Source organism: Lygodium microphyllum, chromosome 6 (assembly GCF_053477565.2).
Source record: "Lygodium microphyllum isolate KBCC chromosome 6, Lygodium_microphyllum_v1.1.10, whole genome shotgun sequence".
NCBI lineage: Eukaryota > Viridiplantae > Streptophyta > Polypodiopsida > Schizaeales > Lygodiaceae > Lygodium > Lygodium microphyllum.
The window spans coordinates 64,127,056-64,199,144 of NC_141140.1; positions in this window are offsets into that span (position 1 = coordinate 64,127,056).

A 72,089-nucleotide genomic window follows, 5' to 3' on the forward strand; every position below is an offset into this window, starting at 1 on the left:
GTAATTCAAATCACTGGATGCGAGACTCTGAAGGATGCTTGGGACATACTGATGAAAAATTATGGAACCATGACACATGCAAGAAAGATCCAGTTGAAACAGCAATTCAACAACATGTCTAGGAATGGCAAGAGCATCCAGACGTATACCACGGAGATTAAGACCATAGCTGATCAACTTGCTACTATTGGCTCAAGTGTATCAGAAGATGATATGATTACTGTTGCTTTGAATGGCTTAGGCAAAGAGTACAAAGCTTTTGACACTTCCATTTCTGTCAGAGAAGAGCCCCCTAGCTGGGAAGAGCTAGTTGCTTTGTTGCTGCATGAGGAAGTCAAACTTGGTTTGAATATAGGTTCTAGTGCATCTCAGAGTAGAGACACTGTGTTGTACTCTAGCCAGCGTGGCAGAGGATCTAGAGGTCGTGGTTCATTTCGAGGTCGTGGTGACACTCGTAATACTTATGGATAGCAGGAGCAGCAGAGTAATTGGCATGGTGCAAATACACAAGGCCAGCGTGGATCTGGTGGGTTTAGAGGCAGGAGGAGATCACCCCGAGGTAGAGGTGGTGGTTCTGGTTCATGGCAGTCGTCTGATCAGTCCAACAGGGACAAGGACTGCCATTATTGTGGCCGGTATGGGCATATTGCAAAGGATTGTTACAAGAAGCAAGGAGATATGAAGGCAAAGGGCAGACAGCATGGGCACTATGCATCTTCCAGTGGTGCTCATGATGAGTCAGTTGATAGACTCTTTGCCATGCAACATGTATCTAAAAATGCATCGAGACATGATAGAGATGATAGATGGTACATTGACTCTGGAGCGTCAAACCACATGACCCAGCATGGAGAGTGGTTTGATGAGATGGTTGCAGGTACACATGGTCATGTATGTACTGAGGATGATACCCAACATGACATAAAGCATAAAGGGATTGTTCCATTGATGATGCCTGATGGCAAGAAGAAAGGCCTGCATGATGCCTTACATGTACCGACCATAACAAAGAATTTGTTGTCTGTGGGTCAAATAGCAGAACAAAATCTGCAAGTGAGGTTTAACAAGGATGGATGTTTCATTGAGGAGTATGGAAATGGCTACAAGCTAATTGCCAAGGGCAGAAGGGATGGCAGGATGTTTACTTTGGAAGCGACCATTCCTGAACTTAAAGCAGCTATGTTTGCTCATGATGAGAGTGCCATCAGAGATGTAGAGATCTGGCACAAGAGAATCGGACATGTCAATGTACAAAAGCTGAAATCTATGCAGCAGAAAGAAGTAGTACTTGGATTACCTAAATTCAAGTATAATGATTTTGGTCATGTATGCCCTGCATGATGTTAGTTTGGGAAGCAGGCACGGTTTCCTTTCATGAGACATGTAAAAATGTAACGTGTCCACTAGAATCATCCAAGACACGTCTTAGCAGTCCATCGGAAAGGATGTCTAGAAAACTCCACCCGGCACTCCTACGGAATGTTACGGGTTTTGCAATCTAGGTCTTTCCGTGTCTGCCTCGTAGCGGAAGTATCCTGGCCGTTCCCACTTAGGATCGACCGGAATTTGGGTTTTCCTGTTTGGTCATTAACTAGCAGCAACTAGCATCAGACCCGAGCGAACTACTTTACGCAGAAACGCCAGGTCCGAAGCAGATTAAAGCTGCACTTGGTTCAAGGAGAATGGGAAACGAGAGGGATGCAATGCTCAACCTCTCTGCCATAAGGCATAGTCCCATTTCGTTCCCCTAAAACAGCGTAAATTCGGGTAGGATGTAACTCTAGGTCATCGTTCTCATTATTAGCTTTGATGATGATGATCATCCCGCTGTTCGTCGAGTTATTTTGAGAAAAGTTCCCGGCTAACCGGGACCACCCATCCATAGGACGGACTCATGGTCCATCCTCCACACTTCCCTCGGTTTGTTTTAGTTATGTAATTACCTAACACATTAATTTGACATATAACAAACAGCTTCTTTGATTAACCCTGTTAAGCACTGGTTCCTTCACGTAATCTTATCACGTGACATAAAAAAAACAATGTCAAACAACTTCTTTATTATCATTTTATCCTTTTATCTTTGAAATACAAGGAGTTCCGCCTGTAGGCTTGTTCATAATCCGCCCGAAGGCTATCCAGTAATCCACCAGGGATCACTATTCCAAGCTTCTGCCTGTAGACTAGTATGCGGGCCTCGAGATCCAATCCCGAGTCACGTTAGCCTCTTGTGCAGGACCCGGAAGGCGAGGGATTTACAGCCAGAGCCCCCCCTGGCACCCAAGCGTCCTCCTGCTCCAAGTAGAGCTCAACGGAAAGACCTCACGCGGCGGGTTCGGTCCACGTTCCCGGCGCGGTCAACAACCCCCTTGGTTAGGGTCAGGCAGGCAGTCGGGGGTAACTGAGCTGCCACTCCCTTCAGGCCTTCAACCTGAAGCATTTATATATCTTTCATCCTTTAGTTCCTTGAACAAACAATGCAAACAGTGCTTTCTAAACTGTTACAAGCACAATCAATTCCAGTGGTCGTTTAGCTGGCAAACTGTTAAGGAGTGACTCCTTCTCTCCGAATGCATCCCGCATTCGATCCGGAATCAATTGCAACTTGGAAAGATTCCTATCATCCTTGGGTTAGGGTCATACCCTGTTAACCCAACTTAACCAATACCTTAGGTTTTATTAGTAGTAATCCCGGCGACCATGTCGCTTTAATTTATTGACTAATCATTTGCGTCCGAGCAATTACCTAACTTCCCTTAACTTGGCAATTTTTTCCCTAATGAGAGCGATGTAACAGGATGACTACCCATCCCCTTGCAAGTTAAACTTGCGCAAGAACCTGCCAACCTCATTCCAAGGAATGGCAAAACTTTCTTGCGATCAAACCACAAGGCTATGCAACGTTGCAACTTGTTGCACAAGTGTCGCCTCCATTCCAAGAGATCATTTCACCTATTGAATGGCATTTTCTGGTCACGGAATTATCTTCAGACGAGAAGCAGGGTTTAGGGTGTCTTTTGACCCATTCCATCCCTAATTTCACTAGATTGACAACGTTTAGTCCTAGGGTTCCAACTCAATTCGAGTTTCATCATTTTGAACGATTGGTCCTTAAGGTAGGAACCCTAGATTATTGTTTGCATGAGCATCCAATCAACTCAACATTTTGGGAATGTGGTTAGGACTATTGGGCATGAAGGTTTCGACTTAGCGACAATTGGAAAACTTGACCGAATCCTTAACGTGCTAATCCCTAGATAGTGTTTGGGGTATCTATCGTATTGACTGAACCATGCCCATACGAATCCTTTGCAGCTAGGTGATTTGGGTAATTCAATATGCTTGTCTCGCGACAAGGATGAATCCTTCCCTAGAGATAATAAACTAGATCTAAAGAAGAAAAAAATGGTTTCGACTACCACAATACATGTAAACATGCGACTCACTCTATCTTTTATTGGTAAAGTAAAAATACATGATAAGCTGGATACCAACTTTCTTAGGACCTACTAGGACTTACTTCAAATAATCATGTCTACTACCTTGTTATCTACACTTTAGAACCTCATGCTTTGTTTAAATCCTGCAACCTTTCCCAAATGCAACACTTGATGAATGAATTTTATGCACGATGAAAGTGCAACATGCAACCCTTTCATAACTACAACGTAGTTAAATGAGGTTATTGTAGAGTTAGTGTTGGTATATTCTTTCTTGCAAGCACATGCCACATGCCAATCCCTAGATTCATTTTTGATACACCACCATTACTTTTCGGATAACCTCCTACGGGTGTTAACAACTTTTCCCCATGAACCATTACAATAAAGATTTTTCCTAAATTGCGACATAAGCTTATTCTTTCCATGTCTAGTCAAAAATACACTTAATAACTTCAGCCTTATAATGATAGGCGGTAGGTGTTCTAGGCTCGTCACTTTTAAATGCATGATAAGGCAACATAATACTAGGGTCGTAAGATGGATAGACAACTCACGTTCATCATATTGAAAATGTTAATAACTCCATTTCATGTCATGAGATAATTCTAGTAATCGATCAAATAGACAAATTTTCCTCAATTGCCTTTTTAATTCGGCTTGGTAAATTTGAACATGCATAGGTGATTTCTATTCCGTGAGAGTTATCATACCTAATGCATTACTTTCGCGTAGAATCAAAAATCATAAAAACCTGGGTCTGTGGGCTCAGGGAGATGTCCACTTGAATGCTAGGAGATGAACCTCCCTCAGGCGCGCCTTGCAACTTCTTGGGAGCCATTGTAGACGTGATTACGGACCCCACAGATTCCCTCTAACCTTTACTCTTGCCCTTCGAGACGGTCAGGAGTCGATACCTTCTCCTCGCGTAAGAATAGGAGCTTAATGCACCCGGTTTTAAATCGGCGGTTTTAAACCGGGGAAGGCACATAGGAACAAGGCCTATGGACCTTAACCCTTTAGAATCTTCTTAAAGAAGCTTCCAATAGGCTTTTGACTTTCTGGAAACCACGTGGAAGAGAGGGTGACCAATGATGGAAGGAGGGAATGTCGAAGGAAGGAGGAGGTGATTAGGATGATGGCAGGGAAGTATGGCGGTAGCCTTGGCGGCGTTTCTGGTGGCGCAGCAGTCGGTGGTCACGGCAGCCCTTAGCGGCATTTCTGGTGGCGCATCAGTCGTTGGTCACGGCAGCCTCCTCCTCCTTCGATTCTCCAACACGCAGCCTTCCCTTCTGCACGACTAGCATCCCCCTCTCAGCACGACGACGTGTATCCCAGCCTTTGCCCTCAGCACGTAGCGGATGTTTTTATAGGCATGGGGGGGGGAGAAGGCCTCCACCACGTGGCCCCTTGCATGGTTTCCCCCCCTCCCATGCAGGCCACGACCTTCCTATGTCCCATCCCCCCACACTCCCTTTTCTCCAGTCGTGCATCGGCTGGGGAAAAAGGGATAAAAATAAAAATATTTGCCTTGAATATTCAAATTGCCCCTCCCAAGAGGGTGTTTATGTGAGACTTGCGGTTTCGAACTTTCGGGTTTGATTTACCAATGCGGAGGACCCCATTTCTCGCGTGCAGGACACACATTACACCGCCGATAATTTCAATACGAGAGATAACCTTTGCACAAGGTTTACGTCGTGTGCGGGAAGTCAATATTCACGGGTGGGAATATTACATTCTCTCCCCCTTAGAAGAATCGAGATGTCCTCATCTCGAGATAAATTGGGGATATTGAAGGTTGAGAGAGCTTTCATCCATCCAGGTAGCATCCTCTTCGGGATAATCCTTCCAGTGGACGAGGCATTCTTTCAAGGTTCTAGATCTTAACTGTCTCTCTCTAACATCTAAAATCTTATCCGGTCTTAGTTCAAGGACTCCTTGACTAGGCATTACAACTTGTTGGTCATCAAGTACATGATTTGGGTTGGGTACATATTTTTTTAAGAGACTAATATGGAATACATTGTGAACTTTTAGGTTATCCGGAAGTTGCAATTTATAAGCATTGGGTCCCAGGCATTTGAGGATTCTATACGGCCCACAATACCTTGGACTTAGCTTCTTGCATTGTCCTAGAGATAGAGAACTCCTTTTCGGCCGTACAGGAATGAAGACCATGTCTCCTTCTCCGAAGACCCTCTCTTGGCGTTTCAAATCCGCATATGCCTTTTGTCTATCTTTGGCTGCTTGTATGTCTTGTCTTATTGACCTTATTTGGTCATCCATGTCCTCCAACATTTGTCTTGAAGCTTCCACTCTTAGGGTAGGATCAGAAAAAATTAGGGGACTTCGACAATCATGACCATACAATGCCTGGAAAGGGGTCATTTGAATGCTCTGCTGGTAAGAAGCATTGTAGGCAAATTCTACTAACGGCAAGAACTGAATCCACCTCTTCGGCTCTCGACAGCAGTAAGCCCTAAGCATATCCTCAATGATTTGATTTACTCGCTCTGTTTGTCCATCTGTTTGGGGATGGTAGGCAGTGCTAAAACAGAGTTGAGTTCCAATAGCTTCAAAGATAGCTCTCCAGAAGTGTGAAGTGAAAAGAGAATCTCGATCGCTAATGATTCTTCTAGGTAGCCCATGTAGCTTGAATATCTCTTTGATAAACACTCTTGCAATGTCGGAGGCTTTATAGTTTGTCTTTACTGGAATCAGGTGTGCAACCTTAGTAAGCATGTCAACTACAACCATAATGGAGTTGTATCCTCCTTGGACTTGGGGTAAGCCCACCACAAAATCCATACTGATGAATTCCCATTTCATTTGGGGAATGTCAAGTGGTTGCAATTTTCCTGGCATCAAGACATGTTCAGCCTTGATACGTTGGCAAGACAGACATTCAGTGACATATTTGAGAACGTCACCTTTGAGCCTCTCCCAATGGTAGCTCTTCCTAACTGCATTAAGAGTTTTTGCATAGCCAGGATGTCCTGCGAAAGGGGAATCATGAGCTTCCCATAATATCTTCTGCTTAAGTGACTGGCTTGTTGGTATACATAGCCTTGTTCTGTAGTAGATAAGTCCATTATCAATGGAAAATTCATGATACTTGGCCTGTAACTTCAGATTCTGATCCTTGGTAGATATTTCTTTTATCATTGCTTGGTAGGCCAAGTCATGGGATGCTTCCTCTCTAGCTAGTTCGAGTATAGGGTTGTTTGGCATAGATACCTTTGTAGCCAGAGATTTGGCCGTTGATGGATTCTGCAAGATTAGGGAATTTAGGAATGCCTTGCGACTGAGTGCATCGGCAACTACATTCTCTTTCCCTGGTCGATACTTGATTTCAAAATCATACTCCTCCAATACTTCAATCCATCGACGTTGCCTCATGTTGAGCTCGTTCTGGGTAAAAATCCATTTGAGACTCTTATGATCGGTTACTAGAGTAAACTTGTTACCCAACAGGTAGTGTCTCCAAAGCTTTAGAGCATGGATGACAGCTAATAATTCCAGATCATGCGTGGCATAATTCTTTTCATGACTCTTCAATTTCCTTGAAGAATATGCTACTGGATGACCTTCCTGCATAAGTACACACCCCAAGGCAAGAATGCTGGCATCAGTTACTACCTCGAACTCCTTATTGAGGTCAGGAAGTTTCAGAATAGGTGCTGATACCAAACATTGCTTCAATTGGTCGAAGCTATTTTGCTCGGGAGTTGACCATGTAATAGAAGTCTGCTTCTTTAGTAAGTCGGTAAGGGGTGCTGCAATCAAAGCATAGTTTTTGATAAAGACCCTATACCATCCTGTTAAGCCAAGAAAACTACGTATTTCTTTGACGGATACTGGTATTGGCCATTCGAGCACATCTCTGACTTTGGCTGGATCTACTGATATTCCTTCTGATGATACTATGAATCCTAGATATTCAATCTGACGTTTGAAAAATGCACACTTCTTCATTTTTGCATATAGCTTATGAGACCTCATTGTCTCAAGGACAATCCGAAGTTGAGATTCATGATCTTCTTCCTGTTTAGAATAGACTAAAGTGTCATCGAAGAAGACAAGCACGAAATCATCAAGATATGGTCTAAAAATATCCTGCATTAATCTATTGAAGGTGGCAGGTGCATTTGTAAGCCCGAATGACATAACCAAAAATTCAAAGTGCCCATATCTTGTATTGAAGGCCGTTTTTGGAATATCTTCATCCTTGATCCTGATTTGATAGTAACCTGACCTGAGATCAATTTTGGAGAAGATTTTTGCACCTTGAAGGCGATCAAGAAGCTCATCTATTCTAGGAATAGGATACTTGTTCTTGACTGTTGATTGATTCAACCCACGGTAATCAATACATAGTCGAAGTGTCCCATCTTTCTTTTTCTGGAATAGAACTGGAGCTTCCCATGGTGAGTTGCTAGGCCGGATGTAACCCTGGTTTAACAGTTGCTTGAGTTGTTCCTTCAACTCAATAGCTTCCGGAATGGACATTCTATAAGGTCTCTTTGCAATTGGCGCAGCTCCAGGTATTAGCCTTATTTCATGATCAACTTCTCTTGGAGGTGGAAGTTCAGTTAATTCCTCAGGGAATACGTCAGCGTATTCCTTTAGCCAAGAGGGTCCCTCATGAAACTCTTGCCTTTGATCTAATTTGTTGAGTTTGATCAAGTAAACAGGTAATCCTTTTCTAACCCCTTTTATGATCTGCGATACTTTGGCTAACTGGATTCTTGGCACTCCCGCTTCACCTTGAGTCGTAACAAACTCTCTTTCAGAGTTTCGAAAGGAAACTTGACCCTTTCCACAGTGGATGTGAGCGTCATTAGGCTTAAGCCAATCCATCCCGAGTAGACACTCATGGATACCCAAGTTCATGACTGTGAATTTGACTGAGGTTTTCTTTCCTCCCAGATAGAACTCCTCCTTAGCAGTTTGCCTGGTACAAGTTACCTCACGACCGTTTGCCAATTCCACAAGTAGGGTAGGTGCTTCTACTGTGGCTATTCCTAATCTCTTAGCACACGCTGGTGAGATAAAGGAATGTGTACTGCCACAATCAATCAAGGTTTTGAAATCTTTACCTTGATAGTCCGACGGTGTTTGAATCACCGAGAACTGGCGATTCGGCCCCTTCTTGTGTAAGGCGGCATGGACTGTCGCTCTTTCGAATTCCGCTTCCATAGTCGGATCTTCCCCTTCTTCTGCTTCACATCTTTGCCTATTGATAATGCAGGCAGTTCTTCCTCTTCCACGGGTGGCGGCTCCCTGACCGCGGCCTGCACCTTGACGGTGTCCCTCGCTGAGCTTGGGACATTGCCTTTTGAAGTGACCGAGTTCGTTGCAGTGGAAACATCGGAGGTTTCGGCCATTACTGTGAGTAGGAACAAAGTTGTTGACGTTATTTGTCCTTGCTTTCTTCCTTTGTCCCTGATTGTGGCCTTGAACTCTCTTAACCTGGGGTCTGAATGCTCCTCTGTTCGGGTCGCTATAAGACCAATTCTTAATACCCCTTGGTTTAGCTTGCACTTCCTGAATTATAGGTGCCGCTCGAATGAGTGCATCCTGAAGATCTGATGGACGCATAGATTCGAGACGAGTATTTACAGGTGGATTTAAGCCCATGCAAAATTTGGACACCTGCTGCGTCGTGTCCATTTGTGGCGCATACTTTAAGAGTGAGACAAATTTAGAGTAGTATGCATCAAGAGTGAGTCCTAAGTGTTTTAGCTCATAGAACTCATTCATTTTCTGTGTACGATATGCAGGTGGCAAATATCTCCCCTGCACGGCTTGCTTTAACTTCTCCCAGGTAACGGACCCCTCTGAAATCCCTTGATCCCTGCACCATTGTTTCCACCATAGTCTGGCTTCACCGGTGAGTTTTAATTTGGCGAGCATGGCCTGATTGGTAAGTGCAGTACCAGCTGCTTTGAAGTAATCCTCCATAGATTCAATCCAAATCTCAGCATCCGACTGGACGAATCTGCCTCTCCCGTCAAACTCAGGTGGCTTTATCTGTTTGAGGAGGAACTTCTTCTCCTGGGTCACACTAGTACTTGATGTAGGGGGCGAATTTGGAACCTGTACTTGGGGTTGTGCCTGAGTAAAAGTTTTCTTACCATTATTGTATGATAATTGACATTAGCTTATCTTCAGTTCAACTATCTCGTAAATCATGAAGCTACTTAACTTTTCGCAACAACCCTGATGCACAATCGGATATTGATAAAAGAAGTCCTTATTTATATTTACATGGGCGTAGCCTTATACAACATCTCATGTGATGATAATCCAATCATTACATTTAGTTTGGGGAGAACAACATTGTATTGGATTTGTCTACAGGAACTGTGTAATAGTAGGGTTTTGGGTCATGAATCTTTAGGAATCGATAATTCATCGGAAGTTCAGGATATCCTTTCCGCTGGAATCCATACTTCCCATGGTGGCCCAACACCTTAATCCTATAAGCTGGGATTACACGGGTTACTTCCTCATATACATATGAGTTCAATTCAACCCTCCGACCTCGAATATGCAAAGTCGAATTTACGTGAGCTTCCACAAAAATGAACAGCTTCACGACTTTCAAATCTTCCAACCACTTGATCCTCTTTAGGTTGGTTTGTAAATAAGCGAACCGGTGGGCAGCTATGTAGTAGATTCCTGAAGACCCAGTCCATCTTCGTTCTATATATAAAGGTGATGGGTTATAAATCTGCTCCAGGATGTTCATCATTTCAATTCTCTGCCTATAATGCGGAGAATGCATTGCAGTCATAAACATGATCCGGAACACCAAAAACTTGTTCCACGCTTCATAGTTCTGCAAGACAGTATTGAAGATGAGGAAATGTTTGGACAGCAACAATTTCTTTACTTCATTTTATTGAGATCTCACGAAAACAATTCCGTTGTTGGTCGGCTCTGATACCAACTGTAACGTGTCCACTAGAATCATCCAAGACACGTCTTAGCAGTCCATCGGAAAGGATGTCTAGAAAACTCCACCCGGCACTCCTACGGAATGTTACGGGTTTTGCAATCTAGGTCTTTCCGTGTCTGCCTCGTAGCGGAAGTATCCTGGCCGTTCCCACTTAGGATCGACCGGAATTTGGGTTTTCCTGTTTGGTTATTAACTAGCAGCAACTAGCGTCAGACCCGAGCGAACTACTTTACGCAGAAACGCCAGGTCCGAAGCAGATTCACGCTGCACTTGGTTCAAGGAGAATGGGAAACGAGAGGGATGCAATGCTCAACCTCTCTGCCATAAGGCATAGTCCCATTTCGTTCCCCTAAAACAGCGTAAATTCGGGTAGGATGTAACTCTAGGTCATCGGTCTCATTATTAGCTTTGATGATGATGATCATCCCGCTGTTCGTCGAGTTATTTTGAGAAAAGTTCCCGGCTAACCGGGATCACCCATCCATAGGACGGACCCATGGTCCATCCTCCACACTTCCCTCGGTTTGTTTTAGTTATGTAATTACCTAACACATTAATTTGACATATAACAAACAGCTTCTTTGATTAACCCTATTAAGCACTGGTTCCTTCACGTAATCTTATCACGTGACATAAAAAAAACAATGTCAAACAACTTCTTTATTATCATTTTATCCTTTTATCTTTGAAATACAAGGAGTTCCGCCTGTAGGCTTGTTCATAATCCGCCCGAAGGCTATCCAGTAATCCACCAGGGATCACTATTCCAAGCTTCTGCCCGTAGACTAGTATGCGGGCCTCGAGATCCAATCCCGAGTCACGTTAGCCTCTTGTGCAGGACCCGGAAGGCGAGGGATTTACGGCCAGAGCCCCCCCTGGCACCCAAGCATCCTCCTGCTCCAAGTAGAGCTCAACGGAAAGACCTCACGCGGCGGGTTCGGTCCACGTTCCCGGCGCGGTCAACAACCCCCTTGGTTAGGGTCAGGCAGGCAGTCGGGGGTAACTGAGCTACCACTCCCTTCAGGCCTTCAACCTGAAGCATTTATATATCTTTCATCCTTTAGTTCCTTGAACAAACAATGCAAACAGTGCTTTCTAAACTGTTACAAGCACAATGAATTCCAGTGGTCGTTTAGCTGGCAAACTGTTAAGGAGTGACTCCTTCTCTCCGAATGCATCCCGCATTCGATCCGGAATCAATTGCAACTTGGCAAGATTCCTATCGTCCTTGGGTTAGGGTCATACCCTGTTAACCCAACTTAACCAATACCTTAGGTTTTATTAGTAGTAATCCCGGCGACCATGTCGCTTTAATTTATTGACTAATCATTTGCGTCCGAGAAATTACCTAACTTCCCTTAACTTGGCAAATTTTTCCCTAATGAGAGCGATGTAACAGGATGACTACCCATCCCCTTGCAAGTTAAACTTGCGCAAGAACCTGCCAACCTCATTCCAAGGAATGGCAAAACTTTCTTGCGATCAAACCACAAGGCTATGCGACGTTGCAACTTGTTGCATAAGTGTCGCCTCCATTCCAAGAGATCATTTCACCTATTGAATGGCATTTTCTGGTCACGAAATTATCTTCAGACGAGAAGCAGGGTTTAGGGTGTCTTTTGACCCATCCCATCCCTAATTTCACTAGATCGACAATGTTTAGTCCTAGGGTTCCAACTCAATTCGAGTTTCATCATTTTGAACGATTGGTCCTTAAGGTAGGAACCCTAGATTATTGTTTGCATGAGCATCCAATTAACTCAACATTTTGGGAATGTGGTTAGGACTATTGGGCATGAAGGTTTCGACTTAGCGACAATTGGAAAACTTGACCGAATCCTTAACGTGCTAATCCCTAGATAGTGTTTGGGGTATCTATCGTATTGACTGAACCATGCCCATACGAATCCTTTGCAGCTAGGTGATTTGGGTAATTCAATATGCTTGTCTCGCGACAAGGATGAATCCTTCCCTAGAGATAATAAACTAGATCTAAAGCAGAAAAAAATGGTTTCGACTACCACAATACATGTAAACATGCGACTCACTCTATCTTTTATTGGTAAAGTAAAAATACATGATAAGCTGGATACCAACTTTCTTAGGACCTACTAGGACTTACTTCAAATAATCATGTCTACTACCTTGTTATCTACACTTTAGAACCTCATGCTTTGTTTAAATCCTGCAACCTTTCCCAAATGCAACACTTGATGAATGAATTTTATGCACGATGAAAGTGCAACATGCAACCCTCTCATAACTACAACGTAGTTAAATGAGGTTATTGTAGAGTTAGTGTTGGTATATTCTTTCTTGCAAGCACATGCCACATGCCAATCCCTAGATTCATTTTTGATACACCACCATTACTTTTCGGATAACCTCCTACGGGTGTTAACAACTTTTCCCCATGAACCATTACAATAAAGATTTTTCCTAAATTGCGACATAAGCTTATTCTTTCCATGTCTAGTCAAAAATACACTTAATAACTTCAGCCTTATAATGATAGGCTGTAGGTGTTCTAGGCTCGTCACTTTGAAATGCATGATAAGGCAACATAATACTAGGGTCGTAAGATGGATAGACAACTCACGTTCATCATATTGAAAATGTTAATAACTCCATTTCATGTCATGAGATAATTCTAGTAATCGATCAAATAGACAAATTTTCCTCAATTGCCTTTTTAATTCGGCTTGGTAAATTTGAACATGCATAGGTGATTTCTATTCCGTGAGAGTTATCATACCTAATGCATTACTTTCGCGTAGAATCAAAAATCATAAAAACCTGGGTCTGTGGGCTCGGGGAGATGTCCACTTGAATGCTAGGAGATGAACCTCCCTCAGGCGCGCCTTGCAACTTCTTGGGAGCCATTGTAGATGTGATTACGGACCCTGCAGATTCCCTCTAACCTTTACTCTTGCCCTTCGAGACGGTCAGGAGTCGATACCTTCTCCTCGCGTAAGAATAGGAGCTTAATGCACCCGGTTTTAAATCGGCGGTTTTAAACCGGGGAAGGCACATAGGAACAAGGCCTATGGACCTTAAACCTTTAGAATCTTCTTAAAGAAGCTTCCAATAGGCTTTTGACTTTCTAGAAACCACGTGGAAGAGAGGGTGACCAATGATGGAAGGAGGGAATGTCGAAGGAAGGAGGAGGTGATTAGGATGATGGCAGGGAAGTATGGCGGCAGCCTTGGCGGCGTTTCTGGTGGCGCAGCAGTCGGTGGTCACGGCAGCCCTTGGCGGCGTTTCTGGTGGCGCATCAGTCGGTGGTCACGGCAGCCTCCTCCTCCTTCGATTCTCCAACACGCAGCCTTCCCTTCTACACGACTAGCATCCCCCTCTCAGCACGGCGACGTGTATCCCAGCCTTTGCCCTCAGCACGTAGCGGATGTTTTTATAGGCATGGGGGGGGGAGAAGGCCTCCACCACGTGGCCCCTTGCATGGTTTCCCACCCTCCCATGCAGGCCACGACCTTCCTATGTCCCATCCCCCCACACTCCCTTTTCTCCAGTCGTGCATCGGCTGGGGAAAAAGGGATAAAAATAAAAAAATTTGCCTTGAATATTCAAATTGCCCCTCCCAAGAGGGTGTTTATGTGAGACTTGCGGTTTCAAACTTTCGGGTTTGATTTACAAATGCGGAGGACCCCATTTCTCGCGTGCAGGACACACATTACACCGCCGATAATTTCAATACGAGAGATAACCTTTGCACAAGGTTTACGTCGTGTGCGGGAAGTCAATATTCACGGGTGGGAATATTACAAAAAAACAGGACTAGGCCTTTACAGTTGGTACACTCTGATGTCTAGGGTCCTTCACATAATGCTTCCTTTGGCGGTGCACGATATTATGTCTCATTTATTGATGATTTCAGTAGGTACACTTGGCTTTATATCTTAAAACATAAGGATGATGTGTTTGATGCATTCAAAGACTTCAAGAAACATGTTGAAAATGAATTGGGCTATTACATATCATGTTTGAGATCAGATGGAGGAGGTGAATATGTCTCAAACTACTTTGACAGGTATCTTGCTAAACATGGGATCAGAAGACAGCTCACATGCAGTTATACACCGTAGCAAAACGGTGTTGCAGAGAGGAAAAATAGGGTTTTGATGGAGTCAGCTAGAGCTATGCTGAATGAAAAATGTTTGCCAAATGGTTATTGGGCTGAAGCAGTGGTGACTGTTGTATATGTGCTGAATCGAACCGCTACAGTTGGGATTCATGATGTCACTCCGTATGAACGGCTGTATGGTCATAAACCTGATATTTCACACTTGAAGGTATTTGGCAGCATTGCATATGTGCATATATCGGATGAGAAGAGGAAGAAATTGGATCCTAAGGCAGTGAAAAGTGTGTTTATTGGATATGCATAGGAACGGAAAGCTTATAAGTGTTATGTACCTTCTACGCATGAGACACTCATAAGAAGAGTTGTGGTATTTGATGAGTTAGCATCTTGGTATGGGAATCCTGTTGCAGTGCCTACTGATGGCTCACCCAGTATGAGTCATGCTGAAAATACTCCTGCAGAGAGTACTTCCATGACTGGTCAGACAGGTGATGTATCATCTACAGTGAGTCCTTGGACAGGACGATTACGGAGTCGCACTACTGCATCCACTGACACGGATATGTCAGTGAGGGGGAGAACAGATAAGGGAAAAGAAAAGGTTTTTGAAGATGTAACAGGTCCACTCACTGCTGCAGGTTATGATTCATCTAGCAGTGACAGCTTAGATAGTGAATTGGGGATTCCGTCCGTTATGACGCCAGGTGCTAGACAGAGCCGTTATGTGCCGCCTCATGAGAGGCAAGCTCACAGTGAGCCACAGCTTAGGAGATCAGAGAGGATCAGACGACCTGTTGACAGGTATACTTACACTGGATATTCAACCCGTCATTATGCTTATATGACGAAAGTAACAGGTTTTAGAGAACCAAGTAAGTTTGATGAGGCAGTTTCAGATGAGAATTGGCGTGCTGCTATGGATGAGGAATATTCAGCTTTGGCTGAAAATTGTACATGGGATTTGGTACAGTTGCCTGAGGGCAAAACACCTATTGGATGCAAGTGGGTGTATAAGGTAAAATGTAAATCAGATGGATCATTGGAAAGATATAAGGCCAGGCTGGTTGCAAAAGGGTATGCACAGCAGTATGACCTTGATTATGAGGAGACTTTCAGCCCTGTAGCAAAGATGGCTATAGTTAGAACTGTGATTGCTTTGGCAGCAGCTAGAGGCTGGAAACTATGGCAGATGGATGTAAAGAATGCATTTCTGAATGGAGAATTACAAGAAGAGGTTTACATGGAACAGCCTGAAGGCTATGTACATCCAGAATTTCCAGCACATGTATGTCGGCTGAAAAAGGCATTATATGGGTTGAAACAGGCACCCAGAGCATGGAATGCTCACATCAGCAGTTATTTACAGCAACATGGTTTCTGAGTGGGAGATGCTGATCATAGTCTATTTGCGAAGAAGACAGATAGTGGCTATGTTTTTCTAGTTGTCTATATTGATGACTTAATCATTACAAGAGATGATGAAAATGGGATTGTAGAAATAAAGACATGTTTACAGGCTAAGTTTAAGGTCAAGGATCTTGGAGAGCTGAAATATTTTTTGGGGATTGAGGTTGTCTCTACACCTCGAGGCGTATGGCTGCTACAGAAGAAGTATGCTCATGACATGTTACAGAAATATGGTATGGCTGATTGCAAGCCTATGGATACGCCTTTGGAGCAGAATGTCAAGCTGCAGATTGATGTTGGGACAGAGATTGAGAATGTTACTATGTACAGACAGATGGTAGGCAGCTGGATCTATCTCATGATCACTAGACCTGACTTGAGTTATGCTGTGGGGCTGATCAGTCAGTTCATGCAGAAGCCTCGCAAACCACACTTGGATGCAGTCAGAAGAATTCTGAGATATGTAAAGGGTACCACAGATCATGGGCTATTTTATGCATATGGGAAAACCCTTGACTTGATGGGGTACATTGATGCTGATTGGGCTGGTTGCACATATGACAGGAGGTCAACCAGTGGCTATGCATTTGATTGGGTAGTAGCATGATCAGTTGGCAGAGTAAGAAACAGCCTACAGTTGCATTGTCCAGTACGGAAGCAAAGTATCGTGGTGCGGCCTTAGTGGCCTATGAAGCTAAGTGGTTACAGAAGTTACTGAATAACTTGGGAGTACACTTGGACAACAAAGTCAAGCTGTACTGTGACAATTTGAGTAGTGTTATGCTAGCAAGAAATCCTGTTTATCATGCAAGATCAAAACACATTGAGATTCACTACCATTTCATCAGGGAAATGGTTTTAGCAGATTAGATTGACTTGGAGCATGTGAAGACTGAAGACCAGGTAGCAGACATCTTTACCAAATCACTTGGTAAAGATAAGTTCATTCACTTTAGACAGCTACTTGGAGTGATGCAGATGATTTGAGTTTTGTTTTTTAGCTTGAGGGGGAGTGTTAGAAATCAAGCTCACTGTCAGTGTGTCTTCATCTATGACTGACATCTATGACAGCTAGTGTGTACAGCTGTCTACATGTGACTACATTAAATAAGTCAGGTTAGTAGTCAGTCAGTGACCTGACTAGAGTTAGTCATTCTAGTCTACATTTACACTAGGTCACTTTATCTTGTAGTGTGTGCGTGCTTTTCAGTTTAGTGTGTGGAAATGAGGGAATGAGCTTGAGAGCCTGAAGGCTCATGGATATGGAGTCTTTCCCTTTCTCTCTCTCTACTCTTTGAACATCTAGGCCACTCAATGATACTCTAATCTCAGGCAGCACCACAATTGTTAGTAGTAAGAAATAGGAAGAAATAGGCTTCCCCTTTGTCAAGCAACAACCCTAGGTGCTTCATTGAGTAGTAAGGAAGGTATATGGGGCTTAATGAGCACCGCCAAAGCATCAAAGGGATGAAATGTACTGCTGTGGCGAGGGTGAATAGCACCAGGCCTTGAGGTTGCCTGGCAAGGACACTTTGAACCTTTTCCCTACTTTGGGTATCCTCAAGTCAATCCTATCCACCTCTGTTAAAGTATATGTCGCATACAATACTTTACATCCTTTAGATTCAATCTCTTTGTGCTTGAAAAATTGTCTGACAGGACCACCTTGTAGAAAATTGACCATATCTTTTGATCCGTAACTTGGATTGCTAAGCTTTCTTCTGCAAAGTTGTAGCCTTGATTTTGATCTACAACTCTTGTGAAGAACTCAAAACTAAATTTCAAATATTTCAGACCTAAAAATTTTTGTGCAACTTGCAACTGTCTTTTACTACACGTAGTCTTGGCCAAACATCGACCTTCTTGTCCCTGTAACTTTTGCATACCAAGTCGGATGACAACCAAACTTGGTAGGCCTCTTCCCTAGGTATAGAAGCCCATCCTAGAAGTTTTAGCCACCATAAATCCTTGCTCACATAGAACAGTTGTCAAGATCTTCAATTTTTCTCCAACCTGACTACTGCATTAACCTACAATAATATCCCTCTTCCTAGATCAAACAGCCATTTGAATAATCGACCAATAAGGCATGCATGCATCCCATACATTCACTTTTGGTCTAAACAACCTATATATCATACTTAGCAACACCTGGAGTCTGCTAGGATTGAAAACTTGCTTCATCATTCTACATATGTCGCCCTCTTGAAGACAATCACTTGAATATTCGATCATTCCTTTTTCAGGTTGGTGAAACTCTTGAAATCCATAGATAAGTATATATGCATCTCCTTGTTTTAGCATCCATGTCTGAAACACAGGTCGAGTATCGTCACCCCCTCTAGCTTTGCAATCCATAGCACATCTCTCTGTGATTAATTTGGGAAAAACACCTATGTTTGAAAGTATCTTTGTCTTGTACAAGCAACATTGTCACAATGTCATCTTTACTCTCCTCTCTAACTTTTGCATCTTGCATATTAACATCCTCAATCAAAATGTCCAGTTCTTCTGTATCATCCTGAGTCTATACCATCTACATGCACTTTATCCATTTCATCTACATTCTCAAGTATTTTAGTATTAATACTCTTAGTCAAGGTATCATTAGTATGCTCTTTCAGTGTCTCTTTTGAATTTGTTGTCGATATAGCTTCGATCTTTCTAAACATTGTATTAATAGTGAGCATATTCTCCTCAAAGCATTGTCTCTTTGCAAGAAGCAAGAACTCCCATTCCCAATCTTCAATTTTGTTAATGTCTTTGCTGAAAAATATTTTTTGGATTCCTCAAATTCAGTTGCTTGGCAACCCTCTTCATTTGCTCATCATTGTTAGGAGGTAAAGACCATGAAACTGGTTTCACTTTCTTGTCAACTATTTTGTACTTGGTTTGAACCTTGGCTTCACTCTTTTTCTCTTGTAAACCCAAAATTTGCTGCAAATGGGAAGTACCCAACCCTATCAGTTGAAATAAATCATTCATTGTCTCTTTGGACTACATATAAATAGCCCCAAAACTTTGTATGTTGAAATGAGTTAGCATATATAAAACTCTTTTGGTTGAAATAACTCATCCCCTTGCAACTCTACTGGTTGATAATTTATCCCTCTTCTGTGTTTGTTGAAATACATAAGAAAATAACTCTTTTTGTTGAGAAAACTCAGTACCCAACCCTCTTTGTTGCATAAAATCAACAATCTCATGGTACATATCTAGGGAATGTACGTGCACAAAATTGGAACCACTTTGCACCTCTGTTTTCCCATCTTTGCTTCAGATCTACATACATGGAGATCCATCATCTATAACCTTTGCTTCCATCTGTGCTTCATGATAAAGGGGTGACCCAAAATGACATCATAAGAACATGAATCTTGCATTAAGAAATGACAATCATCCTGAACATTCCCTATGGACACCCTCATATTCGGAAATGTTGCATATAGTTCTCTTGCAATATTATTGGTGGCTCTCATCTATCAACCATGTTCTACATCTACAAGCCACTTTCTGCTCTCATACAAATGACAAACTATAACATTTATCTTTGAGTTGTGATATAGCAAGGCAACACATGGTGTCTCTTTCTCTCCAATCTTAAGCATTGTCTCAATGGTTGCTCGTGCCGAATGACTTTTAGAAAAATGTATGCAAGTAATCATTACAAGTGCATGTTCCTCTGCATAGTACACTGGTTGTATACTCTTCACAATCTTTGGATGTACTACAACACTCTCAACAAGAATTTCATCATCACTTTCCTTAGATAGCTCCTCAATTGTGATACCCTACATGGTAGGCTCTTCTATAGTCTGAATCACATGTTTCTTTCTCTTTATGATATCTATAATTTCTTCGTGAAACTCTCTTTGCAATTCCCAAAATCTCTCCTAATGTGAATTCAATCTTGCTATTCAATATTCTCTCCTTAAATATGCTTTTAAGATCTATTGCGGACTTAGTATCTAAAGCAGGCTTGTAACTTGGTTGTTTCTTTGGTCTAGCATCTTGTTTCTTCTACTTCTTCTGTGCATCCTCTTTATTCTATTCAGGTCATGGTCTAGAAGGTGGTGTTGTAGGCTCACCCCTTGTAGTCTTCTTGGAATTATCATCCCTTTCTCACTTTTCCTTAACAATCACTTATGTACCTAAGGTCTTTGTTAAATAGGTATAAACTGAGTATTTATCAATTGGAGATCCCCACCCAATCTTTGTTGTGATGCTCTTCCTTGCACCTGATAAATCTATTTGCTACACTTAGTCCTTATTTATAGCCTATAAAGTAAAAGTCTATAACTTTGACTTACACTTTGGTTTCTTTTCAATCTGAACACCATAAGCCAAAGTATCTCCTGTGGCTACATAATATGTCCAAGTAGTCATATCCTCAAAAAGCTTCTTCATTCCACCCTTACCAAAATTTATAGCAATATACTTATCATTCTTGGTTGCATAGATCTTTCAATCCAACCAAAAAATCAAAAATTTTTACATAACATTCTTAAATTATTCATAATCTTTGTGCTCATGCTTAGGGCTATCACACCATATGCATCTACGCACGAAATTATTCCTAGGCAAAACTTGCAAATGACTAGTTTTCCAAGAATCTTCCTACTTAGCCAATTTAATTTGCAAATCCTCCATAGTTTTTCACCAGCTTATTAATGAAATTCTCTTTCCTTGACACTTTAAACCTTTTATTAATTTATTATTTTCATAAAAAATATTCGCCAACTAATTATAGGATATTTTTGGTTTAGAGAACAAATCACCACACTTTCGAAAGTCTAAAATACAAGTTTCGCCACATATTCTATAACATGAAAGTATACGTTGGCTCTTAAAATCATCTATGGGACCGGAATGGGACTATGCTTATGGGCAGAGAGGTTGAGCGGTGCATCTCTCTCGTTTCCCATTCTCTTTGAACCAAGTGCGGCATGGATCTGCTTCGGCTTGGGTATCCCCGTGTAAAGTAGGATGTCTAGGACCCGACGCTAGAATGTGGTCACGAGACCTTAACCCCTAGGAACCCAGATTTTAGGTCCATGCTAGTGGGTTCGGCCGCAAACATTCCATTGCGAGTTAGACTCCAGAAACCCTAAGCAAAAATCTCGAAACATTCCATGGGAGTTCCGAGTGGCGACACCACTTGGATTCATTTCTTAATGGACCGCTAAAGCGTGCTTGGGTAGCCAACAGATCGGCACATTACAGTTGGTATCAGAGCGAATGAATGAATAGAACAATCCAAATAGGATTAATCCAGGTAGAGTGAAGAGATATTTTCATTAGAAAAAATATATATATATATATTTTCTCTTCACTCAGTTGTGGATTGTTGCCGCTTTCAGACTTATGAGTCATGGATCAGGTTCCTCGTATTTCACATCATCTTCAAGACAGCTATGAACTCTTCAAGTTATCAACAACGATCGAACATGATGGGGATCTTAGATCGACTCTACAACCCTTCATCGCTGTATGTGGAAAGGCGTTGGACTTGGAGCACACGATACTACTATATAGATGCCAACCAACTCGCCTATCTTTAAAATAACCTGAAGAGACTAAAATGGTTGGAAGACTTGAAGATTATCAAGTTATTCATCTTCCATGAGGCTCGTCTAAATTACATCCTACACATTGAATCCAAACAAGTAGAATAGAATCGCTATGTCTATGATGACAAGATGGTCAAATTCTTGCCCAACTGACAGAATTAAAGTAATGGCGCAAAACGAACGTTATGGCTATCAAAACCGGGGACTTCCTGAACTTCCCATGACTTATCACGTCTTGAGAATCCATTTTCTCAACCCATACTACTATTCTATCCCTGTAGTTGAATCCAATAGGGAATTATTAACTTGGCATTGATGTATCTATTGAAAAGGAAAATTACCCCAACCAATGTCTATCTTTTCCTAAATAACTATGCTCGAGGCTTATGCTTCTTTATGAATAAAAAACAATTTTATGTTCATTTAAATTTTTGTACAGTATCGATGAAAAATAATTTTGTGCATTGATTCAAGATGTAGAGAAATGTAAATGTTATCTTAACATGAAGGTTTTAATCCAAAACCAAATACAACCCCAAGCGTAGAACCAGAGTCTTGTGTTCGCGGAGGCACAAGAGAAGAATTTTCTTCTCAAATAGATTAAACCACTAGAATTCGATGGGAAAGGGAAGACTGTTGAAGGTGATGCCGAAGTATGGATTGAATCCATGGAAGATTACTTTAGTGCAGTAAGAACATCACCTGTGAACCAGGCCATGGTTGCCAAGCTTAAACTTACCGGAGAAGCTAGGCTCTACAGGAAGCAATGGTGTAAGGACCAAGCAGTTTTTGAAAACACAATAACTTGGGATAAGCTAAAGGAAGCAGTGCAGGGAAGATACATGCCACCTGCATATAGAACTTAGAAGATAAACGAGTTCTTCAAATTGAAACAATTCGGCCTATCACTAGAAGCGTACTACTCGAGATTTGTCTCCTTACTGAAATACGCTCTGACCATGAGCATTCCCCAACAAGTTTCAAAGTTCTGTGATGGGTGAACCCACCATTGAACACTCAGTTGGAATCAATGCATCCTTTGGATTTGCAAGACACATTGATAAGAGCGGGACCTATTGCCCAAGAAGTCCCAGGAATAATAGACCATGGTCTTACAAGGACTAGAATCTAAGACTGTTGAAAGCTCAATTCAAGAGGGCTCAAGGACAAAGTCAAGGACAATGGAAGAAGTCAAGGGAAAATGCAATTAGTGTCTTTGTCCCCACTCAAAGAAGCAATCAAAGCATGCAATGTTTCCATTGTAATGAACCTGGACACTTCAAAAGGGAATGTCCCAAACTTGGCAGAGATCATTGCCAAGGAAAATTTAGTGGCCAAGTTAGAGCTACCCATGGCTGTGGTCGTGCAGCAATGGGAAGGGCAAAAACTTCCAATATCTCCACTAAGGGAATCAACTAAGAAGAAGACCCGTCCATGAAATCTAAGATAGAGAGGGCACCGTTCATGCTGATCTCCACAAAAAGGGGCCACACCACTAGTTCTCAGTAATCCAAACACCATCAGATTACCAAGGTACTGTAGCTTCACCTACCCTGCTTGTTGAAATAGCAAATGGGTGAGAAATCACTTGCACTAGACAAACTACTAAGGTGGAAATCCTACTCGAAAATGAGCCCACATATGTTAAATTCAAGGTAACGAGTCTAGGAGTCTATGAGTGCCTACTCGGGATGGATTGGCTAATCCTGAATGATGCTCACATTCATTGTGGAAAAGGACAAGTCTCCTGTCGTAATCCTAAAGGTGAGCAGGTGACAACACAGGGAGAATCAGGTATACCAAAAATCCAGCTAGCTGAGGACGCGAATAGTTCAGGGGATAAGGAAAGGATTATTCGTCTACCTGATCAAGCTAAATAAATCCGAATAGGTAGAGGTCACCAATGAAGAACCATCATGGCTAAAAGAGTATGGGGAGGTGTTTCCAGAAGAGTTGATTGAATTACCACCTCTCCTAGGGAAGTGGATCATGAGATTAAGCTAATACCATGAGCTGCATCAATTGAAAAAAGGCCCTACAAGATGTCCATTCTTGAAGCTATTGAATTAAATGATGGGACCTAAAATGGGCCGGCACTAGCTATGGCACTAGCCGAATCTCATGCATACGACAGACAACCCTACCACACGACCTCACGGGCCACGACCTTCTAAAACTCACTTTACACTAAATGCTTATGACGATTTTGTGTTTATATTGAATATGTAGTCCAACGTTCACCTTCACTTCTCCTCAGAGGGAGATCTCATAACATATAGGCATAATGCCTCGTAATACACACATAGGGAAGCACCTCTCGGGGCTGATTGCCGTGGCTCCACTGCGACTCTCCTGCACCTCGAGGATTGGCCCCAAGATGCGTCGGTAACACATATAACATTCACACAAACTCCACTCTTTCGTAATTCAACGTTCTAGGAGATTTTGATTTGCCTCACAAAATTTTTCCCAACGGAAGCGCCGGTTTAACCGACAACTTAGGTTTCCTGTCCTCTTAGCATTAGTCAAAATTTATCAATCAATTGCAATGAATTCCAGGAGATACCATGTGACATGCTTGATGCAAGGTGTATGATGATTTTACACAACTATTTTATGATTAAAAGAAACCAGCCATGTGAGGTGCGAAAAACAGCCCTTTCATGAATTTTAACTAAGTGTTACATGCTACCCTGCTTTAGGGACTAGCACCGGAACTTCCGTGCTACTAGTCGCCTATATTTAATAATGGAAAAATTCCAAAATGCTATGCACAAAGAGGAAAAATAAAATTTATATCTTTTCAGCAATTAGATCGTCGCACAAACTTCATCCCCCCCTTACCTTTTAGGTGTTGCTGCATTGCATAGGTGTAAATGGTTGTTTTGTGTCATTTTTGTATATAAAAAATAATAAACACGTACTACAACACAAAGAACGAGGCCAAACTGAGGCTTGACCTCATGCTTTGACCTTGCCAAACATTCACACACATAAATCTTATTTTTTCATATTTTCTAGCACAAAAATCCCAATTTTCTCTATTTTTGTTATTTTTTCCTATTTATTATTCATGGAAAATAGGTATTTATTTATTTATTTATGTTGGCTTATTATTTTGACTAAAATTTAATATTTTCTCTAAGTTTATCCCATTTCCACTTCTTTTTTCCAACTCAAAATCGGAAAAAACTACAAATTTTCATTAAAAATGACATTTTGCAGATTTTAAAGAATTAATAACGGCTCTAACTCATTATAGGTTCTGCATTTTTGTAGTTACAGCCCTCAAACATGATGCAAACAAGATTCAAACAAACATTCATCACATATGAACAACATTTGGACCATGAAACAACAAAAACAAGCTTATTTCTTCATAAAATTGGAGCATACCGCGTGTTTTGCATGTTGCGGGTTTTTTAATAATTATTCCGGGCAGCCCAAACAACCATTTTTCAGTGTTGAACCTCTTTCCTCAGCCTCCTCTTCATCTTGAAGCAATCCGATCACAGCCGAACAAGCATCCTTCAGCCCCTCTTCTTCTTAATTTCTTGCATGCAAATCACTGCTTAGAGGAGAGAGATGGAGGAGAGAGAAAGACTAGATCTGCATCTCCACAACCGGCCAGCCATTGGAGGAGTGGATTGGAGCGATGGAGAGTGAAGATAGGAAGAAGAACATGCCCACGATTAGTTGGGGGGTTGTTCTTTGGCCCCATAATCCATCTCTCTCCCATTTCGATTCATGGCACCCTCTTTCTTGCCTGCGTGAAAAAAAACGAGTCCCCCCCCACGTTTTTATATTTTTGGGGCTCCCTCCAAAGAGTCACACCCTTTGGACTCTCCTAAAGTCCTTTCCCACTTGGCATTTTGGCCTTTGGCCTTCCGGGCACTCCCTCTTCCACGTCCGATAGCTGAATCATGGTCTGAAAAATCCTGGGCATCTGTCTTGAAGTCCTCCACTTTGAGGTATCTCCCATGGTCTCTTCTGTCATGCCAAAAATTTATGAAAATTCTCCGACTGCCGTCTAGTGGATCTTTTAAGCACTTTTCGGGCATTGCCGCTTAAAATCGTACTGATTGCCATCGCCGTCTTTGATGAAGTCTATTTTTCCCCTGAAATTCGTAATTTTTGGCTATTTTTAAGCACTTCTCGACATTAAAAGTCATCTATCATTGGCGACCACAGGATAGGGTGACTCAGCCCGTCGAATCCCACGAATAGATCTACACATAAACAACAAAAAGGAGGATCAAGCTAATACAAAAAATACACAACACAACACAACACATCACAGCTCATATCCTACCCCCTGACAAAACCAAGGCATGAAATCCATGAGGAGTAGGCCCAGCATAATCTGATAGAAGGCCCAAAGGTAGTCACTAACCGATTGCTCCAACACGATCAAACTAAAAAGAACTATCAAAGAGGTCGCCCTAAGTGGTGGTCAGACCTACCTTCTTGACTAAGGACAACTCAACCAGGAGCTCCTACTAGGCGAGGACTCCTATAACCTGATCAAGAAATATTTTCTTTTGGCACAGGTTTTCTTCTTTTAGGCTTTCATTTTTCCATACTCGAGCATGTAAAAAGGAGGGAGCTGAGCATAGTGGCCAAGGAGAACAGGGCATCCGCCTCGGGTCCTATCTCGGTACCCAAAAACCTACCAAACCCTCGCGAGGTGACACTTAATCCTTTTCTAACGCTCACTTTTATTTTCGCTGCAACATTCTTTTATTTCTTTTTTTAATGGCAAGATGTCACCCCAAGGAAGGGTAAGGCATCGGCCCTGGGTCTAACTCGTCCCTAGGAACCTACCAGGCCTTTGCAAGGCAAAAAACAATAGCTCAAGAATTTTTCTTTCTTTCCTTTTCTATTTTTATAGGGGTTAAAACCCCTTTTTACACACCTTTGTATATATATACTTTCTTTGAGATGTTTAGGGATTTTCTTCTTTTTTCATCATCATTTTTCTCTAGCAAGCTTCTCTAACTGCCTCACAACTAAGCAAGAACTCCTAGAATGGCCGCCTAGTAGGTCAGTAGAACAGGGTCACTAGAACTCCCCTCTAAAATATGTCTTTCAATGCCTGACAATGCCTTGCAGGAGGCAAGGACTACTCAAACCTCCCCCAGACATACAAAACCTAAACCTGGGACTTCATGCCTAAAGTGTCGGTCCCCAATAAACAAAAGAAAGTAACCCTCACCCACACATATATCATTAATTGCTTAAGGGAAGAACTCGAAAAGGGGACGAAACCACGTGGAATGGCCACAAGAAGCTCCTTTGCAGTAACGCCTCCCTCCAGCGACTTTGTCAACTTGTATGGTGCAATCACTAAAACAACAAAGCATTAAACGTACCTGCACCAAATAGAGATAGGGCCCTCTTGGCCTAAAGAAATAGCACATTTCACTGCAAACTAACTGGCCCTCTTGGCCTAAAGAGATAGATTATTAAAACTTGAAAACAACTGGCCCTCTTAGCCTAAAGAAATCAAACATTAACTAGTTAAAGCTATTGGCCCTCTTGGCCTAATGAAACAAACAAACCAGCTCATAGAGATCCCTCCTTGGAAGAAGGCAAATATACGCAAATACGCTCCATTCCAAGGGGAAAAATAGGGCTCTTTGCCCTAGACTAAATGCATCAAAGTATGGCCCACACCTCTCGCATATGTAGCAAGAGGAGTACACATAACATGTCGGCAGATCAACCTATGGGTCCAAGATAGCAATGGTAGATGGGTCTCAGCTACTCTTTGCAGTACCCATAACAACCATCGCCTGCCATATAACACGTGGTGTCTGATAGCATCCCCCACAAGCGAGCAGGTCATGTCTCATCATCAATAACAACATTCGGACTAGTACCACAGTTGAAAAAGAGATCATCTTCATAAGCAAAATTAGCTAAGGAATCCGCAAATTGATTCTAATAATGTAGAATCAGCTGAAGAGATATGCTCTCAAATTCATGAAGTAGGGTTATAACAGTTCGACGATACATATGAAGGAGAGGATTCCGGACTGTATATGTCCCATTGAGTTGATTTAAAATTAGCTGGGAATCCCCTTTTATTAACAGCCGCCTAATACCACCTCTCTTAGCAATATTCAATCCCATAATTAGGGCTTTATACTCGGCCATGTTGTTAGTGAATCCTACCCCGAGGTAAGCAGCTAATTTCATTGTAACTCTACGTCGTGGATCTCAGATAACTACTCCAACACTTCCTTTTCTATTAGGGCCCCTGGACGCTCCATCAAAGTATAATGTATACGTCCATTTTGGGTTTACACAGCCAACCATCAAGAACTCCCTTATTCGTAATTATGATAGTCAAAGTTCAACATATTTAGAGGATGAACTGATGGCTCTATTGCACCTTCTTCATTAAACTCAACAGGGATGCTTATCAAGATTTGTAAACAGTGATGGCATAAAACTTTAATTTCCCACACAAAGGTACCGTCTTCTTGCTCAATCACTTTATATCCCTTGCTCCACCAGATAAGCCTCCCCTGATGATATCTTTGCTCGAGATATGGGTTCTCCAAATAAGGGATTAACCGCTCCATCAACCAATTTAAGCACTCCTGCAGGCCTCCAATTAGCCCTAGCATGGACCTGCAATGCATTTTTCCGCATTAGCATACTTAGAAATAATAAGGCTTAATCTTATCAATATTAACCTTATTCTTAAATTCCACTCCTTGTAGATGAGCTAATAGAACTGTGGACTTATTTTTACCTATCCGAACTATCTTGTAAGGGCCATCCCATCAAGGTTCCAACTTTCCTGGAAATAGCTCCCTATGCGCATCATAATATAAAACTAACTGTCCCTTTTTAAAAGTATATTTCTTCGCTTTTAGATCATGCGACAGTTTCATCTGACGTTTAGCTACCTCTTGGTGCAACAAACTCTGGAATTTGAGCTCATCTAAGTGGGCTATAGTCGTAAACCACTCAAATAAAGCATCTTCATCACCCAAAGAATGATTGATTGTGAATCTTATGGTCAGCAACTCAATTTCTAAGGGTAAAACACACTCCTCCCCATAAACTATTTTGAATGGGGTGTGGCTAGTGGCTTGTTTAAACGTCATATTATATGCCCAAACCGCCACATATAATTTTGTATCCTAGTCCCGCTTCTTTTCGGAGACTATCTTGGATAGGATACCCACAAGCTACTTATTGGTACTTTCATCTTATCCATTTGCTTGCAGATTATAGGGGGTCATCTTGTTATGCTTGATTTTTCAAGCTTCGGTTAGACTTTTAATCACTTTATTTAAAAAGTGAGTTCCACGGTCCGATACTATTTCTTTTGGTGGACCAAATTGGCAGATGATTTTCTCAAGTAGGAAACTGGCAGTCTCTTTTCATTGCCCTACCTCGTCACCCGTGCTTCTGACCATTTTGTAAAATAATCAATTGCTACTATAATGTATCTTTTCTAAGTAGTAGACGATGGGGTAATCAGTCCCACAAAATTGATGCCCCATTTCTCAAACGGAAGGGTAGCCATAATCGACGTAAGTGGACACTTCCTATTCTCTCGACTATCATGTCTTTGACATGTATCACATCTCTTGACATAGTCAAATGAATCCTAGAAGATGGACGGCCACCAATATCCAACTCTTAAAGCTTTCTATGCTGTTAACCGCCCAGCAAAGTGCCCTCTACAAGCAAAGTCATGGCACTCTTCCAAAATAAAGGGAACCTTGTTAGGCATCACACATCGGCGATAAATATCATCAACACCCTACCGATATAATGTTCCTGCGATCAAGGCAAATTTTAATGCCTGCAGTTTAATTTTCCTCTTCTCCGATTTTGATAAAGTAGCGCCAATCTCTCCCGTAGAAAGATAGTGCGTTATAGCAGCATATTAGGAGGGAATAGATGTCGTATCAATCTTGAACAAAGTCTCCATGTTACTTCCTTCAGCCACGACCTCTTTTGGTTCTCCAAAATCCACAAGACACTCTACAATGCCCTAAATCTTTGGCGGCTTGCTCTTAATCTCATAATCAAATTCCTACAAAGTGATTAACCACTTTGCTAAACGGTTAGGCGTCTGTAACTTATTCAACAACAATCGAAGCCCTTCCGCCTTCATATAAAAAACCACCCTCTCATAAAGAATGTAGTGCCTGAAATTTTTGGTCACAAATACCATTGCAAGGCACAACTTCTCCATATAGGTGTAGTTAATTTTCGATATGCCCAACTTTCGACTGGCAAAATCTATCGGATGGTACCACTTTTCCTCCCAAATTTGGGCCAAACAACACCTGATACTATACATAGTTGCTGCTGAAAATATATAGAACATTTCACCCCTTTTTGGTGCTTTTAGAACAGGTGCTTTGGCAAGCTCCTGCTTCACATTGTCAAAAGATACTTTGCAAGCATCACTCCATGAAAATTGACAATTAAAGGACAATAGGTTTGTCAGCGGCAACGTTCTTTCTGTGAAGGCATTGATAAACCTCTGATAATACCCTATTGATGACAGAAAGCTATGCACTACCTTTGGAGTATGTGGCAGACTCATGGCGACTATGACCTTGATCTTTTCAGGATCAGTCTCGCAATCCCTACGGAACTGACCACATGGCCTAACAAGAGCCCATAAGGGACTCCGAAGATGCACTTCCGTGGGTTAAGAGCTATGCAAAATTGTCTGCAATGCTCAAAACACTTGTGCAAAATGATCAACTGTCTATCCCTTACGGTGGCTACCCCCAGATCGTCAATGAATACTTTTAGCTCCTCTGAGGAGATGTCACCAAAGGTCTTGTCGGCTGTTCTTTGCCACAAAATAGGTGCATTACACAACCCAAATGTCATCACATGGTACGCAAAGCTACCAAAGACTATAATAAATGCCATTTTTAGCTTGTCTTGCTCAACAATCGCCATTTGGTTATACCCTGCAAAGTAGTCCATGAACGAATATATTTCCCTACACACTAGTTGATCCAAAATTTGGTCAATAAACGGCAGTGGGTAGTTATCTTTAACAGTCTACTTATTCAGCTCTGTAAAATCTACACAAAGACGGATTTGATTATTATTCTTCTTCCTGATCACAACTGGTGAGCACCATTCAGTATGTTGAATAGGGAAGATCAAACTTGCTTTCCGCAAACTCCTGTAGTTCCTCGTATAACCCGTACCTTAATTCAAAAGGCATACACCTTACTTTTTGACGTACAGGGTGGGTACCTTCCTTTACAGGAATAGTATGCACAGCTAGACCGGAAAGAATACCCCAAAGTTCGTCATAGCTCCAAGCAAAGATATCGCGAAACTCTCGAATTAAGGACACATAATCCTCTCTTTCTTCCAAACTGAGCATGGACCCTAATTTAATTGGCTGCAAATAATTTAGCGTACCAAGATCTAGCTCAATAATGTTTGCATCTCTTATTCGATCATGAGGCTCTATCGGCTCATTCAAGGTTATCTAATAAATATCCTCTGTAATGGACCCTTCCTTAGATCCATCGCTCGATGATGTCTCACTACCAAATGGATCATCTACTGTTTCTAGTTCATTGGAGGATAGTGGAGCTCTCTCACTTTGAGAAGATTCAGAGTAAGCATCCACTATTACACGATGGGCACCTCGACCTAGAATCGCTCGACTAGCAGATATATCGACTTGATAGTCTGTCCGTAGAATCCATGGCCTGCCTAGCAAAACTTGATAGCTAGGACATCCTGCAAACCTTATCACCCTAAAGTCCAGATAGCATTCCATGCTCGCAACTGTAACATGGACCTTAGTAATGCAACCTTATGGTTGTCTTAGACTATCATCAGCCATCCTAAGAAGTGTGGAACAGTCTTTTTGGATCTCTAGACCTAACCTATCCATCAAGTCTGAACTTATGATATTGATAGAGGATCCAGTGTCCATGATAGCATGCTCCACTAATAATCCATCCACATATGCTGGAACCCTAGGGCAATTCTTTTTAGCATGATCAAGCCAATCTTCCCCCACTCTAACTATACCCAATGGTTCTATTATATACCTAATTTTCTTGAATTCCTTGCATACTCCTAGAGAAAGTTTAATCAATTGCAGGAGATTCACGTCTAGTTTGACTTCACAAAGGGAACTTGCTAGGTCAAAGTCGTGGTAATTAGCCAGAGTTCTCTTCTCGTGCCAAACCATTCTCTCCTTTGGTCTTTCAATCGGCTTTGGTGCCTCTTTTCTAGCCCTTACCTTCTTTCTTGGAAATCCTTTATCCTCCTCGGGATCTACCAACAGGTCTTAACGGTCCACCTTCCATATCAGGATTCAAGACTTGCTTTTCCCTAGCATCTTGTTTAGGGCTTCCCTCGACAAGTTTTACAATTCCCTTGTCACCCTCTTTAATATTTTGACCTCTTTTTACGACTCGTAGATTAGAAGTTTCAGCATCATTGACATGTACAACCTCAATAAGGCTGACTCCACTGCCATGAGGTAACTCCTCTACAACAGCCTTTCCTCTTTGCAGTATTTGCCTTAGTCCATCGTCTTACTGGAGATTATTCCCTTGTGTGTGATGGTTAACTGGACGTGGTTGTTTACTCCCTTGTTGGAGAGAACTAATCTTACTCCAAAAGGTAGCAGCTAAGTGGCCAGACTTCTCGCAAATATCACATTTGACATTCAGGCAATTCCTAGGGAAATGTTGGCCCCCACACCACTTACAACTGAATCTTGAGGGACCACCCTCTTCAGGGCGTTGGCTCCCTATCAAATTCTATTGCTTCTTAAGAAAATTGACATCCACAGCTATTTGTCGATACTATTCAGAGATCATATCGGTGTAGTGCTTTATCATGTCCTTAACTTCACCAAGGACATTAGAAGCACTCGACTCATAGCCGCTATCGTCAGTCTGTCATCCCATGGGCCTAACCACTTGATTAGGAATTGGCCGCTGACCAATTGGGACAACATTAAGATTCATTGTTTGGTTTCCACCACTGTTTAGCGAGGCCGCCTGACTAGCCATAGGCATAGTCATGCTAGGAGGAGCTGGTAATATAGGCAAATTCGACATAATACTCCCTCTGCCACTCGTATTTAACATGGGGTCCCCTTGACTCCCATTGGTCAAGGCCAAATTATTACCATTCCAATTTATCCTTGCTACATAAGCCGCTTGCAAGCGTGACTCTAGTCCTTCTGCTAGGGTAATGGTAGTGTCAGTATCAGCCAAAGCAGCACTACTCAGTTGCACCTGGATATTAAAATCCAATCCATGTAGGAAATATTGCAACTACACAGCCACCATTGGAATGGTAATATAAGCGTTAAGTTTGCGAAGAACTTGCTTTAGTTTCTTGGCATATGCCTCGACATTCTCATTTGGCTCTTGGCATGTTACATTCAGAACATGCAACCAATATTGTCCACCCTTCTCAAGGGAAAACTCCCTACGGAAAGCCATAAAGAATTGGGCACTGCTAGTTATGGTTTCGGCTTCTAGACCGTGATACCACATTGCCGCTCCTCCTTTTAACGTCATGTTGAAGAACATCATTAGGTGTCCTTCGTCTTGGATTCGATAGTTGAACATGAGTGTTTAAAAATCCTTAATGTTTCTTCTTCTGCTAGCCCATGGAAAATGGGCAACGGTGCTCCTAATGCTGTTAAATCTGGTGTACCTACTAGAATTGCGATAGGTTGTGCCATGGCTACAACTGGATTGACAATAGGAGTTTGTGTACGCAACACTACACCCCCACTTGTTGTGGGTTGATTAACTGGAAATAGGAAGTACCAAGACTTCCCCTTGCACTCAAAGAGCTACTCATAACACCTAGGTTACTAGAACCATTGTCAGTTATGCGTAATGGGTTGCTCCTTTGAGGAGAATACCATCTTACAATCTCCAACCGCTGACTAGCCCTCTCAGCACATTCTGCTTTTTATATTTCGGCTTGACGGTCCTTGTCAAAGGACATAAACCAACTATTTGGTCCCTAAAAACCCTAGATTCGAGAACCACCACTTGTTGGCGGCTCCTGGTAGATGCACCACTAATGGGACCTAAAATGGGTCGGCACTGGCTATGGCACTAGCTGGACCTCATGCATATGACAGACAACCCCACCACATGGCCTCGCGGGCTAGGAGCGTCTAAAACTCACTTTACACTAAATGATTATGACGATTTTGCATTTATATCGAATATGTAGTCCAATGTTCACCTTCCCTTCTCCTCAGAGGGAGATCCCATAACATATAGGCATAATGCCTCGTAATACACACATAGGGAAGCACCTCTCGGTTGATTGCCGGGGCTCCACTGTGACTCTCCTACACCTCTCAGGGATTGGTCCTAAAATGCGTTGCTAACACATATAACCTTCGCACAAACTCCACTCTTTTGTAATTCAGTGTTCTAGGAGATTTTGATTTGCCTCACAAAACTTTCCCCAACGGAAGCACCCATCTAATCGACGACTTAGGTTTCCTGTCCTCTCAGCGTTGATCAAAATTTATCAATCAATTGCAATTCATTCTAGGAGATACCACGTGACATGCTTAATGCAAGGTGTATGACGATTGTGCACAACCATTTTATGATTTAAAAAAACCAGCCATGTGAGTTGCGAAAAACAGCCCTTTCATAAATTTTAACTAAGCGTTATGTGTTGCGCTGCTTTAGGGACTAGCACTAGAACTTCCGTGCTACTAGTCGCCTATATTTAATTATGGAATGATCCCTAAATGCTATGCATAAAGAGGGAAATCAAAATTTGTATATTTTCAGTAATTAGATCGTCACACAAATTTCATCCCCCCCCTTACCGTTTAGGTGTTGCTACGTTGCATAGGTGTAAATGGTTGTTTTGTGTCATTTTCGTATGTAAAAAATAATATTTGTGTTATAGTAAGGCTTGAACACATGCTTTAACCTCGCCAAACATTCACATGCATAAATCTTATTTTTTCATATTTTTTGAGCGCAAAAACCCCAATTTTCTCTATTTTTAAATATTTATTATTCATAAAAAATAAGTATTTTTTGATTTAATTGTATTGGCTTATTATTTGGACTGAAATTTAACATTTTCTCCGAGTTTATCCCACTTTCACTCCTTTTTCCCAACTCAAAATCGGAGAAAACCACTAATTTCCATTAAAAATGACATTTTGCGGGTTTTAAAGAGTTAATAACGGCTCTAACTCATTACCGGTTCTGCATTTTTGTAGTCACAGCACTCAAACATGATGCAAAAAAGATTCAAACAAACATTCATCACATATGAACAACATTTGGACCATGAAACAAAAAAAACAAGCCTATTTCTTCATAAAATTGGAGCATACCGTGTGTTTTACGTGTTGCAGGTCTTTTAATAATTATTCCGGGTAGCCTACAGACTGATCAGCAACCATTTTTTAGTGCTGAACCTGTTTCCTCAGCCTCTTCTTCATCTTGAAGCAATCTGATCATAGCAAGACAAGCATCCTTCAGCCCCTCTTCTTCTTGATTTCTTACATGCAAACCACCGCTTAGAGGAGAGAGATGGAGGAGAGAGAAAGACTAGATCTACATCTCCACAATCAGGCAGTCATTGGAGGAGTCGATTGGAGCGATGGAGAGCAAAGATAGGAAGAAGAACATGCCCAAGATTAGTTGGGGGGTTGTTCTTTGGCCCCATAATCCATCTCTCTCCCATTTCGATTCATGGTGCCCTCTTTCCTGCCTGTGTGAAAAAAAACCCTTTGGGCTCTCCTAAAGTCCTTTCCCACTTGGCATTTTGGCCTTTGGCCTTCTGGGCACTCCCTCTTCCATGTCTGGTAACGAAATCGTGGTCTGAAAAATCCTAGGCGTCCGTCTTTAAGTCCTCAACTGCTGGGCATCTCCCAGGGTCTCGTTTATCATGCCAAAAAATTTATGAAAATTCTCCAACCGCTATCCAGTGGCTCTTTTAAGCACTTTTTGGGCATTTCCGCTTAAAATTGTACTGATTGCCACTACCGCCTTCGACGAAGTCTATTTTTCCCTTGAAATTTGTAATTTTTGGCTATTGTTAAGCACTTCTCGACATCAAAAGTCATCTATCATTAAAGGAACAACTGTAACAACTATTGGACAAAGAGTACATACGACCCAACAGTTCTCCTTGGGGAGTTCCAGTCTTGTTCCAAAAGAAGAAGGATGGTACACTTCGCCTTTGCATTGATTATAGAGGCGTGAACCAAGTAACCATCAATAATAAATACCTTATCCCAAGGATAGACGAGTTACTTGATCGATTACATGGAGCAAAAATCTTCTCCAAAATCGACTTGAGGTCAGCTACTACCAGATCTGCGTCAAAGAAGAAGATATTCCTAAGACGGAATTCAACACAAGATAAGGTCATTTCGAATTCACAATAATGTCTTTCCGATTGACTAATACCCCTGCCACCTTTAACAGGCTAATGCAGTACATTTTTAGAGCATATCTTGACTACTTTGTGCTTGTCTTCTTTGATGATACCTTGGTTTATTCCAAGGAAGAGGAGGACCATGAATCCCAAGTTCGCATCATCCTTGAGACCATGCGAACTCATAAGCTCTATGCTAAGAAGAAAAAGTGTGCCTTCCTCAAAAGGTAGATTGAATACCTTGGATTTATTGTGTCAAATGAAGGAATCTATGTAGATCCTACAAAGGTCAAGGATGTCCAAGAGTGGCCTCCACCAACTTCTGTCAAATAAGTACGTAGCTTTCTTGGATTAACTGGTTGGTACAGGATCTTCATTAAGGACTACCCCTTAATCGCAACACCCCTTACAAATTTGTTGAAGAAGTAGGTTGACATAGCTTGGACGCCCAATGAAGAATCAAGTTTTGATTAGCTCAAGCATAGCCTAGTGACAGCACCGATTCTAAAGCTCCCTGACTTGAGCAAGGAATTTGAAGTTGTCATGGATGCTAGTTCACTTTTTGCATAAGCAAATATGTTTCTTTAAGTTTTTTTAATGTCTTTAGAACATCAATGACTATTTTATCCTTTTGAAACCTACTTAAAAATGCATTTTTTATTACATCATAGATAGAAAAATGAGAAAATCCATACATACTATACTAGTCCATAGCTTTCTCCTTGAAAGTAGTAGCAACAAATTGTTGAACTTGATTCCCATACACTAGGCTGTGTACTAATGCAAGGAGGTCATCCTATAGCATATTCTTCCAGGAAGCTAAAGACCCATGAAAGGAATTATGCTACCCATGACCTAGAGCTATTAATAGTTATTCATGCTCTCAATTTTTGGTGACACTATCTGCTTGGCAAAAAATTCTCTTTGGTCATGGACCACAAGAGCCTTAAATGGATCTTCACCCAAACTGACCTCAATATGAGGCAACGACGTTGGATTGAGGTTCTGCAAGAATATGATTTTGAGATCACGTATCGACCTGGCAAGGAGAATGTAGTCGCTAATGCCTTAAGTCGCAAAGCGTTCCTCAACTCTATTATTATGGAGGAACCCTCGATGGCAAATTCATTGGCAACTATGGTATCAATGCCTAGTAACCCTATCCTTGATTTAGCGAAGGAGGAAGCTAGGCATGACCCAGAATATCTGAAGATGATGAAGGAGATTTTGAAAGAGGACCGAAACCCCAAACTTAAGGTCAAATATCAAGATTTTTCTATCAATGAGGGACTTTTCTACTTTAGGATAAGATTGTGCATACCCTCAAGCAAGAAACTCAAACAAACAATACTTTGGGAAGCACATGATTCCCCCATTTCAGGCCATCCTGGATATGTCAAGAACCTCAACACGGTCAAGAAGAGCTACCATTTGGAAAAGGCTTAAGGGAGATCTACTCAAATATGTCACGGAATGTTTGTCTTGCTAGCGCATTAAAGCAGAACATGTCAAGATGCCTGGGAAGTTGCAGCCTCTTGACATTCCCTGGATGAAGTGGGAATTTATCAGCATTGGACTTTGTTGTTGGATTATCTTCAGTCCAAGGAGGATACAACTCAATTATGGTCATAGTAGACATGCTCACTAAGGTTGCACACCTCATTCTAGTCAAGAAAAACTATAAAGCTTCGAATATTTCTAGATTATTCATCAAGGAGATATTCAAACTCCATGGGCCCCCTAGGAGGATCATTAGTGATCGTGATTCCTCTTCACATCTCATTTCTGGAGAGGGATATTCGAGGCCATTAGGACTCAGCTATGTTTCAGTACAGCCTATTACCCTCAAATTGATAGCCAGACGGAGAGAGTCAACCAAGCCACATTGAAGACATTCTTAGGGCATATTGCTATTGTGAACCCAAGAAATGGATCCAATATCTACCATTGGTAGAGTTTTCCTATAATGCTTCTTGCCAACAAAGCATTCAAATGACACCTTTTCAAGCATTGTATGGGCATGATTACTGTACTCCATTGAATTTTTCAGATCCTACCTTGAGGGTAGAAGCTTCCAAATAAATGCTTGAGGAGATGGATGAGCAGGTCAAGGCCATTAGACAAGATATTAGGCCGCCAAGGATAGGCAGAAAACCTATGCGGATCTAAATAGACAAGAGCAACTCTTGAAAGAAGGAGATATGGTCTTTATTTGCGTACAACCCAAGAAGAGTTCCTTATCACTGGGAGAGTTCAAGAAACTAAGTGCAAGGTATTGCGAACCCTATAGGATCCTCAAGTGTCTAGGGCCCAATGCCTAAAAACTCCAACTCCTTGAGAACGTAAAGGTTCACAATGTATTCCATGTTAGCCTAATAAAGAAATATGTATCCAATCCTGGCCATGTACTCAATGATCAACAAGTTGTAATGCCAAGCTAAGGAGTCCTTGAGCTCTGGCCAGATAGAATCCTAGACATTCCGGAAAAGAGATTGAGGAGTAGAATCCTTAAAGAGTACCTCATCCAGTGGAAGGACTATCCAAAAGAAGATGCCACATGGGTTGATGAGAGTACTCTCAACCAACAATACCCCCAATTCCTTTGGAGATGAGGACATCTTGACTCGTTAAGGGGGGAAGGATGTAATAGGCCACTGCTACTATGATGACGACACCCCCCTTTCTCGTATATTCTACTGCCGTCGCCATAAAGGCCCTTTAAAAATAAAAAATAAAAAATGTCACCTCTCCCTGTTGATGCCATTTGGGTGGCGGAGGGAGAGGGAGTTTAACTGCATATGTCGACGAGGGGAGGAGAATCCAAACTATGAGATGAGGGAGGGAGCCAGACTAAACTAACGGGTGCATGGCAGAAAGGCCATTTGGGCCATTTGAATGGAGGAAGAGGAAGGGGGCCTCATGTCACACACCCTCCTCGTAATACCATCCTCCCCCTCCCTAAAAAATCCCCCCCTTGAAAAGGGGGATAATCCTCTTCTTTTGCCTCCCTTAACCAACACCCCCCCTCCATTATAACTTGTTTTCCTCCCCTTTTCCTTCAGAAGATAGTTATTCCTCCTTCCCCCCCTCCCCTTTTTCACCAAAATTTTGAGAAGGAGAAGGAGAGGGGGAGGTAGTGAATGAGAGAATCTGAGATAGAGGAGAGGGAAGGGGAATCTTGGGTAAAGAAGGGCAAGAGAGGGAGAGAAGTGATTCAAGAGTAACTCCCTATTGGGCAAAGTCCCAAGTATTGCTTCTCCTCACCACAAGTCCCATACCATCTGGGTGGCAGAGGGAGGGGGAGTTCAACTGCACATGTCGATGAGGGGAGGAGAAGTCTAACTACGAGATGAGGGAGGGAGCCTAACTAAACTAACAACTGCATGGCAGAAAGGCCATTCTGGCCATCTGAATGGAGGAAGAGGAAGGGGGCCTCGTGTCACACCCCCTCCCCATAATACCCTCCTACAAAAATCCCCCCTTGATAAGGGGGATAATCCTCTTCTTTCGCCTCCCTTAACCAACACCCCCCCTCCATTCTAACTTGTTTTCCTCCCCTTTTCCTTCATAAGACCATTATTCCTCTTTCCCCACCCTTTTTTCACCAAAATGTTGAGAAGGAGAATGAGAGGGGGAGGTAGTGAAGGAGAGAATCAGAGATAGAGGAGAGGGAAGGGGAATCTTGGGTAAAGGAGGGCGAGAGAGGGAGAAAAGTGGTTCAAGAGTAACTCCCTATTGGGAAAAGGCCTGTGTACTACTCCTCACTACAAGTCCCATAGCCACTCCATCAAATGCCTCCAAAGACCACGAGAGACAAGGTGAGTGCAGGGAACTCCCACACAAGAAGTCCTTCAAAGGAAGTGAAGGTCGCTTCCAACTCCAAAATGGCCCCAAAGTGTAAGCTCTCCCAGGTGACTGGAAAGCCGGGACTACAGAGAAGGGTCGGGAAAAGACACCGCTATCAAGACAAATGGTTTATCAGGCAAAAATGCTAACTCGACTCTCCAAAACCAAGTATCGCTACCATGTTTAGAAAACTGAAATTGAACATTTAAGCATAGGCATTATTAGAAAAAAAGTCATGCCTTGATCAAGTAATTTTCATATTTTGAAAGGTAGCCAAAAAGGGTTTAATAATCATGAGATGTCGGAAATAGATTGAGTACCTATGGATATAGCGGAAACAAGTCAAGTAATAGGATCTAACTTCTACATATGCATCATAGATTGTCGGGTACATAAATATTCTGTCTAGGTCAATTGTACTCCATAGACCATCATAGAGAATTCACTTGCATTTTCAATAAATGCATATACACTTGCATTTGCAAAATTAAGCCATGCCTTTTGAGTTACATAAATGTACTAGAAGGGATTTCTATGAATAGGAACCTTGCATTGCATCGACAACTTAGGGAAGACTTGCATTGGGACTCGCATGGCATCATGAATAGCCTCAATTGCACCACGTAATGGGATATGCATCTAAAACTATTGATTTGAAAGAAATAGTTTGGTATGTGAAGCCAAGATTTAGCTTGACCCAGCTAGGACCCTAGCCACAAATAAATCAAATTTTCCTTACGACCATATTTTGACTTGGAGTCAACACGGCTCTTTGGTCTCAAACCCAATAGTCAGCTGCTGCGATGAATCCAAAACACGCTTAGGTATATCATTTTTCAGAATATGAAACATCCCGAAGCTAATACAAGAAAGCTCGAATGTAGTACCCACAAGGAGAATGACTATTTGCCAAGCTACATTCATTCTCCTTGTCAAGCTACATTCGATACCCATAATTGTTTTGGAATGGTAAATAGACTTAGTTTAGGAGTAAATATAAGTTCCTGTTATCTTGAAGGGACGAGACCCTAGGGAGAACTTAGAACCAAATAGAGTTCTAAGATGGAAAAGATTATTACGAATTGACCCAACAAAACCCTAGACCAAGATCTCAAGATAGGGGGACCAAAGGATAGTAACCTAGGAGAGCTGTCATTTAAAATTATAGTGTAATTACTATGCCCTAATACCTAGTAGTGATGTCAAGAAGAGGGTATTCTCTATCCCCCAGAAAATAATGAAAAATGACGCCAAGGCAGGAATGATCAAGAAAGGTGACATCAGCATCAAAGATGAGGACTCCAACTTAGCAGATGTCCTTAGAGTACTCGCCTTCATTGTTTATTTGTGCTTGTATATCTAGGTTCAATGTATGTGAAAGGAATGAATGACGTAAGCTCACAACAGAAAATTGAATCAAGTTTAACTCAAGGAGGGCGGACCAAGCTACCCCTAGCTGGCTGCCAACCCTAACCAAGGGGGTTTCAAATAACCGTGACAGAAACTTGGATTGAACCCACCATGAGAGGTCTCTCCGTGAGTCATTTTGAATGTAGGACACTTGGATGCTAGGAGGGGCCTCTAGTTGTAAATTCCTTGCCTCCGAGTCCTACTTAAATGATCTATATGACTCGAGATAGATGCTCAAGGCCATGTTACTAGTGCAAGGGCACAAACTTGGAGGAAATAAGGTGCATCCCCACGAATTGCGGAATCCATCCTTTTTGGACAAGACTTGTATTCTAGTTAAGATGATAATATAAAGTTTACTTCCAAAAGAACTTGCCTGGAATTGTTTTTGTGTCAATGCCATAAGTTACGCAAACGAACCTTGTTTCTTAAAAGGCTTAATTAAGGAAGCTATTTTTAAATGCCCCACATAAATTTGATAGAACCTAATTAGGTAAGTAAAGAAGGCCCATTGAGGGAAGTGGGTGGGTGGAACCCCTGACGGGTCCGTCCTACGGAAGGGTGGTCCCAAAGAGCTGGGAGGCTTCTCACAAGGTTCTATAGACAAACGACCTTTAGATAATATTAGATTAGAACCCAATTCATGCCGTTTTAGGGGATCGAAATGGGACTATGCCTTATGGGCAGAGAGGTTGAGCGGTGCATCCCTCTTGTTTCCCATTCTCTTTGAACCAAGTGCAGCATGGATTTACTTCAGCTTGGGTATCCCTACGTAAAGTAGGATGTCCAATACCCGACACTAGAATGTGGTCAGGAGAACCTTAACCCCTAGAAACCTAGATTTCAGGACGATCCTAGTGGGTTTAGCCGCAAATGTTCCATTGCGAGGTGGACTCGGGAAACCCTAAGTGACAAATCCCGGAACATTCCATGGGAGTGCCAAGCGGTGACGCTTGGATTTGTTTATCGATGGACTTCTAAAGCATACTTGGGTAGCCGACAGATGGGCACATTACAATGACAGTCATAGTCAAGGTTATGATGTAGAGTAAAATAGAGGAGCAAAGTAGAGGCCAAGGTGGTGGTCATACTCAAGGTTATGATTCACAAAAAAATAGAGAAGCATAGTCTTGAGAAAGGGGGAGTCAAAGAGAGCAAGTTGCAAATTCTAATAGGCAACAGAATTTTGGTGATAGTAGAGAGTGCTAGAATCATGGTACTAGGCCAAATTTCTAAAAAAATCTTCAAAAGGAAGGATAAAATTAGAAATGAGAAAAAGCAACAAGGTAACTATGCATCCAGTAGTAGAAATAATGATGATAGAAGTGAATAGTTATTTGTTATACAACACTTTATAAATACTATGAAGAGGAGTAAAATAATGGGCAGAAGAGAGTTTTGGAATTCGGATAAAGGGCAATGAGAGTTTGCTGAGTCGAGATCTACGTCATCGATGGCTCGTAAGCAAAAGTTGCGAGGTGCTCACGCGGGGGTCTCCAACCCGAGTACAAGAGTGGACAACACTCCGACTTTGAATACCCAGGTTTCGATAATATTTTCACATGAAAAGGATGCATTAAGCATGTCTTTAATTCTCATAGGCAAGTTTGAATACATTGGAAAATTCATATAGTTGCATCGAAATTACCAAGTTAAGTTGCATGACGAGTACTTGCATGGTCAAGAGTAGTTGCATTCCTGAACACATAATGCATAAGTTAAAAAGGTAAATTTGTCTAAAATCATCCTTGTTGCCTCACAAAAAGAACATCGCATATAACACATAATGCATTTAGGTAATAATTCCCTAGTTGTGACTCGTGTATGACATAATCTTAGACTCCCATTGAATGATGTCCAAATAGTCGCAATGCATGGAAAATTGCATGCGAAGATGGTTACATTTTAGGTTGGGTTAAGTGGTAAAAGGAAGGATTAAATCAATAAAGGAATCATGGCATTCACTCATGCATGGGGTCCTTTTATCAAGCTTGAATGCATCTTCATTAAAACTATTAAAGCTTTGATTTCATCGCATCAACGTGAGGTTTATAAGAGTTAGCTCTGAATTATCAATCATTATAGTTTAGGGCAAGGAAAAGAAATGATCATTGTAGATCTTATAGCTGCATAGAAGGAAAAGGTCTATGGTCTTGAAATCGCATATTTGCATGGAATGTTATATCTTGCAGTTACTTACATCTTTTAGGGAAAGTACTTGCTAATTTAGAAGAAAGTAATTGCATCTTTAAAGGGAAGATCATCTTTACTCGCGGGTTGGTTGGATCAACTAAGTAATCCGCATATAGTTGAGTAAGCTTACATAAAAATCATAAAGGTACGATTAGATTGCATATGATGATCACCTCAAAGTGGTAGGTAGGGCTAAGTTATGATAAAATTCTGCCTAGAATCGCACTTGGATTACCAACTTAATACTTCCAATCTTAAAGATCCTACCCACATTCTTGGAATGTTAGGGTTATCTAAATGCCCATGCAAGAAGGATCTAGGGTTCTCACCCTAAGGATCAATTGACCAAATACTAGACTTCTGTATGAATTTTAGGAACCCTAGGGCCAAGGCGTTATTGGCCTAGTGGGGTTAGCAGATGGATTGGGTCAAGAGGACTCCCAAACCCTACATCTTGACCAAAGGTATTCTTAACTAAGGAATACCATGTGATGGGAGAAATAATCCCACAAGTTAGGTGCAACACATATCCCGTGCAACAAGTTGCAACGTCGCCTGGTTTTGTGCCTAAATCACAAAATGGTATTGCCACTCCTTAGAACAAGGTTGGTGAGTTCTAAGTACAAGTCTAATTTTCTAAGAGGATGAGTAGTCATCCTGCTACATCACCCTTCCTTGGGGCTGATTTGCCAAGTTAGGGAAATTATGAATTGCCTAGCAAGCAATTGACCAATCAAGTGAGGACAATGGGGTTGTCCAGGATTTATTAACCATAATATATGGAAACCTAAAGTATTGACAATTTGGGTTAACAGGGTATAAACCCTAACCCAAGGAAAAAGGGTAAACAAGCAACTCAACGTACGAAACCCTTGCGATCTTGCCAAGTCACGACTGATCCTAGATCAAATGCTGTATGTATTCAGAGAGAAGAATTACACCTTAGCAGTTGGCCATATAAACGACCACTGGAGTACTTGTGTTTGTACACTTAGGAGCACTCTTTGTACTTCTCTGCTCAAAGAACTAATTCAAGAAAAACATCTAATGCTTCAGGTTAAAAGCTTGGAGGGAGAGGCAGTATCAGTTACCTCCGACTGTTTGCGTGACCCTATCCAAGGGGGTTGTTAGCCGTGCCAGGTACATGGACCAAACCCGCCACAAGAGGTCTCTCCGTGGGTGCTACTTGGAGCAGGAGGACGCTTGGGTGCCAGGGGAGGCTTCGATCGTAAATCCCTTGCCTCTGGATCTTGCACAAGAGGCTGACGTGGCTCGAGATGGGATCTCGAGGCCTGCATACTAGTTAACGGGTGGAACTTGGAATAGCGATCCAAAATATTACAGTTGGATTCAAAGCGAAACAACGGAATCTAATATTTACAAGGAAACTTAATGAGGGAAAATAGAGTAATGTTGCCATTAAGAACATTTCCTTACTTATTTATGGATGCTGTCCTGTAGATTCACGAAGCATGGAACAAATTCTTGGTGTTCTAGGTTATGTTTATGATTGCAATGCGTGCTTCGGACTATCGACGGAGGCTAGGTATGATGAATATCCTAGACCGCATCTACAATCCTTCACCCCTGTACGTGGAACAAAGATGGACGGGTGAATCAGGAATGTATTACATAGCTGCCCACCGACTTGCGTACCTTCGGACCAACTTGAAAAGAATCAAGTGGATGGAGGATTTAAAGATCGTGAAGCTGTACATCTTTGTCAAGGCACACGCAAACACAACCCTACATGTCGGCAGTCGAAAGGTCAAGTAGAACAAGTATGTGTATGAAGAAGTAACTCGAATAATCCCTACTGACAGAATCAAGGTGTTGGGACGTTATGAGAAGAACGGGTATCAAAGGAAGAGATACCTCAAGCTTCCTGTGACCTATCGATTCTTGAAAATCCATGATCCCACTCCATATTATTACTTAGTTCCCGTAGCCGAATGTAACACAATCTTATTTTCCCCAAATTGATGCGCCAATCAGGTTGTTCTACCTTCCGAAATAAATGTACTCGAAAGGGCTATGCCCATATGAATGAAATAGAATTTTTATCATTGTCTGTGATGGCTGTAAGTGTTGGTAAAGGAGTTAAGTCATTAGACCACTTGGCTAAAAGCTGAACTAGGCATATTAATGTAATGAGAGAAACATTTAGCAAGTTTTTAACATAAAGAATCTTAATGCCCAGGCGCAACCTCAAGTGCAGATGCCTAGTCTGACCCTTGCATCAAGTATAGCTATAATTCAAGAGAAGAAGTTCCTTCTCAAACAAATCAAGCCACCTGCATTCGATGGCAAGGAAAGGACCATCCAAACTGATGCCGAGGTCTGGAACAAATCCATGGAGGATTAAAAGCAGCAGGGACTGCACCCGCTAACCAAGCAATGCTCGTCAAACTGAAGCTTACAGACAAAGCAAGACTTTGGTGGAAACAATGGTGCAGAGACCAAGGGATCTCAGAAGGGTCAGTTACTTGGAAAAAGCTTAAAAAGGCTGTGCAAGGGAGATATTTACCACCTACCTACCGCACACAGAAGATGAATGAGTTCTATGAACTGAAGTAGCTTGGTATATCCCTTGATGCATACTATTCAAAATTCGTCTCTCTCTTACCACAAATGAATATGGCACAACAGGTGTCAAAGTTTTGTGCCGGATTAAACCACCCATAAACACCTGCCTGGAGTCAATGTGCCCAATAAACCTTCCAGATGTGCTCATTCGAGCTACACCCATAATACAAGAGGTGCAGACCAAGCTGAGGAATAACAGGAATTGGTCTTATAAGGATCAGAACAAGGGAATGTATAAGTCTCAGGCTAAGAGAGCGTAGGGCAAAAACCAGGATCAAAGGAAGAAAGCTAGGGTAAACGCTGTCAACAACTTCATTCTTGCACAAGGTAATGGCTGCAATCTCCATTGCTTCCATTGCAACAAGCCCGGTCACTTTAAAAGGCAATGTCCTAAGATTAGCAGAGAGGAAAACACCAAGGGCCATTCCAAGGAGCTGCCCATGGACAAAGAAACACCGCCAGGGCCACAGGGAGAACCGCCAGTGTTGCCAACAAGGAGCTCGATGATGAAGAATATCCAACCATGGAAGCTGACATTGAGAGGGCAATGGTTCATGTCGCTCTTCACAAGAAAGGCCCGAATCGCCAATACTCGGTTATTCAAACACCATTGGATTATCAAGGTAAAAGCTTCAAAACCTTGATTGATTGTGGTAGTACATATTCCTTCATTTCACCAGTCTGTGCAAAAAGATTAGGAATAGCCACAAAAGATGCACCTACCTTACTTATGGAATTAACAAATGGTCGTGAGGTCCCTTGTACCAGGCAAACTGCTAAGGTGAAATTCCTACTGGATGGAAAGTCAACTTCGGTCAAATTCAGGATAATGAACCTAAGTGTCCATGAATGTTTGCTTAGTATGGATTGGCTAATACCCAATGATGCCCACATTCACTGTGGAAAGGGCCAAGTCTTCTTCTGAAATTCTGAAGGGGAGCTAGTCACAACTCAAGGAGAGGCTGGAAAGCCAAAACTTCAACTGGCCAAAGCAATACAGATAATGAAAGGAGTTAGGAAGGGGCTACCTGTCTATTTGATTAAGCTAAATAAGCTAGAACCGAATCAAGAATCTAGGGAAGAACCTTCATGATTGAAGGAATATGCATACGTATTTCTTGAATAGCTGACAGAACTTCCTCCTCAAAGGGAAGTCAATCATGAAATCAAGCTAGCGCCAGGAGCTGCACCAATTGCAAAGAGACCATATAGGATGTCCATCCCGGAAGCGATTGAGCTGAAGGAGCAACTCAGGCAATTGCTAGACTAAGGCTACATCCGTCCTAGCAGTTCACCATGGGGAGCTCCAGTGCTATTCCAAAAGAAGAAAGATGGAACGCTTCGGTTATGCATTGACTATAGATGGTTGAATCAATCAACCATTAAAAACAAATATCCCATTCCAAGAATAGATGAACTTCTTGACCGTCTTCAAGGTGCGAAGATTTTCCCCAAGATAGATCTCAGGTTTGGATATTATCAGATAAGGATCAAGGAAGAAGATATCTCAAAGACGGCATTCAGCACGAGGTATGGACCCTTTGAATTCCTAGTCATGTCTTTCAGACTAACAAATGCTCCTGCTACCTTCAACAGGCTAATGCAGGATATATTTAGGCCCTATCTTGATGACTTCGTACTCGTCTTCTTCGATGATATCCTATTTTACTCCAAACAAGAAGAAGATCATGAACCCCAGCTTCGCATCATCCTTGAGACAATGAGGGCACACAAGCTTTATGCCAAGAAGAAGAAGTGTGCCTTTTTCAAGTGACAGATTGAATATCTGGGATTCATTGTATCAACGGAAGGAATTTCAGTAGATCTAGCCAAGGTCACAGAGACGTTCTGGAATGGCCAACACCAACTTCTGTCTCAAAGAGATACGTAGCTTTCTTGGATTGACAGGATGGTACAAGGTCTTTATAAAAAACTATGCTTTATCAATTGTTTGGTCACCTACTGAACAATCCAGCTTTGACAAACTAAAGCAAAGCTTGGTATCAGCACCCATCTTGAAACTTCTTGATCTTAATAAGGAGTTTGAAGTGATAAGTGATGCTAGCACACTTGCCTTAGGATGTGTGCTTATGCAAGAAGGTCATCCTATAACATACTCTTCAAGGAAATTGAAGATCCATGAAAGGAACTATGCTACCCATGATCTGGAGCTGTTAGCTGTCCTCCATGCTCTCAAACTTTGGAGACACTACTTGCTGGGTAACAAATTTACCTTAGTGACAGATCACAAAAGTCTTAATGGATTTTTACCCAGAATGAGCTCAATATGAGGCGACGTCGATGGATTGAAGTGTTGGAAGAATATGACTTTGAAATCAATTACCGGCCTGGAAAGGAGAATGTAGTTGCCAACGCACTCAGTCGCAAGGCATTTCTAAATTCTCTGATTTTGCAAGATCCATCAACAGCAAGATCTCTAGCCACAAAGGTATCCATGCCAAACAACCCAATTCTTGAGCTAGCTAGAGAAGAGGTATGTCATAACCCAACCTCTCAAAAATTGCTAAGGGAGATCCCCATCAAATATCAAGACCCGAAGCTACAAACAAAGTATCAAGAATTCTCTATCAATAGTGGACTTGTCTACTTTAGGACAAGATTATGTATTCCGGCAAGCTAGCCACTCAAGTAGAAGATACTTTGGGAAGCCCACGACTCCCCTTTCTCAGGACATCCTGGCTATGCCAAGACCCTCAATGCGGTCAGAAAGAGCTATTACTGGGATAGGCTCAAAGGTGACGTTCTCAAGTATGTCATGGAATGTTTGTCTTGTCAACGCATTAAGGCCAAACATGTCAAAATGCCAAGGAAATTGCAATCACTTGACATTGCCCAAATGAAATGGAAATTCATTAGTATGGATTTTGTTGTTGGCCTACCCCAAGTTCAGGGAGGATACAACTTCGTTATGGCTGTGGTAGATATGCTCACAAGGTTGCACATCTTATCCCTGTTAAGACAAACTATAAAGCCTCAGACATCGCAAGGTTATTCATCAAGGAGATTTTCAAACTACATGGGTTACCTAGAAGAATCATTAGTGATCATGACTCTCTCTTCACATCACACTTGTGGAGGGCTATCTTCGAGACCATTGGGACTCAACTCTGTTTCAGTATAGCTTATCATCCCCAAACTGATGGTCAAACAGAACGAGTCAACCAAGTCATTGAGGATATGCTTAGGGCACACTTCTGTCACGAACCCAAAAAGTGGATTCAATATTTGTCACCGGTTGAGTTTGCCTACAATGCTTCTTGCCAACAAAGTATTCATATGACCCCTTTTCAAGCATTGTATGGGCACGATTGTCATACTCCTTTAAACTTTTTGGATCCAACCTTGAGGGTCGAAGCCTCAAAGCAGATGCTAGAAGACATGGATGACCAAATCAAGTCAATAAGATAGGACATACAAGCTACCAAGGACAGATAGAAGGCTTATGCGGACCTAAAACGGCAAGACGGATCCTTCATTGAAGGTGATATGGTCTTCATTCGCGTACGTCCAAAGAAGAGTTCCCTATCCTTGGGTGAATGCAAAAAGCTAAGTCCAAGGTATTGTGGACCCTACAAGATTCTCAAGTGCCTAGGGCCTAATGCTTATAGATTGCAACTCCCTAAAAACCTAAAAGTTCATAATATATTCCATATCAGTCTATTGAAGAAGTATGTACCTAACCTTAGTTACGTGCTTAATGATCAACAAGTCGTAATGCCTAGCCAAGGAGTCCCTCAGCTACGGCTTGACAGGATCTTAGATGTTAGGGAGAGGCATTTGAGATCTAGGACCTTGAGAGAATACCTCATCCAATGGAAAGATTATCGCAAAGAGGATGCCACTTGGATGGATGAAAATACTCTCAACCCAACAATACCCCCAGTTCTTCTCGAGATGAGGACATCTCGATTCCTCTAAGGGGGAGAGAATGTAATATTTCTACAACAAAATATTGAAGATCCTAAATCTCGCACAAAAGTGGTTCAAAGTAATCTCCTGCACAATAAAGATACCCTGGGCTAAGTGCTCCACCCTTGCACAATAGCAAACTCCAGCTCCTTGTCGCATATAGGAAGCCGTGGCCCAAAAGCCATAGGCCTACACGGGAACACCCCTTCAAGGGGGAAAAAGAGATAATGGATAAATTTTTGGCAAATTGTTTTTATTAGAACTCCCCTCCCCTTCAATCGTTGCATGGCGGGGAGGGGGAGTATGAGTTTAGTGGTGGAGGGGCATGGGGAGGCCCCATGCACCCTACCATGTGTGTGGCTGCCCCCCCACCTTAGTGCTATATGAACCCCCCCTCTCAAGCTTGAGAGGGACGGGGAGGGAGGATAAGGTCATCCTGCTGCTTGCGGTCAGTCCACAGTCGCCACCGCCCTGGTCACGCTGCCAGGCTGCCGCCTCCATCGCCATCATCGTCATCGTCACGAGCATCATCATCATTGTTTTCATCTCCTCCAGTCATCTTCATCATCCTCCCAATCATCTCCCCTCCTCCATGTCATTAAGTATGTCATAGAAGCTTAGAAGCTTCTATTGGAAGCTTCCAATAAGGCTTCCATAAGCCTTATTCACCCATACTTCTTGGGTTTTCAAAACCGAGTTTGTAAGGCCAATTCCTCTGAAGAGGAGTAAAATAACGGGCAAAAGGGAGTTTTGGAATTCGGATAAAGGGCAAGGAGAGTTTGCTGAGTCGAGATCTACGTCATCGATGGCTCGTAAGAAAAAGTCGCGAGGTGCTCACGCGGGGGTCTCCAACCCGAGTACAAGAGTGGACTTTGAATACCCAGGTTCCGATAATATTTTCGCATGAAAAGGATGCCTTAAGCATGTCTTTAATTCTCATAGGCAAGTTTGAATACATTGGAAAATTCATATAGTCGCATCGAAATTACCAAGTTAAGTTGCATGACGAGTACTTGCATGGTCAAGAGTAGTTGTATTCCTGAACGCATAATGCATAAGTTAAAAAGGTAAATTTGTCTAAAATCATCCTTGTTGCCTCACAAAAAGAACATCGCATATAACACATAATGCATTTAGGTAATAATTCCCTAGTTGCGACTCGTGTATGAGATAATCTTAGACTCCCATTGAATGATGTCCAAATAGTCGCAATGCATGGAAAATTGCATGCGAAGATGGTTACATTTTAGGTTGGGTTAAGTGGTAAAAGGAAGGATTAAATCAATAAAGGACTCATGGGATTCACTCATGCATGGGGTCCTTTTATCAAAGCTTGAATGCATCTTCATTAAAAAATACTAAAGCTTTGATTTCATTGCATCAACGTAAGGTTTATAAGAGTTAGCTCTGAATTATCAATCATTATAGTTTAGGGCAAGGAAAAGAAATGATCATTGTAGATCTTATAGCTGCATAGAAGGAAAAGGTCTATGGTCTTAAATCGCATATTTGCATGGAATGTTATATCTTGCAGTTACTTACATCTTTTAGGGAAAGTACTTGCTAATTTAGAAGAAAGTAATTGCATCTGAAGATTATCTTTACTCGCGGGTTGGTTGGATCAACTAAGTAATCCGCATATAGTTGAGTAAGCTTACATAAAAATCATAAAGGTATGATTAGATTTCATATGACGATCACCTGAAAGTGCTAAGTTATGATAAAATTGTGCCTAGTATCGCACGTGGGTTACCGACTTAAAGATCCTACCCACATTCTTGGAATGTTAGGATTATCTAAACGCCCATGCAAGAACGATCTAAGGTTCTCATCCTAAGGATCAATTGACCAAATACTAGACTTCCCTATGAATTTAGGAACCCTAGGGCCAAGGCGCTATCAGCCTAGTTAGCGGTTGGATTGGGTCAAGAGGACTCCCAAAACCCTACATCTTGACCAAATGTATTCTTGACCAAGGAGTACCGTGTGATGGGAGAAATAACCCACAAGTTAGGTGCAACACATATCCCGTGCAACATGTTGCAACATCCCCTGGTTTTGTGCCTAAATCACAAAATGGTATTGCCACTCCTTAGAGAAAGGTTGGCGAGTTCTAAGTACAAGTCTAATTTTCTAAGAGGATGAGTAGTCATCATGCTACATTACCCTTCCTTGGGATTGATTTGCCAAGTTAGGGAAATTATGAACTGCCTAGTAAGAAATTGACCAATCAAGTGAGGACGACGGGGTTTTCCAAGATTTATGGACCATAATATATGGAAACCTAAAGTATTGACAATTTGGGTTTACAGGGTATAAATCCTAACCCAAGAAAAAAGGGTAAACAGGCAACACAGCTTACGAAACCCTTGGGATCTTACCAAGTCGAGACTGATCCCGGATAGAATGCTAGATGTATTCAGAGAGAAGGATTACACCTTACCAAGTCGTGACTGATCCCGGATAGAATGCTGGCAACACAACTTACGAAACCCTTGGGATCTTACCAAGTCGTGACTGATCCCGGATAGAATGCTGGATGTATTCAGAGAGAAGGATTACACCTTAGCAGTTGGCCGTATAAATGGCCACTAGAGTACTTGTGTTTGTACACTTAAAAGCACTGTTTGTACTTATTTTCTCAAAGAACTATTTTAGGAAAAACATCTAATGCTTCAAGTTAAAATCCTGGAGGGAGAGGCAGTATCAGTTACCTCTGACTGTCTGCCTAACCCTATCCAAGGAGCTGCACCGGGTACGTGGACCGAACCCACCACGAGAGATCTCTCCGTGGGTGCTACATGGAGCAGGAGGATGCTTGGTTGCCAGGGGAGGCTCCGGCCATAAATCCCTTGCCTCCGGATCTTGCACAAGAGACCGACGTGACTCGAGATGGGATCTCGAGGCCCGCATACTAGTTAATGGGCGCAACTTGGAATATCGATCCCTGAGGATTGGTGGCATAGCCTTCGCACTGGATATTGATGTATTCCAAGGACTGATAAATAAAGATCAAATGTTGAAAAGGAACTTGCTTGGCATTGGTTTTCTGTGTAAGTGCTTAAGTTACGTGAAGGAACCGGTGATTAATTGGCTAATTAAGGAAATCGTTTTTGCTTGTCAAACTAAATGTGGTAGGTAATTAGACAACTAAAGCAACTTGAGGGAAGTGCGGTGGATGTGACCATGGGTCCATCCTACAGAAGGGTGGACCCGGTTGGTCGGGAACTTTTCTCAAATGATTTGACAGCGAGGTAACAATGACCTAGAATCCAGAGTGCTAGAGTCTCGATTTATGCTGTTTTAGGGGAACGGAATGGGACTCTGCCTTACGGGTAGAGAGGTCAAGCTTTGTATCCCTCTCGTTTCCCATTCTCCTTGAACCAAGTGTAGTATAAATCCGCTTCAACCCCGATGTTTCTGTGTAAATTAGTTCATGTGGGGTTCGACGTTAGCTACCATTCTAGGAACTTGACAGTTAGGAAAACCCTGATTCAAGTCGGTCCTAAGTGGGAACGGTTGGAATGCTTCTGCTTCGGCAGACTCGGGAAGACCTAGAACGCAAACCCCGTGACATTCCTTGGGAGTGCCGGGCAGCGCTTTCTAGACTCTCTTCTCGATGGGTTGCTAATACGTGTCCTACAAGTGGACAGGGGGATAAGTTACATATACATGTATCTTTTTATAATATAATTTTTAACCTTTTTAAAAAATAGAAGTTCCATTACAGAGGCTTTGCTCCTATTGGTCTTGAGCACTCTCTTTCTACCTCGTAAAAGGCATTTTCGAGACCTCAAATCTTCCATCACGTATGCCTTAATAGGCTACGACATAATCAACCTCAGTGGTAGGTAGATAAAGTCATATATGGCTACAGTCATAAGACCCATGAGACTATCCCACCTATGAATGTGAGGAAAAAACCTGTCATGCAACTCTTATTGTCTATACTCCCTATAAAATCAACATTTGTATAGCTAAGGACATGCTTTCTTTTAGAGCATATGCATGTAGATATAGTACATTCAAGTACCTCATGACACTTTTCATTGCTTTCCAATGCTCCATGCCAAGCTGATTTTCCATAAACTTGCTAACCACTCACATTACGTAAGAAATGTATGGACGTATAGTAATAATAGCCTATATGTCAAGTTACAAAATACAAATGCATAATGAACCTTGTCCATTTCAATCTTTTACTCATCTTACTTAGGCTATCTACTTGGCTAAGTTTCAAATATGGAGATATTGGAACACTAATAGGTTTGCTCTTATCCATATTGAAACTCTCATGTACCTTCTCAATGTATTCCTTTTAAGATAAACAAATAATTTACTTGTCTCTATTACCCATAATCTACATGTAAAGAATATGACCAACAATCCACAAGTCCTTCATGTCAAGTTTTCATGGAACCTTTTCTTTAGTGCATCACATGTAATAAGCATGGCATTCACATAATAAGCAATCAAATGTTCTCTTTTCTAATTATCCTTGAGACTACATGAAGGCATCCGACTTATGATACCACTCCCTAGGAGCTTGTTTCACACAATAAAAGCTCTTGTGGAGCTCGCATACCAACTATTCCTTGATTTTGATAACAAATACCTTTGGTTGTTGTATCAAGATATCCTCATACAAATTTCCACGGAAGAGAGATCTCTTAACATAATCTTTGGTCACTAATGCAAGTGTCATAAAAAGGGTGGTAATCTTAACTACTAGTGAGAATATCCCATTCAAATTCTGTTCCCTTCTCTTTCTTGAATTCCTTGGCTATCAATATCACCTAGTACTTAGAGAATGCATCAAAGGAGATTTTTTTAACTTGTAAAATTATATGCATAGAAGTGTATGCTTACCCTAAGTAGCATCTTTTACGAAAGAGCCTATCTCTAACCACATAGCCTTCATCCACTTTTGACTATCACCCCTAGTAATAACATCAATTTATCATGAAGTCTCGCCACAATCTATAACTCGTACATAGTCAAGAGGCTATGTGTATCTCTCAAAGTCTAGAAACTTGCATATGATTCTTGACACTAGCTAAAAATGAGCCTTTCCTGTTCGCAACTATCTATCATGCGCAATGTGAGGTTGCCCACCTGCTTGTGGTACTTCCACCTCAACATTACATGCATGTCTAAGCCCTAAATTATGCCTACAACTATTGATGAGAAAGAGATAGATGGACCAACAATGTCTCAGAGAAGTGAGGACCAAAGAGTCAATATGGCCTTGATATGGCTAAGATTATGAGATAAGTAAAAAAACCAATTGACTTGGAAGAAGAACTTGCAGATCTAGCATGGAGGGAAGCTATGCAAGCTGAGTATGATAACATCATCAAAAATGATACTTGAGAGTTATTGGATTGCCTAGAAATGAGGAAGATTATTGCTAAAAATTGGGTCTAAAAAGGAAAATATAAGACTGATGGTAGCCTAGAAAAACTAGAAAGCCAAACTAGTTACAATAGAGCACTCACAATACCCTCTCCTCCTTACCGTTAATTGTTGTGCATGCGCTGGTCAGTTTAGAGAGTATTTCAATGTATTGTTTTTGTATGGAAATCAATAAATACACAGTCTAACATAGAAATAGGGCTAAACTAAGGCTAAATCTCATGCTTCAGCCCTACCATACATCCACGGATACATGTATCATTTTTCCATAATATTTTAGCACATAAATCTTATTTCTCCCAATTTTTCTATTTATTTATCAATGATTAATATTTTTTATTTTCTAATACAACCTTATTGTAATTACTGAGATTTAGTGTTATTCTCCATTTCACTCCATAAGAACACGATTTGATGCACAAAAATCCCAAAAATCCATGATTTACCATAAAAGCGTAATTTTTGAGTTTTATACATGTTCATTGTAAAATTAATCGACAATTAATTCTTGCTAATTTTCTTAAATTTTTTTATGGAAAAAGTCATTTGCAATCTATAGAAACCATTTCCAAACTCATAAGATCAAATTGCATCATAAAATGACAAGAAAGCTTACATACACATTAAACTGCATAAAACCCCACACATACTTTGTATTTGAGAAGCTCTGACGCTATTCGTTGTTGTATGCCTCTCCAAGCACAATTTATGTTCCATATCAATCCTACATCATTTTCCATAATCAAAATCTCTCACCTCAGCCCACCTCCTTCTCACATAGAATAAGGTATGAAAATAGGCACTTAGAGGAGAGAGAGAGAGAGAGAGAGAGAGAGAGAGAGAGAGAGAGAGAGAGAGAGAGAGAGAGAGAGAGAGAGGGAGAGAGGGAGAGAGAGAGAGAGAGAGAGAGAGAGAGAGAGAGAGGAGAGAAGACTAAAACTATAACTTTTCATTCATGGCTCTATTGTTCACAAGACATCAAGCAATCTCAAGTGAAAAAATGGTGGATCTCATGCCTCTCTCCATTATTTCTTGATGATTCTGATAGTTTCAAAATGCCTCAAATCATCATATTCATGGGGCACAAACCCCTACTCCCAATTGTGAGGATTTTTAGGTTTTTTAAAACTTAAGCATTCATTTATAAAATAACCAATTCAAATCCTACATGTTCACATTTTCTGTCAAGTGGTTGGGGCTCCGTTATGGGGGCAAATGGTATCATAATTGAATCCAATTGGACGGCTGGCTTTATAGTATCGAAATCTATGAACTTGGTCTCCATCTCACTCTTTTTGGATGAGAGATCTAGTAGCCGCTTTGTAATGCGAAACCTTGCGAGGATTAAATGGGGGGTCATGGACTCCAATTGAAAGAGGGAGACTTGCATTGGATTCCCAATGTCAAAATGCATCTAGGAAAACCCTAGCTCCTTGTTTCACAACCCTTTCATTTTCCATGAAAATTTACTCTTTTATGTCTCTCGAGGTATTTTTGTGCATTAAATCAGGCTCCAAAAATCTTTTCTCATTGGCAACTACGGGATAGGGTGACTCAACCCATCAAGTCATGAGATAGTCCTTTCTTGTCACGATGTGTGCATGTATGTGTGTGCACGTATGTGTGCACACATCCACGTGTGTGACATGAGAGGCCATTTGACTGGCATGCACTCTGAATTTGGGATATGCATGTCAAGAGAACTAATAAGGAAATCCTCTCCTATCACTCATTGTGCAAAGGTGTATACTCTTCACACGCACTTGTATGGCAACAAGGGATCGTTGACTGCCATGTATGTGTGTCATGAGATGGGTCTCTTGCCATGCATTATTTGTATCTTCGATTCTTTGTGCGTATGTATTTTGTAGTCACTTGTGAGATACGTGGATTGGCATGTGTCGTGTATTCAATGTATACATGTCATGATACTTGACTCGTGATGGGTGTGTGTGTGTGTGTGTGTGTGTGTGTGTGTGTGTGTGTGTGTGTGTGTGTGTGTGTGTGTGTGTGTGTGTGTGTGAGAGAGAGAGAGAGAGAGAGAGAGAGAGAGAGAGAGAGAGAGAGACAGAGAGAGATATCTCTAGCTAAATCTTTTTCTAGCTAAAAATTTCCTCATAGATAAGGTGAGGTTCATGATTATATGGCTTTGGGCTTGCTAAACAATGTCACAATGTGCAATTTAAAGATTGGCACATCCTCACTTGTGCAACTACTTGATTTAGACACACATTAGGCATATGGTCTTTGTATACATACATTGAAGCAACCAACTCTTCCTTCTATAAAGCTATATTGAATTCATGCTTCCATTGACATGTCACACTTTCATGGGATGCTTTTGGAGTTGGTAATAGGTATGTATAGCTATTTTATTCTTTGGCATCTAGTCTCTTTACTAAGATTTCTCATACATGTTGAAGAAAAGGAAGAAACCATCAAAAGTAGAAAGAGAAGATCATTAAGTGTTCCATGCAACCTTGAAAAAGTTACAAAACAAGTGTGACAAGCAAATAATCTAATATTCGTCTAGATCATAAAAAAAGAAAATTCAAGAGACAAATGTCAAAACCACCATTATTTCATGGGGAAGATAATGAGGAAGATAATACTTTTACGGGAGCCATCATACACATGGATTATACTTTTCCTTATTTGCTTACCTAGGAATTAGGATCTTGGAAAAGAGCCTATGGCTGAACATCCACGTAATAAATCCTGCAGACATCAAGCTGAGAAATCAAAGCACAACTCATGAGCTTTTATGGAACGTTGCACACCTCCCTTGAGATACCAATGTAGTGTACCATTTACTCATTATCCAAGATTGCATAAACACTAGCTTTTGCATCTGGCAAGCTACAATGTTTGATTAGCCCTTCGTCATTAAGGTATAGGAAAAAATCTAGATCCTTCAATGGAATCACCTCTACAGCAACATTGGCATCCAATCTCCTCTATGTTGCTTGCCTCATTTTATATACTTCATGAGCCTAGATACCTTTAAAAAAACAATAGTCAATTCAGTAGTCCTTCGTAGGCATCATTAACCTTCCCACCTTCCTTTCCTGTTATTTACTTTTGTTAGTATATGCAAATCTAACAATTATCTAACCTAGGCAAAATAAGTTTTGTATTCAACTAGATTATGATCACATAAACAAGACAGAAACTGCATTTAGCTTTGAGATATACATTATGGACCTAACATGATATGTGCACTTGTAATTCATGATTTAGAATGTATAGAATGGAATATGTCAATGTTTATTCACATGTACTGTTGATAAAAGCATCAAATTTCAAATACATAGTCCTACACAAATAATGACCTCTGCATATCAAACATTTGAGTGTATCTCAAACTATGAGGTATCCTTCGGCAATAGGATATCGAAGTAAATCTTGAAGATGAAAGACAGTTGTGGAGGGAGAAAACCACAATCCTCTGAGTCGTTAGGGCCTTCCAGAAGATCATTAGCTACTACTAAGCGAACTCCAAAGGTGAAGAAGGATAGGATGGCCTACCAGATGAAGAAATCTCACCTCAGATGGAGCAAGAGCTACAAAACATAGCTACATGGGATACCATGTGCCTACCAGAGCTGTCGCCAAAGCCAAGGAAGTATGTGAGTAGAAAAACACCACCAGAAAGGCCCTCGATAATTGCCAACTACTGAAGTGAGCTAGCAACGAGGGGCATTGACAACTGCAGTGAATTGACGACTAGCAGCATTGACATCTGGCGAGACTAGAGACAATTAGCAACAATCACAATTAGCACTGACGCGACTGGCAGCGCTCACGCTTGGCACTGACAACTAGTAGCTGGCGACAACTGGCACCATGGATGACTAGCGACTGTCGAGCATCTAGAGACTGTCGAGAGCAAACCTCGTGATGACTAGAAGAGGGTCAAGGCGACTCGCAAGGATAGGTAACTGGAGATTTTTCGGTCACGGGCTATGAGCTGGCGAACTGCATCGGTGAGCTGGCAAGGGGAAGACGGCCGAGGCGACTGCAATGATTGGAAGAGGTTGACTAGTGATTAGAAGAGGGATAAGGCGATGCAATTTGTTGTAGGCTTTGGCGCAGGCTGTACTTGACTGGAAGAGAAACAGATTGCTGCTGCTCAACGACTGGGAGAGGAGTTAGGACAATTGGAAGAGGCTATGGTGAACATTTGAGAGGGAGAAGGAGAGAGAGAGATAGAGAAAGAGAGAGGAACCTGGAGGAGAGCCCGATCCCAATAATGCCCATTTGGCCTTGACCTACCATGCAGAAAGAGAGGCCCAATGAAAGAGAGGGAAGGAGAGGGGGGGCCATGAGTAAAAGTGATAGCTTCTCTCTTTCATCATGACAACAAAACTCACATTAAAGCTCATTAAAGTTTGTGTTTCCCAATTGCTTGACTTGAATAGCCCTTGTATTGTGCACCTATATTGGCACATGTTTTCATGCCAAAAATAAAGGTCATTGTTGTAGTGGGATTTTTCCCCTCATGTTGTGTCGTATCGAAATATCTTGATGCTTGCTTGCCTTGGCCATGCTGTGCATACCCTACAATTAGTCAGTTCCAAGTGACTATATCTTGGACGAGAAGCTCATCCAACACTCATTGTCCCTTTCCCAATGCGCTACACTTGGCATACACGCTCACCAAAGCATTTCCATAAATGTTGTATTTCTCCAACAACATTAATAAGACAATCTCATTATGATTTTGTTCACCTTTAACGAGTGCTCCTACACTAGCACATGCTTTCAATGCACAAATAAGTTGCATCTTATCAAAGCATTTTAGAGCTTCAACAACGTGACCATTTTTTGCATTTCTTGCAATCAGCGCACTCCAAGAGAATCCATCATGATTCATGAATAATTTGTTTGTCAAACTCTTGATGTGCTTTTGCAAGAGCACCACATTTAGCACATTGTCAAAAGATACTTTGCAAGCATCACTCCATGCAAACTGACAGTTAAAGGACAATAGTTTTGTCAATGGCAACGTTCTTTCTACCAGGGCATTGATAAACCTCCGATAATACCCTACCAATGACAGAAAGCTATGCACTTCCTTTGGAGTACGTGGAAGATTCATGGAGTCTACGACCTTGATCTTTTCATGGTTAGTCGTAATCCCTACGGAATTGACCACATGGTCTAACAATAGCCCATAAGGCACTCCAAAGATCCACTTCTGTGGGTTGAGAGCTATGCAAAATTGTCTGCAATGCTCAAAACACTTCCACAAAATAATCAACTGCCTTTCTCTTACGATGGCTATCCCCAGGTCATCAATGAATACTTTCAACTCCTCTGGGGAGATGTCACCAAAGGTCTTGTCGGTTATTCTTTGCCACGAACCAGTGCATTACATAACCCAAATGCCATCACATGGTACGCAAAGGTCCCGAAGATAGTGACAAATGTCGCTATTAGCTTGTCTTGCTTAGCAATCGCCATTTGGTTATACCTTGCAAAGCAATCCATGAACAAATATATTTCCCTACCTACCAATTGATCCAAAATTTGGTCAATAAACAACAACGGGTACTAATCTTTAACAATTTGTTTATTTAGCTCTCTAAAGTCTACACAAAGATGGATTTGATTATTATTCTTCTTTCTAATCACAAGTGGTGAACACCATTCAGTATGCTGAACTGGGAAGATCAAAATCGCCTTCCGCAACTTCTAAAGCTCTTCAAATAGCCCGTCCCTTAGTTCAAAAGGCATACGCCTTACTTTTTGACAAACAAGGTGTGTACCTTCCTTTACATGAATGGTATGCACATCCAAATTGGGAGGAATACCCCTAAGTTCATCCTAGCTCTAGGCAAAGATGTCGCAAAACTCCTTAATCAGGGACACATAGTCCTCTCTCTCTTCTAAACTCAGCATGGAATCTAATTTAATTGACCGCAAATCATTAGGCATGCCAAGGTCCAACTCAATAACGTATGCATCTCTTATTCGATCTTGAGGCTCTATTGGCTCATTTAAGGTTATCTGATAAACATCCACTATAGTGGATCCTTCTTTAGATCCATCACTCGATGATATCTCACTACCAGATGGATCATCTACTGTTTCTAGTTCAGTGGAGGATAATGGAGCTCTCTCACTCTGAGGAGACTCAGGGTAAGCATCCACTATTACACGATGGGCACCTCAATCTAGAATCGTTCGACCAACGGGCATATCGACTTGACAGTCTTTTTGTAGAATCCATGGCCTGCCTAGCAAAACTCGATAGCTAAGACATCCTGCAAACCTTATCACTCTAAAGTACATATAGCATTCCACGCTCGCAACTGTAATGTGGAATTTAGTGATACCACCTTCCGGTGTGGAGCCGTCTTAGACTATCATCAACGATCCTAAGAAGTTTGGAGCCGTCTTTTTGGATCTCTAGACCTAACCTCTCCATCAAATTTGAACTCATGATATTGACGGAGAATCCAGTGTCCACGATAACATGCTCCACTAATATTCCATCCACATACGATGAAACCCTAGGGCAATGCTTTTCAGCATGATCAAACCAATCTTCTCCCACTCTAGCTATGCCCAAATATTCTACAATGTACCCTATATGGAGGATTTTCTTGAATTTCTTACGTATTCTTGGAGAAAGTTTAATCAACTGTAGGAGATTTACGTCCGGTTTAACTTCACAAATAGAACTTGCTAAGGCAAAGTTGTGGTAGTAAGCCAAAGTTCTCTTCTCGCGCCAAACCATTCTCTCCTTTGGTCTTTCAATCAGCTTTGGTGCCTCTTTTTTAGCCTTTGCCTTCTTTCTCGACAATCCTTTATCCTTCTTGGGATCAACTTTACTACCTACAGGTCTTAAAGGTCCACGTTCCATATCAGGATTCAGGACTCGCTTTTCCCTAGCATCTTGCCGAGGGCTTCCCTCGATAGGTTTTGGAATTCCTTTGTCACCCTAAAGTCCGGATATCATTCCACGCTCGCAACTGTAACGTGGACTTTAGTAATGCAACGTTCTGATTGTCTTAGACTATCATCAACCATCCTAAGAAGTGTGGAGCCTTCTTTTTGGATCTCTAGACCTAACCTCTCCATCAAATCTAAACTCATGATATTGACAGAGAATCCAGTGTCCACGATAGCGTGCTCCACTCATATTCCATCCACATACGTTGGAACCCTAGGGCAATGCTTTACAGCATGATCAAACCAATCTTCTCCTACTCTAGCTATGCCCAAAGGTTCTACAATATACCCTATACGCATGATTTTTTTGAATTCCTTGCATACTCCTGGAGAAAGTTTAATCAACTGTAGGAGATTTACATCTGGTTTAACTTCACAAAGAGTACTTGCTAAGTCAAAGTCGTGGTAGTTAGCCAAAGTTCTCTTCTCGCACCAAACCATTCTCTCCTTTGGTCTTTCAATCGGCTTTGGTGCCTCTTTTTTAGCCTTTACCTTCTTTCTCGGAAATCCTTTATCCTTCTCGGGATCAACTTTACTACCAACAGGTCTTAAAGGTCCACCTTCCATATCAGGATTCAGGACTCGCTTTTCCCTAGCATGTGGCTTAGGGCTTCCCTCAACAGGCTCTGCAACTCCTTTGTCACCCTCTTTGATCTTTTGACCTCTTGTTATAGCTTGTAGATTAGAAGTTTCAGCATCATTGACACATACGGCCTTAATAAGGTTGAATCCACTGCCATGAGGCAACTCCTCTACAGTATTTGTTTTGGTCCCTCATCTTGCTGGAGATTATTTCCTTGTGCGCGATGGTTAATTGGACCTGGTTATTTACTCCCTTGTTGGAGAGAACTAATCTTACTCCAACAGGTAGCATCCAAGTGGCCAAACTTTTCGCAAATATCGCATTTGACATTTGGGCAATTCCTAGGGAAATGTTGGCCACCACACCACTTACAGGTAAATTTTGAGGGGGCACCCTCCTCAGGGCATCGACTCCCTATCAAATTCTGTTGCTTCTTAAGAAAATTGACATCCATAGCTATTTGTCTGTATTGTTCAGAAATCATACCAGTATAGTGCTTCATCATATCCTTAACTTCGCCAAGGACATTAGAGGCACTCGACTCATATTCGCAATCATCTATCTATCATCCCATCGGCCTAACTACTTGATTAGGAATTGGCCTCTGACCTACTACTCAGACAACATTAGGATTCATTGTTTGGCTTCCACCACTTAGTGGGCTCGTCTGACTAGCCATGGGCATAGTCATACTAGGAGGGGCTAGTAATATAGGAAAATTCGGCATGATACTCCATCTCCCATTGGCGTTTGACATGGGGTCCCCTTGACTCCCATTGGTCAAGACCAAATTATTACCATTCTAATTTATCCTTTCTATATAAGCCGCTTGCAAGCATGACTCTACTCCTTCTGCTTGGGTAATAGCAGTGTCAATGTCGGCCAAAGCGACACTACTAAGATGCACTTGGATATTGAAATCCAATTCATGTAGGAAATATTGCAATTGTGCGCCACTGGAATGGGAATACAAGAATTAAGTTTGCAAAGAACTTGCTTTAGTTTCTTGGCATAGGTCTGGACATTCTCATTTGGCTCTTAGCGTGTTACATTCAAGACACACAACCAATATTGCTCACCCTTCTCAGGGGCAAACTCTCTATGGAAAGCCGTAAAGAATTGGGCACTGCTAGTTATGGTTCCAGCTTCTAGACCATGATACCATACTGCTGCTCTTCCTTTTAACATCATTAGGTGTCCTTCGTCTTGGATTCGATAGTTGAACATGAGTGTTTGGAACTCCTTAATATGGAGTTTTTCATCTTCTTTTGCTAACCCATGGAATGGGCAAAGGTGCTCCTAATGCCAGTAAATTCGATGTACCTGCCAGAATTGTGATGGGCTGTGCCATGGCTACAACCAGATTGACAATAGGAGTTTGTGTAGGTGCAACTACACCCCCACTTGTTGTGGGTTCATTAATTGGAAGTAGGGAAGTACTAAGACTTCCACTTGCACTCAAAGGGCTACTCGTAACACTTAGGTTACTAGAACCACTATCACTTATGCATAACATGCTACTCCTTTGAGGAGAATAGCATCTCACAATATCCAACCATCATCTAGCCCTCTCAGCACGTTTTGATTTTTGTATTTTGGCTTAACGATCCTTGTCAGAGGACATAAACAAACTATTTGGTCCCTAGAAACCCTAGATTTTAGAACCACCACTTGTTGGGGGCTCTCGGCAAACGCACCATTGATGGGACCTAAAATGGGCCGGCACTGGCTATAGCACTAGCTGAACCTCTAACATGCACAAGACAACCCCACGGCCTCGCGGTCATGAGCATCTACAGGACACATTTCCCTGCCATCATATGCACATTTTGCATTTGTATCATGTTTTGTAGTCCAACCCTCAACCTTCTCAGACTCCTCAGAGGGAGACCCTAAAGATTTTGGTGTAATTCACCATGTAGAAAAACATAGGAGGAACCCCTCGGCTGATTGCCGTGGCCCCACTACGACCCTCCTACACCTTGGGGATTGGCCCCTCAATGCATCACTAACATATATAACTCATACGAAACAAACTCGCTCTTGGTACCAATGTTATATCATTCCAAGAATGTACCAATCCTCACTTAGTTGTCCCCTTAGACCCACCATCTACACCTACAGCTTGGGTGCCTTACTTTCTCCAATGTGGGTCATTTATACTTCAACCAAGTGCTTTTCATACCAAGAATAGATACCATGTGTATATGATTCATGCAATGGTAAATGATTTATTTTGTGCACAAAAAAATATGGTTTAAAATCAGCCTATGTGTCGTGCAAAAACAACCCTTTTAATGAATTTCCGCTAATACGCAATGCTTCATTGTAGGAACCTAGTACCAAGGCAAACCTCATACTGCTAGATCCATTTTTTTCAAATAAACCGCATCCTAAATATAATGCATAAAGAGAACAATCAGATTTTTTATTATTTCAGCGCTTAAACTATTATATAACATCATCCTCCCCCTCACCGTTTAAATTTTGCTGCAGTGTATAAGTGTAGAGGGTTTTTTATGTCATTTTTTGTATGTAAAAGGATTAAATATGCACTTTAACACAAAGGACAAGGGCCAAACTAAGGCTTAACCTCATGCTTCAGCCCCGTCAGACATTCACATACATAGATCTTATTTTTTCATTTTTTTCTAGTGCAAGAAACCTTTTTTTTCTTTTTTCTCTATTTTTTCTATTTATTTTTAATAGAAAATAGGTATTTTATGGTTTTTTTTTATGACTCATCATTAGAACACAAACTCAGCATTTTCCCTTATTTTATCCCATGTCTAGTCATTTTTCCCTATTCAAAATTAAAAAAACCATCAATTTCTATCAAAATTAGTGTTTTTTGGGTTTTGAAAATTTATAATTGCTGTAAATCAATACGGATTCTACATAACAATGATTGCAGCCCTCAAACATAATGCAAGGAACATTCAAATAAAATTCCAGCCCATGTGCAAACCATTTAGACCATGAATGATAAAAAACAAGCAAAATTCTTTCATAAAATAGAGCATATCACCTTTTTGTGTATTTTGGGTTTTTTGAATATTTAATTGAGACTGTATATCGACCAACCAGCCATGGATTTCAGCATAGATCTTCAGCCTTCAGCCTCCTCAGCCTCTTGGAACAATCCGGTGCCTCACGGAAAAGCATCCATCACCCGATTCTCTTCTTGATTCTTGCCACATGAAGTGCCTCTATGCAGGAGAGAGAAACACTGAATTATGATCTCCACAACCAGACAGCCAATGGAGGAGAGGAGACCGGCGATTGGAAGCGTAGATAGAGTGTAGTTCATGTATCCGGTCAGTTGGGGGTTGTTTGCACCCCCCATAGCCCATCCTCTTTATCAAATCATGTCGCCTTTATCTCTACATGCCGAGAAAAATGGTGCCCCCCTCGCCCACAAATTCTTTTTTTTTTTGGCCCCCAAAAGTCATGACTTTTTGGCTCTCTTAAGTCCTATTCACACTTGGCCTTGGCCTTGCCTCCCTTCTGATCTATCTCCCGCGTCTGGAATCCGATTCATGGTCAGAAAAATCTTGGGCATCCATCTTGAAGTCCTCCACTGCCGGGCATCTCTCAGGGTCTCGTTTGACATGTCAAAAAATTATGAAAATTCACCAACTATCGTCTACTAGGTCTTTTAAGCACTTTCAGGCATTGCCGCTTAAAATCATACTGATTGGCATCGCCGCCTTCGACGAAGTCTATTTTTTCCCTGAAATTTGAAAATTTTGGCTATTTTTAGCACTTCTGGGCATCAAAAATCATTTGTCAAAGGATAAGTAGTATGTAACATGTGTGTATGTATGTATTATGTGTATGAGTACATATATTATAAATACTGTGGCGAATTTAATATATTTCTTTTAATATTTGTTTCGCATGAATGGCAAAAGAGGCTTCAAAATCTCAATATACCTTAGAAATGTTGGTGAATAATTTTTTTTGGAGTTATAACTCAACCCACTCAAGTTTCCAAAAAAATCTAAAAAAATAAAAGTATAACTATTTTGTGACATATAGCCACTAAAATCATCTATGGTTCCGAGGTGTCCCCGGATGCACACACAAATACATATACGCAATGCTAATGCACTTCCTCTTCTAAGAACTAAATACATCTTCATTTATGTGTAACTCCTTGGTTCTTGTGTACACTCTTACACTTGACAGACACTTCCTTCCCCCTTTATACCTTGTACTACTGATACTAGATATCCTCGTCACAGTGCTCTGATTACCCCATTAAGTGATGCACTAGGAATACTGGTCTGTAAGGTCTCATGGCCATACTAGATCATCATCAACACTTAAAGAAAAGTGAATCATTAATTTATTGACACAAATTTATTAAATAGAGAATGTGTAATAAGCAATCAATTTAGTGACACAAACCAGTCAATGCTTTTGGCCAAGGAACGCAGGACTAGAAGAAGAGCAAGCAACTAGCAATCTTTCTACAATGCTAGTAGTGACCACCCCAGTGACTCTAAACTTAGGAGATCTGCTTAGGGAGCATTAGATGCTATGGCAAGAACTTAAGCAATGGGTTGAAGGACCAATGGAGCAAAGGGCAGCTAACCTACATGATCATGATGTGGTAACTTGGATACCTAGTCTAATGCTGCACTCAGTGGCCAAGTCGTTACATGTTAATGCTTTTTGGGAGGGCATAGAGATGCATACAGTCTTATCGATCCTAGCTCTAGGAGATGCCACGCGAAAAGGGATCGTGGACATGGGGGTAGAAGTCAATGTGCATAGCCATGCAATGCTCTAGGCTTGGGGTAACCCACCTATCGAGAATGCTAGGTTTAATGTCGCATTGGCCAATGTAACAAAGGTTAGGCCATCCAGCGTGTTGAAGAACTAGCCGTTGAAGATCACAGGTGTCCATTTTTCTATGAACTTTATTGTCATGAAGGGAGTAGACTACGACATCCTACTAGGCTAACCCTGGATGAGGAATGCACGAGTCGAGGACTAGGGCAATGGTCTAATCTTCTTATGTAACCAAATGAAAGTAGTAAGGGAAAGATGGATACTTGGAAGACTACATCAGTCAACTTAGATGCCATCTAAGCCATGTTAAAAGGTGATGCACAAGTTAGAAAATCGTATGTGCCACTCACAAAGTATATCCCTTGTCCTGAGGATGAGCGATATTGGATGCATGTGCTAGCCACAATTGATCTGCCATTCTCAGATAATGAGGAGTACAAGCAAGTTGTAAGGTGATTGGTAAGCCTAGTGACACATCCCCAATACTAATCTGCATGATGGCAAGGAGCTTGCATAGATGACCCAACCCTATCAAGGTACGAGTGGCCACTATCACGAAAAGTGAAGATGAAGATGAGGACGTCGTAGCTCTACCAGCCTACCTACAAGTGATTGTCACTGCCCAGCAAACACATACATTTGATGCATTGATCAATGAGGGTACTGATTATAATAACTTGACTCATGATCATTGGATTCAAATTATCAAACCACAATTGTAGCCCATTAACACCAAACTCAGTCCATATGGGGATCGATCATATGCACTTCTAGGAAAGTGAAAGGTTGCATTCTCTATCGAGTCTGAAAGCATGACAATGATCTTTTATGTGCTAGAAAATATGAAGGATACAGGTATGGGATCGCTATTGAAACGACGTATGTTTAAAAAGTAGACACTGCAATATCGACTACCAGTCACAGCACATTCATCTAGCCATTTGCAACGTACGAATAATCACCGCTTTCAGCAAGAGCAGTGTGGCTCAATTGAAGTAGCAAAGCCACCAGTAGTGAAACCCACCATAAAGCCTAAGGAGGGGGGGTCATTCATGACTTGTCACAACCCACCAAACCTCAATGTCAACAAACCACAGAGACCAGAGCTAAGGCCCATGAACCACAGCTCAAATGCATGCCTAAGCACAAAGGCCCACCTCCTAGAAGTAGGCACACATGACCTCCTAATGCTAGAAACTCACACTAAAGAGCTAGGAGGCCACAACACAGGCAATACAAATGAAGACGGACGGTCAAGCCGTGATGGGTTCCAAAACCTTGTTGCAAGCACAAGGCTATTATGAGGGCAATGCCTGGATATGGGTGCCTAAAGCCAAAACTTTCAAGGGCACTACTCAAGTGCCACCCTCAAACCCATCCATGCGAGGAAGCAAGGCCCCAAGAGATCCTCATACCCAAGCATAGAGCCAAGAGCTACTAAACCTATAGAGCCTAAGATCACTAAGCCACCAACACTATAGCAAGTCCATCGACCAAAACTATAGCTAACTCTCATTGACTCAACCAACCCAAAGGAGCCTAGTGATCCATCTACTTCTCAAGTTGAGCATAGCACATCCTCTGAGGCCACAAGCCCAGCCCAGGGTCCCTAAGGATGTCAGTACTCCTAAGGACCCAACCTGAGGGTTGATCACTAAAATCTCCCTTATCTAGCTCATCTCGACCCTACCTCAACTAGCAGGTCTTAAGCCATTCTACAAATGATAGTCGATCCTCATGTTGGCTAAAGATCTAGCTAAAACCATAGGAGATGACCTGGTCACCTGCATCAAGTGCTTAGATGCCACTATTAGCCTACTTGCTAAGAGCTATGAGCGCTCTGACCTAGGTCTACTTAATCCATCCTTATTAATCGGATGTGTGCTCCATGCCATGCAACTAGGAGAAATACAAATTTGTGACGGTAAAAATCCCCATAGTCGCAGAGGAATTGATTGCCAATACCGAGATATCTCGAGACCAAGCCCTTAAACAACGGTGACTGATCACCTCCTGTATCAAGAGCATAGTTAATGCCCCCACGAGCCAAAAGTTGTATGAACTTTGTAAGCTAGCTAATAATGACTCATCCTTCTTATGCAAGTGGTATGCTCTCCAACTCTAATGGGAACAAGAAGGCTGCCAAATCATGACCAATGCTAAGTAGCAATGCGCCATTAAGACCTTCGAGTATGATTCCACTTACATAGCTCCTACCTCTTTTAGGGTATTGGCCATCACTCGCAATTGGAAGATCATGTCATGAGCCACCCTTACCTAGATTGAGTCCTTACTGAAGAGCTACACATCACTAGCAAGATCGACTTCGGTGACTTCCTCATCACAAATGTTCTCACCTAAATCACTCAAGTAGGCATCCGTCCTTTCGACATGGACTGCTATGCTACTCTAGAATACAATCCAAACTTCTATGATTGGCTCATGCAGAAGTGAAACATAGAGAGCACATGTTGAATGCCCTTGACCTCTCAAACCTTAATCCTAGGAAGGATTCTTCTTGATTCCAAAGGGGAGGGGGTAAGGTCAATCAAATATGTGAAGTGAATGAAATATGCAAGGAAAAAAGCCTCAATCAATGTCCAAAATTGGAAAAGAGTGGATGAAAATAAAATTGTGATTGAGGAAAAGTGTCATAAAATTTTTGGAATGAATGAATTGCTTGAAGGAAAACTCTATTTTTTGTACTTAAGCATTTTATTCTTTCCATAAAAGCATAATCAATTCCTACTTACCTTTCAGCAGGAAATCATCTTAAGGACACTAATGGTGAACTATGGTATGATGGTAGGAACTCAAAATGGCAGCACAATAGGATCAGGCCCATCGGCTTCCATTCACAGAAGAAGAAAGGGCAAGGTACCACATCTGCCTCAAGAAATGCGCCTATAGCTAGCTAAATTTTGAAACTATCCACAACATTGGAGAAGTCATGGCCAAGGAAGAGGCTGCCAAAAGAGTCATAGAACATTGTAATATGGAAAAATATATCAAGAAATTTGGGTAGAAAACCAACCACACCAAATATGGGCAGGAAAACAACCTACGATTCTGATAGTGAATATGCCATGGTGACAATTGGAAGAGGAGTAGGAGCCAAGTAGGTGTATAGGTCTAGTTCAATAAAACCTTGGTGGAGAAGGCACTAGGGCTAGAACCCAAGGTGGAAAGGAGACCAAAAAGAGATGTCTATGCCATGTTGAACATGATGAAGGACCAGGTTCTAACCAATGATGGCATCACCATCCAAGACATCCCCGACCCAAAGATAAGGCTCCAAGCAAAGATCATCCACTCTCTCTTCTCCATCCAAATTTATAATTCACTTATGCAGAGAATTAGTATGCCCACATTAGAGAGCTTGGAAGCCCACTCACTATATGAGGTCAATTGGAATGGGTATGTGAGAAAAACGATCGACCAATCAGCCAAGGTACTAACCCTTGAAAGCATGCCGATGCAGCAGGTGGAGAATCCCCTACATCAAAAGGTGGAGCTGAAAGAAAGAAACCATCATCAAAAGCCTCGTTCATTGGGTATGGGGGAGTTTTGACGGCTCTTATCCAAGAAACAGTTAAAGAGACATAGAAGGATGAAGAAGAACGGGTCAATAAGTCACCAGAAAGGTTGCCTCCCCACCATGAACGAGAGCAATCCAGCAATAGGACAATGAGTGAGGAAGAAGGAGAGTGGCAAAGCACAATCTAGCCGAGGAGGGGCCAAGAAATTGAAGAAAAAAACTCCACAGAAGAAGGCCGAAAAAGAGAGTAGGAAGAAAGAAAAAGAAGATCTGTTGACAAAATCCCAAAGGGAGTCCAAAAGGGCAGAAGAAAAACAAAAAAGAAGAGAGAAGGAGGAGAAAAAAAGAGTAAAAGAAGAATCTAGGAAGGATGAAGAGGAAAGGAGGAGGAAAGTAGAGAAGGAGGCCAAGGAGTTAAGGACGAAGGAAGAAGAAGACATAGCCCTTGCCATCCGCCTCTTAGTGGAGGAGCCTTCAAGGAAAGAAGAGTTGGCTACCATGAGTCAACCTAGATACAAAGGTGCAAGCACTAGCTCCCAAGCACCCAAAAACCTGCCACCCCCAGTAATCAAGGGTAAGGGCAAGGGTCTAATCAACCCCATCCCACCTGTCCTACTATCCACCACCCCAGTCAGTACCCACTCAATGCTTTTCTAGCATGGTGGATACCAGCAATCTTATGGCCTGGGTGTAGTTTTTGGACAATAAAGAGACAACTCAAGGCGCAAGAGGAGGAACCCCCGTGATGGGAGAAAAATGAAAAATAGTTGTGTGGATGCGGAATCTAAATGGGATGCCAAAAGCTAAAAGATAGAAGCATTTACAACCATTGGTCCCACCGCTCAGTCGTTGTCTACAAACTACAAAAACTATGTGCAGGAACTTCTGTCATAGCTGGAGCAGGCAAAAGAAGACAAGAAAATA